This window comes from Carya illinoinensis, chromosome 5, assembly GCF_018687715.1.
Source record: "Carya illinoinensis cultivar Pawnee chromosome 5, C.illinoinensisPawnee_v1, whole genome shotgun sequence".
Lineage (NCBI taxonomy): Eukaryota > Viridiplantae > Streptophyta > Magnoliopsida > Fagales > Juglandaceae > Carya > Carya illinoinensis.
The window spans coordinates 47335026-47407114 of record NC_056756.1 but is presented as its reverse complement, the minus strand read 5'-3'; the positions used below and the strand labels follow the sequence as shown (position 1 = coordinate 47407114).

Sequence of the window (72089 nt, the reverse complement as noted above, 5' to 3'; positions counted from 1 at the left end):
TCTCATCCACAGTTGCCACCATAGGCTTAGGAAAGTTCTATTGAATGGGAAAATTCCTACTTCTCCCCATTTTTATTTTAGCTAGCTCCACCTTATTCTTCTCATCATAAATTCTACACATATTATTTTCAAAGCACAAGGAGTAACCAGTTTCCATCATTTGGCCTACACTCAACAGGTTTTGATCAAGGGATGGAACCAGCAATACATCCTTGATGAGTTTTGTACCCTTCTTGGTCTAGATGGCCACTGTGCCTTTGCCTCTAGCTTCAATAAGTTCACCATTACCCATCTTAACTTGGATTTTGATAGAATTGTCCAAATCAGTGAAAATTGTTTCATCAGAAGCCATATGGTTGCTATATCCATTGTCTATAAACCAGATCTTCTCTTATTGAGTGAGAGCTTGATATGCAAAAAATAAATGCTCATTCTCCTCCTTTTCTTCTAAATAGTTGGCTTGTTGATTGTTCTTGTATCTACAATCCTTTTCCATATGCCCAAATTTTTTACAATTCCAACATTGTGGCTTCCCAGCATGATAGCAATTTTTTTCTAAATGATTTTTTTTCTTGCAGATACCACATGGAGGAAATTCACCCATTTTCCCTTTCATCTTACTTTCCTTTTGCACTTGATCAGAATTCTTGTAATCATTTTGAGGCTTCTTTTTATAATCTTTTGTTTTCTTATTTTTCGGATTCACCTTGGATTGGAAAGCATGCTCCAAGGAACCATCACCCCCTTCTTGCTAGCCTTTGTTCATGAGCTTGAAGCAATTCCATCAACTCAGTAATTGACAGTGTTTGTAGGTCTTTAGACTCCTCTATTGATGCCACTACATGATCATACTTCTCGGGTAAACTAATCAAAATTTTTTGAACAATCCTTTGATTTCACCATGGGCACGCATCTGATTAACTAATTCAATTAATCTGGAACCATATTCTTTTACTACTTCAGATTCCTTCATTTTTAAATTTTCAAACTCCCATCTAAAGCCTTGAAGTTTGATGAGTTTTACCTTGGCATTTCCTTGAAATTCTGACTGTAGAATCTCTCATGCTCCCTTTGAAGTGCTAGCCCTCATCAACCTTGGAAAGATTGATTCAGACACAGCCTACTACAGGATGAACAAAGCCTTTGCATCTTTCGTAGTTTCTTGCTTAGATTGAGTTGAATCCAAAGCTCCTACTGCTGGAATTGTCACTCCCTTTTCCACTACATCCCATAGATCTTGAAATAGGAAAAAGATCTTCATTTTGATGCTCCAATAATCATAGCTTTCACCATTGAAAATGGGAACAGAAGTTTTTGCTCCAAAGGTAGCCATTTTTTACCCTTAGATGAACCGGCTCGCTCTGATGCCAATTGTTAGTTTTAACCAAAGAGGCAAAACAGAGGAAAAAAAACAGAGTATTTTGAGAGAAACTTCAATCTCCAACGTGAAGATTGATTCTGATTGTTCTACCCTTTCATTTCTTATTAGTCTGATATATATGCTTACATAGAGACTCACAAATTTCATTAAAAGCAGAGATACAACTTCCAAACACAAGCTAATAATAGAAAAGCTTAATATAGTAAAACATAAATGAAAAGTTCTTAGGAAATAAACATCACACTAACTGATCTTTAATAGAATCTGATGATTATATATGTCAAATTAATATTTTACAGGTGCATCAACAAAATTAGTGACCACTGGTAAGTTATTTATCCCTTAGCTTTTTAACTTTTTATATTAGAAAGTTTCAAACATACGTACTAATTAATCGGGAAAGACGTGAGCTCTTGACTTGGTGAATGTTTGATAAATATATATATATATATATATATTTATATGCAGGCCATTTTAGGTCAAACTCTTTTACTACTACTGTTGGCTTTTGCACTTTATTGCGTCTATAGCAATGACAAAGTAGAAAAAGAATATTGGAAGAAGATTGAAAATTTATGGGACGACTACAGAAGCTACAAGCCCACGAGATACTAGTACGCTGATCTTAAAAGGATTACAAATCAGTTTACCGAGAAATTGGGCGAAGGAGCCTACAGAACAGTGTTCAGAGGAAAACTTTCTAATGAAATCCACGATGCCGTGAAGATCTTGAATAGTTCCAAGGGAAATGGAGAAGAATTCATAAATGAAGTTGGAATAATGGGTAGAATCCATCATGTCAATGTAGTTCCCTTGGTTGGATTTTGTGCTGATGGATTTAGACGAGCACTAGTTTATGAGTTATTTTCAATTTTTTTGTCAAATTATTCATTAGAAAAGTTCATGTTTTCAAAGAATTCTAAGAGAAATTTTCTTGGTTGGGAGATACTGCATGATATTTTCTTGGTGTGGCAAAAGGAATCGAATATCTTCACCAAGGATGTGATCAAAGAATCCTCCATTTTGATATCAAACCTCATAATGTTTTGCTAGACCAAAACTTTATTCCAAAAATTTCTGATTTTGGCCTTGCAAAGTTGTGTTCCAAGGATCAAAGTGCAATATCTATGACCACAGGCAGCTGGATCATGGGTTACATTGCTCTTGAAGTGTTCTCTAGAAACTTTGGGATTGTGTCTTATAAAATAGATGTTTACAGTTTTGGAATGTTGTTGCTTGAAATTGTTGGAGGGAGGAGAAGTGTTGACATGACGTCAGAAAATGCTAGCCAAGTTTACTTTCCAGAATGGATCTAAAATCTCTTAGGACAAAAGGAAGAGTTGCAAGTTTTTATTGAGGATGATGGAGATATGAAAATTGTAAAAAAACTTGCAATCATGGACTTCGGTGCATCCAATGGTACCCAATGGACCGTCCTTCTATGAAATTTGTGGTTCAAACGTTGGAAGGAGAAGGAGATAAATTAATTATGCCTCCTAATCCTTTTGCCTCCCCAGACCCTACGAGAATCCATGCAAGGAAGCCTATAATGCATTAGGCCAAGAGTTAGAGGTCATCCCTGAATTAGATTAAGTTTTAGTAATTTGTTTTGAAGATATTGAAATAATCATGTTGTAGTTGAACATTATTAATTTTGATGTTGGAATGATCATGAAGGAATTCAAGGTTGCTTATTATATATGAACTTGATATGATCATATTTGTTTCGAATAAAATTTGATACTTCAGAAGGAGCTAATCGATGTTGACTAGTACTCTTATGGTAGACATGACACTGCTTTAGTGATGTCTACCAAGATTTCCATTTTGTATTGTATACGTGTAATGCATAATGCGTGACCCATTAATAATTAATGGCAGTGACTCAATGATTCTAATTAGTTCTTTGTCATATATTAAGTTTTGAGTTTGTATCAAATTATGAATTCACTTTATACTATTATTATTAACCATCTAATAATTTTTTAATTAAATTATCTGGTGAAGATGGAGTTTAAGTTATAAATGGCTTTGCTAGGGTTGGAGTGACTTGTGGGAAACATGGCAGCCACCAGGGTCCATCATGGTGCCTCGGCGTCAGCAGGAAGATACAGGACTTTTGCAGATATGGTGACCCAAAGTCCTTAGCCGATTCCAGAAGTTGAAATACCTTTGAGACCTTTGAAGGTACTCGATGGGGTGCCATATGTGTCTTTCACGAAGGAGGAAATAGAACAGTCTGCACAACCGTTTAAATTCTCACTAGTTATGAAGTTTATGAGACAGCGGCCATCTCTTGATATTATTAAAGCTTTCATTAGAAGTCTGTGGAGCTTGGATTCACAACTGGTGGTGTTTGCGATGTCAAAGGCCAGGTCTGTGTTCGTTCGATTTTCAAATGAATCTGATTTTGTCAAAGCTTTCTCAAGAGAAACTTGTGATGTAGAAGGAGTGTCTTATCGAATTTTCCAATGGTACCCTAAGTTTGATGAAGAAAAAGAGCCCCATTTGGTACCGGTTTGGATCACACTACCAGGTCTCCCGCTAAACTTTTATCATGAAGCTTTTCTACGAAATATAACGATGCCACTTGGTCAGTATATCCGTCTGGACAACTATACATGGTGTGCAACTCGAATGGATGGAGCAAGGGTATGTATCAAAATGGACGCCTCCAAAAAGCCGCTTGATTCATTCTGGATAGGAATCCCTCATCAAGCTCTAGCCGGTTGCAGAAAGTGGTGTATGAAACTCTTCCTGCATATTACTATCATTGTCGAATGCAAGTCCATAATGACTCTACATGCAAATGGAAAGGAGGTAGGAAGATGGAAGAGAGGCTCCAAGGAGATGGAGGATGGGAGAAGAAAGCACAGGCTAGAAAAAAAGCAGGAAAACCAGTTGGGTGTGGGGAGTAGGATAAGGCTAAAACAAGTAATCAAGATGAAGTGGGTGATCTAGAGGAGGGAGTTTTGAATAAAAATGATGATAATAGGGAGGAAACAGGGGAGAAAACAGGGCAAAAAATAGCTATCAAGGAGAACCAGATACACACGGATGAAAATGAAGCCAATGTACAGGAAATGTGTGTAGAGGAAGGAAGAGACATCATGAAAGTGAAGGACCAGGTATGTTGTGAACTTCAACAGCCTGGAGCTCAAGCTGATGTTGATTTATTGGATGCTGTGGACAATAATACAGTAAATCGAATTGAATATGGTGAAGGACGGGAAATGTGTGCTAATGGGGTATATGTGCCTCAAACAAATTTAGATCCTTTTGGCTCTTTAGAAGTGGTTGAAGAGGCTCAACTTGTAGGAGAGTTGGTGACTGTGGAGGATGTGGAAGCGTCTAAGGACGAGATGTGTGGGGATGCCTCGATAATTTTTTCTGATTCAGAAATTGCAGAAGGTGTGGAGAATATTGGTAAATCTAAGGCAATTATGTTTGATTCTGAGAACCTAATTAGACACAAAGGAGGAAGGCCCTCGGGACTTAATTTATGATGAAGTCCATTCTTTTTTGGAACATACGGGGGATGGGAACTTCTAAGAGAAGGTTGAATAAATTGGTTAATAAGCATAGACCTGGGATTGTTGCTGTGGCAGAACCTTTATTAGCACAAAGACACATGGAGAGTTTTAAACAAAAAATGCAGTTTGAGGGTTGTTTATCAAATGAATTGCAAGGGGAGAAATTGTGGATTCTATGGGCCCAGGGGGTAAAGGTAGATTTGGTGGAGGCGACGAATCAATTATTGTGCTTACAGAGATTCAAAGTAAGAGACTATGTATTTCTTTCATCTATGCTAAATGTACCCAGGTGGAGCGTAGGAATTTATGGCATTCCTTATCTAATGGGGTGAGGGAGTTTATTCCATGGCTTGTATTGGGAGACTTTAACATCATAAGAAATGATTTGGAACGTAGAGGTGGTAGACCTTGACAGTGTTCGGCAATGAAGGATTTTAATTCTTTTATTGACTCTACTGGCTTATCTGAAATAAGGTATTCTGGTAATCGTTTTTTGTGGTGCAATGGTCACGAAGGAGCTTCGCGGAGTTGGGCTTACTTAGACAAGGCTCTAATTAGTGCCGAGGTGCTTTTGGTCTTTCTCGAGGCTCACCTAGAATATTTAGCTAGGAGTACTTCGGATCATTCTCCAATGGTGATTCGTTTAAAAAATTCCACAACACCGTATGGTTTTCCTCCTTTTAAATCCCATCAAATGTGGGTCAATCATGAGGCTTTCATGGCATGTGTGGCGGATTCTTGGGAGAAGGGGATAGAGGATAGTGGGATGGCTCGATTGGCAAAAAAATTGAAAAGACTTAAAAGTATTTTGCGTGGATGGAATAGGGAGGTTTTTGGGGCTACGACACTAAATATTAGGCTCTTGGAAGACAGAGTGGTGAAGTTAGAGGAAAAAATGCAAGATGGTTTTAATGAGGAAGATGAGCAAGATTACCTGGTAGCTAAAATTGAACTGAACACTTGGCTGGGACGGGAAGAAACTCGATTACGACAACAAGCTAAACTATCTTCCCATGAATTTTGCCGCATCTTTTTTGACTCTTATTCCTAAAGTGGAGGTGCCAACAAACTTTGACAAGTTTAGACTGATTAGTCTATGCTCGGCCTTCTACAAAATCTGTTCCAAAATATTGGTGAGTCAGCTGGCTCCATGCTACCACGTATTATAGCTCCAGCACAAGGAACTTTTATTCCAGGCCGAAGCATTTTCGACAACATAAGCCTTATACAGGAGCTCATACATAGTATAAATAAACCTGTCCGAGGTGGTAATATCATCCTTAAGCTGGATATGGCAAAAGCTTATGACAGTGTGGATTGGAACTTCCTCTTGCATGTTATGTCTCAATTTGGATTTTCTAGTCAGGTGTGTGGTTTGATCAGGCAATGCATTTCTAACCCTCATTTCTCCATCGTCATGAACGGGGTCTCAAAGGGTTTCTTTAAAAGTGTTCGAGGATTGAGGTAAGGTGATCCAATCTCACCTTATTTGTTTATCATTGTTGAAGAAATTCTTTCTAGATTGCTCAAGGCGAAATTTGAATAAAATAAAATTGGTGTTTTTTTGCAACCTAGAGGTACACCGTTGATATCGCATTTGTTATATGCCGATGAAATAGTTATTTTTGCTAATGGGAGTAAAGCATCAGTGAGAGCCATTGTGGATATTTTGTCTACTTACGAGCAATGGTCAGGCTAAAACGTTAGTAAAGACAAATCTTCTATAACCTTTTCTAAACATATCACCAGTGCTCGAAGGAGATCTCTTCTACGAATCACTAGGTTTGTGGAAGGTAAGATGCCGTTCAAATACTTGGGAGTTCCAATAATCTCTGGGCGTATGAAAGCAATCTACTTGGAGGAACTTGTTGAAAAAATAAAGGCAAGGTTGGAAGGGTGGAAAAATAAATTATTAGCTAATGGGGCCCGTGTGCTTCTCTTGAAGCATGTCCTAATGAGTCTTCCTATATATTTATTATCTACTGTGTATGTACCTGTTCGGTGATGGAAAGTACCAATAGATGCCTAAGCAATTTTTTCTGGGGTGTGCATGAAGGAAAGCCAAAAAAACATTGGAAGTCATGGGATAATTTATGCTTACCTGCAGCAGAAGGTGGAATGGGGTTTAGAAATTTTACAGATAGTCAAAAGTCTCTCTTCAAGAAATTTGCGTGGAAGATTATGGTGGAGGAGTCTCTGTGGACTAAGTCTTTTAGAGCCAAGTATGTTAGGCATAATCACATCTCTCTTGTGGATAAGGGAAAAGGTACTAGATTCTAGAGGATGGTAGCTTCATGTATCCCTGAAGTATTTAATCTATCAAAATGGAAGATTAAAAATGGAAATATATCCTTTTGGTTTGATAAGTGGTTGGATGAGGGTCCTCTAAGTAATTTGGTTCCTATGGGTGATTCTCCAAGCCTACAAGTTACATAATGCAAAATTGAGAATGGTTGGGATGCTGCTAAGTTACATTGTCTACTAGGGGGAGAGCTAGCCGAAAAAGTGTTGGAAGTTCTAAGCAAAAACAGAGCAGGGTCAGACTTACTGGTATGGACAGCTAACAATGATGGAAAATTCTCCACTAAAAGTGCATGGAACTGTATTCGAGTAAGTGCTCCCAAGGTTAGATGGGCAGATTGGGTATGGCACTCTTGCATCCCAAAGAATATTTCTCTTACTATGTGGAAAGTCTTCAACAATGTTTTAAGTGTGGATGATAAAATAAGAAACATTGGCATTCCAATAGCTTCAAAATGTGACTGTTGCTTGAATGGTGGATATGAAGATAGAAACCATGTGCTTGCAAATGGTGATATTGCAAATGAAGTATGGAACATATGCGTAGATGGGTTTGGGCAGAATTACAGGAAGTTGTTGGAACCAAGTAGTGGAGGCCTGGTTTGCCAAAGCTTCTAAATCATCACAAATGGGGCATCTAATGGGTATCATTCCATCAATTGTGACTTGGTCCCTCTGGTTAAGATGATGTAAGGCACGAATGGAAGGAGTTAAAGATTCGGCTGTTACCGTGTGGTATAATATTAAGACATGGTTAGCGAAAGTGAAAAGCTTAAAGCGGGGAAACTGTTATCGAGTCGAGATGAGAAAATTCGAATGGAGCTTAACATCCCAATCAAACCTCCGAAAAGCTTAGTTCCTAAGTTGGTGCAATGGACAAAGCCGGTAATTGGACGTATAAAGTTGAATGTTGATGGAAGTTCAAATGGGAATCTTGGTGTTGCAGGGGCGGGTGGAGTGCTCAGAGATGCTAAGGGAGACTTGCACATGGCCTACTTGGTTCACCATGGTACATGTACAGATACCATTTGAAAGTTTCGAGGAAAATAATTTGATTATATAAATATTCTCATTTCTTTCTTTTAAAAATTTATCTTTTTTTCTATTAATCTTGTTTTCAAAAAAAAAATAAAAAATCATCCCTTTTTAGCAATCATATTTTAAACTATATATATATGTGTGTATATTGTACTTTTCTAATTCAACAAAGTGGAGACAAGAATAATAGAGGTGCTTGGGAGCGGAATGAAAGACAATACTATTACAAATGATTTTAATGGAAGAATATGTTTCATACATATTTTTAATATATTTATTTTGTTAGTTTTTTTTGCTGAATATGGTAAACATATAAAACTGTATTTAAAAACTGAGGTTGGCGTCTGTCAAAATTAGGTTTAATCCAAAAAATAAAAAATTAATAAATTCATTTAAACAATTGAAAGAGATAACAACAATTATATGGGTCTTTGGCCCTTACTTTAGTACTCTTGTTAAGAAACTAAGCCCATCAAATTTTTTTTTATATAAAGAGTAGTGAAGCCCATGTAATGGAGGTTGGGCTTTGAGAGAGAGAGAGAGAGAAGCCACAAGCTTTGAGGTTTTCCACGCTCTTTTAGTGGGTGGTCTTATTCTCTTGGGCCGTGAGGCATATTGATATGGGTTTAGTTAGTGATGGCCATCATCAATTGCAATGGTATGACCATGATCATAATTCATCTCTCCAGTTTGTTTAAAATAAAATTTTAAAAGAATTGTTTGCATATAAATATCTTGAAAAAAGAAAAGGACAAGATTTTATTTTGTTCAATTTTACAGGTTGTGTCCACAGAACTCTCTAATCTTTTAGAGATTGATGCTTATAGAAATGATTTTTTATGGCAAATTTAAATATATATTGTGTGTGTGTGAGAGAGAGTTAGATATATATATATATATATATATATATTTATATCTATATATTTCCTTCTTTGCTCTATTTATTGTAACTTTTCTTATCAACAATTCTCTCGCAAGAAGTAATTGAATAGAAATCCTGCTTTGGTTCGTACACGTTGCTTTTATTTAGCAAAAAAATAAACATTTTTTTTTTTGCTTTATATATATTCAACGGACCATTATTTTACTTTTATTTTAAAAGAAAAAAGACTATAAGTTGTAAATTTCTTAAATATTAAACTAGGATTGGTTAATTTTCTTTCCAATTGTATGCTTATAATGAGCTATTGAGATGGATGAGTGATTTGCTACCAAGATTGGCAGAAGGGTAATGAATGTTAGGTCCTCTAGTATTGCAGTGAGGCATTACAAGGATAACTAGAGGTCATAAAGGGCATGGTTTGAGAAGAGAAATGCGGGAGCAATGGTATAATTGAGAAGAGTGGGTTTCCACAGTCGTACCAATAATATATAATTCATTAAGGATTTCCTTAAATTAACTCGATCAATAATGATAAGTTATACGTAGCAAAAATGGCAACAACGTAAAGAAATGTAGGCCGTGGTGGTTCTCTTGGGAGCAACGAGGCTCATTGACGGCTTTCTGAGTAGTAAAGAGCTCAATTATACCAATCAAACTATTTTCTTCTCCATTATATGAGTTCTTTTTTGCTTCCCTTTTGTTCTTCTATAGATTTAATCCGGTAAGGTGTTTTTCAATTTTAATCATGTCTTCTATAAATGGATTGGTTGAGATATCTATGCAGAAGTCCAGGCATCACTAAATCATGACCATGAATGGTGTACCTTGGGCTTGTTCAAAATTTCAAGAATAGAAGCTATATAGGCAGTATAACATGACATATATTATGGCGCTACAGCAACATATTTGCATAGCCAAGACTGCTACGTACAGTTGTCGCATATAGTTGCCGCAGAGTCGCCACATCATCATCTGATTTTTGATTAAAAAAAAAAGAAAAAAAAAAGAAAAAAAGATCAAGATCAAAACTTCAGAGCTGATTCCCGCTTCTTGGTCCTCTGCTCTACAACCTCATCTTCATGCTCACAAAAGGTTTGTGGCTTCGTGGTGCTCTGGGCATAGGTGGTCTTCGATCTCACAGAAATTTTGTGGTGCTCTGGTCTGAAGCTTGTAGTGGTCTTTGATCTCATAGAAGCTTGGGTCATGGAGTCGTGGTGGTCTGGTTTGAAGCTTGTAGTGGTCTTTGATCTCATAAAAGCTTGGGTCGTGGAGTCGTGGTGGTCTGGTCTGAAGCTTCGTGGCGTTGTCTTCTTCTTGAGGCCGTGTTCAGCTTCGTGATGTCGTTTTCTACTCAAGCTCGTCCTCGGCACCGAGATCTTCTTGTCTTAAAGTGGATCTGTGTAGGTATTTTTGTGGGTCTAGTCTTCATTCGTGTGAGTCAAGTGTCGTCTTCATTCGTTTGGGTCAAGTGTCGTCTTCATTCGTGTTGGTCTTCAAGAGGCCGTAAGATATTTGGATGGGTCTTCTTCTTCGTGGATCTCTGTTACGAACTTTTTGAAAGAGACACCATCAGATTTGGTAATAGTACGTAGGCCAGACCGTAAGATAGAAGCTACTCTTTTGCTTCAGCGGCTGCTCTTCTACTTCCCACCAAGTTCAGCTACGAATTTGAACAGGTAATATGTTCTAATGTTATGGCTACAATATAGCATTTTATTTTACAGATTGGTATGATATAAATGAATTGTCTGAGTACAAATTTTATAGATTTTCATTTTTGTATGGTAGCCCTAAGGGCAAGTATTGTGATGGTATTTTGTTTTTCTCTCCTTGATTCTTTTGCCTATCTTTTAGTTATGTTCTTGGTGATTAGCCAATTCTAAAACAAAACGTGGTACCTAAGTTAGTTTGGATTGATTTTTTTTCTGATGCTTAATTAATCGGTTTTCAATGTGCGCACTTTCAATCAAGAAAGTGAATATCTGTAATGCAATATAGTTGTGTTCTATAAAATACTGCCATCGTTGGTTTTGTAGGAAATGCTATCTTTGAATTTCAACCCATAAACTTTATGGGTACATTGCAGTTGAAGTGTTCACAGATGAGAGTGGATCCAACCTCCCTCACGGATGAGAGTGGACCATGGGGTACATTGCACTTGACGTGTTCACGGATGAGAGTGGATCCAACCTTTTCGGCAGCCCATGGAGAAGTGCGGACCAATTGCTCAGCTGTCCGACACTTACCTTCTCTGCAGAATATGAAATGGATGAATGTAATGCCTAAGACAGCTTTATCCCTCCACGATGAAGTGCGGGCCAACCCTCGGCTGCTCGACAACTTACATTCCTCGTGAGCTTCAATAGGCAGGAGCAAGTTCAATCCCAATTGCCCATACAACCTATCTCCCTATGAGGGTCGATAGTCAAAATTTATATGAGTCATGCCTTCTAATTATCAATTAGAATTTTATATTCACGAACGAGTCATTCAGTAAATGTGTATAGATAAATTATATAAAGGAAATTTACCAAATCATAAAGTTAGTCAAAATTTGTAGATAAACATATACCAAGTACTATTATATAAGTTATTTTGTTGAAAAAAAAGTTACATGACCTTGCGAGTAAGTTTAAACTTATAAAAAATATATAAATTATTTCAAAATATAAAATACAACTCGATAATAAATTCAAAGTCGACTCATGTTGGTATAAAATTAGACCATCGAGTACCACTCATAAAGTATAGCATCGTACGAATTCAATTTGTTTACACAACCTTATAAATTCCTTACATTTTCCAAGTAACTTCGAGATATCGATGGGTGTATAAAACATGCTCTATTACTGGTGCTGATTTTTCTAGTAAATGGACATCTTTTTCACGTCCATGGCCTGCTTAATTAATTTGTACACGACTTTATCCCTCCTGTGGAGGAGTGAAGGTCAGCCCTCGGCCGCCCGACAACTTACATTTCTTGTGAGCGTCAATAGGCGGAAGTGGCTTCAATCCTAGATTGCCTGGTAACTTACCTACCTGCGAGACTCCAGGGGAAAGCGGGTCTAGCCCTTCGGCTACTCAACCTCTGTCATGACAAAGAATAGGATCAGCACCAGCCTAATCCCAAAACTTACATTTCCTATGATGTCAATGGGTGGGAGTGGATCAAGTTTCAAACTACTCGAACAACTTATCTCATCGTGAGAGATGATAAGCAGGACCAGCCCACGCGATAACTCAACCTCCCTCACGGATGAGAGTGGATCCAACCTTTCAGTTGCCCAAACAACCTACCCCACGATAGACACTTACCTTCTTTGCGGAATACCAAATGGATGGATGTAATGCCTAAAACAGCTTTGTATGGCATGAATGTAATTTATATGAGTCATGCCATCTAATTATTGATTAGGAGTTTATATTCACGAATGAATCATTTAGTAAATGTGTATAGATAAATTATATAAAGGAAATTTACCAAATCATAAAGTTAGTCAAAATTTGTAGATAAACATATGCCAAGTACTGTAAGTTATTTTGTTGAAAAAAAAGTTACATGAGCTTGTAAGTTTAAACTTCTAAAAAATATATAAATTATTTCAAAATATAAAATGCAACTCGATAATAAATTCAAAGTCCACTCATGTTGGTATAAAGTTAGACCATCGAGTACCTCTCATAAAGTATAGCAACATGCGAATTCAATTTGTCTACACAACCTTATAAAATCCTTACATTTTCCAAGTAACTTTGAGATATTGATGGATGTATAAAACATGCTTCATTACTGTTGCTGATTTTTCTAGTAAATGGATATCTTTTTCACATCCATGGCCTGCTTAATTAATTAGTGCACGACTTTTCAAATTTAATGACTTGACCATCGACGTCGTGACTTTTCTTCATTTCGGTTTAGATAATCTCATTCCACATGATTACTGGCATACGTCCTCCATTGTGGAGCTTTTTTCTTCAATCATCTAACGAGTGGGTCTCACATTTAATTTATAAATTGCTATAGACACATGCAGGCCTGATTTAGTACTTAGAATGTTATTAAAATGCGAATTTTTATATATTTTATTTAGCACATTCGTTAGTCTTCAGAAATTAGAGTAGGGCTGAGCAGAAATCCGAAAATCCGACTCCGACCCCGACTCAGCTCCGGGAAAAGTCGGAGTCGGAGTTTTTTTCCTGATAAAAGTCGGAGTCGGAGTCCAGTCGGATCCGACTCCGACTCCGCTCCGATCCGACTCCGATCCTTCGGCTCCGACTCTCCTCCGCTAGTGTACATATTTTATAAAAAATATATGTATTTTTCTATATAGTAATCATATAAATATAAATATAGTAACATTATTAGTTAAATCCAATAATGTACTAGCGATTAGCACTAGTTATTAGTTATAAACTTACAGTAAATAAGTTAATAAATATTACTAATTTACTATATACTAATAGACTAATAGTATTAGACTATTAGTATATAGTAAATTACTAATATATATAATAGTATACTATTAGTTGTATATATTAAATTAATATCTTTAAGTTATTTTCTTTAAGTTATTATCTATTAGTAATTTACTACTAGTGTAGTGTTATCACATATTATTAGTTACTAGTTATTACATCTAGACTATCTAGTTATAAGTTATTAGACTATAGTAAATAAGTTAATAAATATTACTATATATTAATAGACTAATAGTATTAGTATTAGTGTATTACTAATATATAATATATATATATATATATAATAGTATACTATTAGTTAATATATATTAAATTAATATCTTCTAAGTTATTATCTATTAGTACTAGTGTAACTAGTGTTATTACATATAATTAGTTACTAGTTATTACATCTAGTTATTAAATATTTGTTATAGACTATTCACTATAGTAAATAAGTTAATAAATATTACTAATTTACTATATACTATATACTAACTTACTAATAGACTAATAGTATTAGACTATTAGTATATAGTAAATTACTAATATAGTTCAATAGTATACTATTAGTTACATATATATTAAATATATATCTTTAAGTTATTATCTATTAGTACTAGTGTAACTAGTGTTATGGACATATTATTAGTTACTAGTTATTACATCTAGACTATCTAGTTATTAGACTATAGTAAATAAGTTAATAAATATTACTAATTTACTATATATTAATAGACCAATAGTATTAGTATTAGTGTATTACTAATATATAATATATTTAATAGTATATATTAGTTATATGTATATTAAATTAGTATCTTTAAGTTGTTATCTATTAGTACTAGTGTAACTAGTGTTATTAGATATTATTAGTTACTAGTTATTACATCTAGACTATGATGACTATCTAGTTATTAGACTATAGTAAATAAGTTAATAAATATTACTAATTTACTAAATATTAATAGACTAATAGTATTAGTATTAGTGTATTACTAATATATAATATATTTAATAGTATATATTTTTACTAACTTAAATATATTTTTACTAACTTATTAATTTATTTTTACTAACTTATTAAAGTTATTTTTACTAACTTTTTTTTTCCCAATTTTTAACCCCAAACAGCGCCGTTTCTGTGCAACCCATTAGGGTTTTCACTTCCCCCCCCCCCCCCCCCCCCCCCCCCCCCCCCGGGAATTCCCTCCCCTCCCCACCCCCTTCGCTGAATCAGATTTCTTCCTCACTCCTCAGTGCCTCACCTCTCATCTCAACCTTCACCGACAGAAGTTAGAACCTGTACCTCTCATCTGAACCCATGAACCTGTCGCTCCTCTGTCGTCCCTCCGACCTCCGTCGCCCCTCTGAAAGCCCATTCTTTGCAAAATCGAGGTGCCTCTCTCTCTCTTTATCTCTCTATAATTTGTATATCTTAACTATTTTTGCATTATTTTTGTTCATTTTCTTGATAGTTGTGGATATTAGGTTTGTTTGTGTGCTGGAATCGCTGGATAGTTGTGGATTTTAGGATTGTTGTGTGGATATTAGGTTTTTTCCCATTCTTCTAGTAAGCACTAAGCAGAAGCTTTTAACCCAGTAAGCACTGAGTTCGCTCGAGCTCAGTGTCGAGCGAGGGTCGAGCGACACACTCTGCCTGAGTTCGCTCGAGTGAGGGTCGAGCGGAACACTCTGCCTGAGTTCGCTCGAGCTCAGTGTCGAGCGAGGGTCGAGCGGCACACTCTGCCTGAGTTCGCTCGAGCTCAGTGTCGAGCGAGGGCCGAGCGGCACACTCTGCCTGAGTTCGCTCGAGCTCGGTGTCGAGCGTGTAAAGGATTAACACTGCTGTTGGCTTTTGAGAATTCTAAATCTCATTGAAATATATTGATGTACATAGCAGGTTTTTATACAAAGCATTTGAACAATCTAACTATGGAAAGCAGTAACGTAAATTCTATATTTACAGAAAGTTACAACCAAATAAGAAACTGATCCTAGAATTATGCTTCCACAAATCTTTGCTGATTTTACTATATCTGTTGAACGTGAGCTGGCGTTGAGTTGGCTGTAGGATCTTCCTTGATACGCCCCCGCAAGAACGGGCTGCCATCAGTAAGTCCGATCTTGGTTTTGAGTAGATCTGTTTTTTGACGCGAGAGAGGCTTTGTGAGTAAGTCTGCCAGCTGATCATTGGTATGGACATGTCGCCCTTGAAGAACATTTTTTTGAACCAAATCCCTGACGAAATGAAGGTCTATCTGAATATGCTTCATTCTTGAGTGCTGAATTGGATTGAAGCTAAGGTGTGTGGCACCTAAATTGTCACAAAGCAATAAGGGTGGCTGTTTGAGTGTGAACTTCATTTCTTGAAACAGTGAAAGTATCCACATAGACTCAGATGTTGCAGTGGCCAGCGCCCTATATTCAGCTTCGGTGGATGACCTTGCAATTGCTCGTTGTTTCTTTGAACTCCATGAGATGAGATTGGTACCAAGTAAAATGAGGTAAGCGGAGGTGGAACTTCTATTATCCAGATTTCCTGCCCAGTCAGCATCAGAAAAGCATGTAAGTGTTGGACTGATGTTTTTTTGAATGGTTATGCCATGAAAGATTGTGTTCTTCAAGTAACGAAGTAATCGTTTTGTGGCTGTCCAGTGAGTCAGTGTGGGACGATGCATGAACTGAGATAACTTGTTGACTGCAAAGCTGATGTCAGGTCGAGTTAGAGAGAGATACTGCAGGGCTCCAATGACACGACGATACTCAGTTGAATCTACTGCTGAAGTGCCATCATCCAATTTTAGATCAACCGAGGTTGATAATGGAGTTGTAACATCCTCAGCGCAATCCATGTTTGTTTTAGCCAAGAGATCACGGACATATTTATGCTGTGTTAAGAACAGTCCATGACTTGTAGGAATAACTTCAATACCAAGAAAGAAATGCAGGGGACCCAGATCTTTGATGGAAAATTTTTGGCCAAGCTGAGTAATAATATTTGCCACAAAGTTTGAATCATTTCTTGTGATGACTAAATCATCAACATACACTAAGCAATAGACAAGTATTGAACCAGCAGTGTAAACAAACAGAGAAGAGTCAAACTTGGTATTCAGAAATCCAAACTGAATCAGTGCTTGCTTAAGAGCAGAATACCAAGCACGGGGTGCTTGTTTGAGACCGTATATAGCCTTGCGAAGACAGCAAACATGGTCTGGTTTTTCTGGGTCCCGAAAGCCAGGGGGCTGCTTCATGTATACTTTTTCCGTAAGATGTCCATGCAGAAACGCATTATTGACATCAAGTTGTCTAAGTGACAAACCATTTATTACAGCAATGGACAACACAGTACGGATGGTAACGGGTTTCACTACGGGACTAAAAGTTTCTTTATAGTCCAGACCGGGTCGTTGATTGAAACCCTTGGCGACTAATCGCGCTTTATACCGTTCAATTGAACCATCAGCCAACCTTTTTATCCGAAAAACCCACTTGCATCCAATAATATTGCATCCGTGTGGAGGAATTTCCAGCTGCCATGTACCATGGCGCATGAGAGCTGTGAGCTCAGAGGACATGGCATCTCTCCACCGAGAATCAGATAGGGCCTCACTAACTGTGTTTGGTTCCAAGGAGGGTTGGATCGGATGCCTAGTGACCAGAAATGATCTTTTCGGTCTATAAATATTATTCATAGAACGAGTTACCATATTATGGCTTCGGGTCACAGGTGGTATTTCAGAACCGGATAGGGGTGGATTATTTATGGGAGAAATAATAGGCAAATCAGATAAAGAGGAGGGAGGAACACATACCTGGTGAGAAATCGGTGGAGGAGACGAGTCCATCAGAGGCGCCGAAATCTGGTGAGTACCCGATGCAGGAGGAGCAGCATGCGGCAGAGATTGAGGCGTGTTTGTCGGCAGAGATTGGAGCTGATTGGTCTGCAGGGATTGGGACGGATTGGTCGGCAGATAGAGGAATACGGGATGATCAATTTCAGCAGAGAATGGTGGAGTGGTCCGGTTCTCACGGGATTTAGGGCACAGTTCAGCAAAGGGGAATTTGCTTTCATCGAATAGCACATGCCGTGAGTGGTATACACGATGGGTTGTGGGCTCTAGGCATAGGTATGCATTTTGAGAGAGTGAGTAGCCCACAAAAAGACACGGCTTGGCTTTGGGCTCAAGCTTGTGTTTATTATATGGCCGGGTCAACGGGAAGCAAAGACAACCGAATTGTTTGAGTTTGAGATAATCTGGAGTTTGATTAAAAAGCTTCTCAAATGGAGTTCGGTTATTCAAGGTTGCAGTGGGCATTCTATTAATTAGATACGCAGCTGTTTGAAAGGCCTTATGAGCGAGGTAAATTTGCATCTGTGAGAAGAGTGAGACCGGTTTCAACAAGATGTCGATGTCGTCTTTCAGACATGCCATTTTGTTGGGGAGTATGAGGGGCGGTTGTGTAGTGACCAATACCATGAACCGAAAAATAGGATTTTAGAGCAATGTATTCACCTCCGTTGTCAGAGTATAGACTCTTGATGCGAGTGTTAAATCTATTTTCCACAAGATGTCGGAATTGAGGAAAAATAATTTGAACACTCGATTTTGTAGACATTGGATAGAGCCAGATATATTTTGTGTAATGGTCAATAAAAATGAGATAATATTTTGAGCCATCAAGACCAATGTCATGTGAGGGACCCCAAACATCCGTATAAATTAACTCAAGTGGTGCTTGACTAGTTAAACCATGAGAATGAAACGGTTGACAATGGGCTTTATTTTGGGAACACGCATTGCATAAAGCTTTATTGGCATTTTTATTGGTAGGTAATGAAAAAGCCCGAATTAAATGATTGACAATTTTAGAAGATGGATGACCAAGTCTCTTGTGCCAACCATCTGTGGTGGTACGTTCATGAACATAGGCTGTGATTTTTTTGGATGCCATAGCTAGCTTCTCCGGCAAGGAGTACACACCATCTTCACATGCGCCTTTAAGTAGTGTCGCCCCCGTGATCCGATCCTTCACCAAAAAATAAGAGGGATGAAATTCAAGATAAACATCATTATGTTTGGTGAAATTATGAACAGAGATTAAATTTTTTTTGATGGTGGGAACACATAAAGTATCTTTGAGATGAAAAATACGATTAGACGATGTAAAAGATAATGAACCAACATGAGATACAGGCAAACCTGACCCATCTCCAATTACTACTTCATCAGTACCATCATATTCAGAGTGAATCGAAAGATTGGAAAGATCCGTTGTCATGTTGTGAGATGCGGCGGAATCAACCAGCCATTTGTGATCTTTGGACGTATTGGACGCTGCACAGTTGGCAGTGACAGGACTGGATCCAAGTTTGGAACAAGTTTTGGCCGTATGGCCCACTTGGTCACATAGTTGGCACTTGGGTTTGAATTTTATGGGACCCGAATTCGAAGCCCACCTTTTTTTGTTGTCTCAGCTTTTGTTGGTGGAGGATGAACGATGCTGGCTTTCATTGTTGTTTGTTCCTCCAGACCGAGTTGGTTTCCAGTCGCCGAAGATAATTTTCATGACCAACAAGGAGATCATGAAGTTCCTCAAAGTTTAGAGAGGATTCTCGAGCACGAATTGGTGCAACAATTTCACGGAACTCGGGACCCAATCCATTTAAGATGTAGAGAGTTAAATCATCATCCGAAATGGGATGATCAATAATCGCAAGCTCATCTGCGATTATCTTGACTGCATGCAGAAAGTCAGTGACCGAACGACTGCCACGAGTGTGCAATGTAAGATTCTCCTTGAGTTGCATCGCACGGGTTCTGGATTTTCCTACATATAGACGAGTGAGTGTTGTCCAAGCATTATGGGAGGTTTTACAGGATGCAAGAAGTGGAGTGATGGCAGGGGAAGTGGACGCAAGGAGAGCATGGAGGATTAGTTTATCTTGGCGAATCCAGTGGGAATTCGCTGCTTTGGAGGTGGCATAATCTTCTGCATCTATGACCGGACATGTAAGCTTGCCGGTAACAAAATCGATGAGATTGTAGCCAATTAACAGTGCTTCGAATTGGGCTCTCCATTGAGGGAAGGTAGCAGGCGTAAGTTTTTCATTGATGGTAGTGGAAGCGTTGATGGTAATAATCGGATTGACAGAGGAGGACCCAGGAAGTGTATTCATTTCGGAAGGAAAGTATATCTCGTTAGAGACCGACTCAATGATACCATGTAAAGGATTAACACTGCTGTTGGCTTTTGAGAATTCTAAATCTCATTGAAATATATTGATGTACATAGCAGGTTTTTATACAAAGCATTTGAACAATCTAACTATGGAAAGCAGTAACGTAAATTCTATATTTACAGAAAGTTACAACCAAATAAGAAACTGATCCTAGAATTATGCTTCCACAAATCTTTGCTGATTTTACTATATCTGTTGAACGTGAGCTGGCGTTGAGTTGGCTGTAGGATCTTCCTTGATAAGCGAGGGTCGAGCGATGCAACCACATTTATAGATTCATAGGACATTTTTTCTCATTACTACTATATATGTATATCATATAAGTTACTTGAGTAATCTTTACATTAGTTCATGAATTTATTTTGTTTATGTGCATCTTCTTTGTTGTGTTTTACAGTTCTAGTTATTAAATTATGGATATGGAAGGCACAAACACTCCTACATCCACAGGTGCATCTTGTCCTGGCATTCCAGCCCCAGAACAACCGATTGATATTCCCAGTCCAATAGTTGATGAGTCTAGCGGACCAATAGGCTCTTCGGTAGGTACTCCTAGTGCCTTTCATTCTACCCCTCGCCCTCCACCTAGTAGTAGAAATATTAAGAATAGGTCTGAGGTATGGTCCCACTTCACAAGAGTGCCCGATTGTGATCCCGAAGAGCCTATAGCTACTTGTAATCATTGTCATAGGCAATGGAAATGCCATCCCAAAAGGCAAGGCACTTCGGCCATGAAAACACACATCCAACTTTGCCCCAAAAACCGTAAGAGTAAATTGGACAAGAGTCAAACATTCTTGGTCCCGGAAGCAAGAAGTGAAGGAAGGGAAGGGGAGAAGACCTTAGGGATGGCCAAATATAATGAGAAAAAAATCTGAGCTGCCCTTGCTAGGATGGTGATAGTGGATGAGCTACCATTTAGATTTGTTGAGGGAGAAAGGTTTCAGGAATTTGTTAAAGCCCTTGATCCGAGGTTTCCTATTCCTTCTCGATTTACCGTAATGCGTGACTGCATGAGGGTATTCTTGAGAAAGAATGATAGCTTGAAGAAAATGTTTTTGACCACCAAACAAAGAGTATGCCTGACCACCGACACTTGGACTTCTATCCAAAATATTAATTACATGTGTGTGACCGCTCACTTTATTGATAATAATTGGAAGTTGCATAAGCGGATCATTTCATTTGTTTGGATTAGCGACCATAAGGGGGCAACGATTGGGAGGGAGTTGGAGGAGTGTATGCTTGATTGGGGCATTGACAAAATCCTCACAATTACAGTGGATAATGCTACCTCTAACGACTCCGCTATTGATTGGTTGAGAACAAGGGAAATAGGAAGTGCGGATTGTATAGCAAGTCACGAGTTTATTCACATGAGATGTACGGCACACATCTTAAACCTTATTGTGAGTGAAGGTTTGAAAGATGTTGATGACTCAATTGTAAGGGTCCGAAATTTGATTAAGTATGTGAAGTCTTCTCCCCAAAGACTTGCCACTTTCAAGTCTTGTGTTGATAGATCAAAAGTTCAATACTCTAGTTTTTTGACTCTTGACGTGCCTACTAGATGGAATTCGACTTTTCTTATGTTGGACGTGGCTGAGAAGTATCAAAAAGCCTTCCAACTTTTGCTTGATGAAGATCCCTACTTACGAGTTTATTTGTCTGAGGATGGACATGGGAAAAGGGTCTAGGAGCTCCTGGGCCGGATGATTGGGAGACCATAAGAAACTTTTCGAAGTTTCTTCAAATATTTAATGGTGTTACATTGCGCATTTTTGGTACACTATATGTCACATCAAATAATTATGTCCAAGAGTTTATTGTCATTCATAAACACTTGAATATTTTTTGTGACAATAGTAATCGACGTTTGAGTTCAATGGCTTTCAGAATGAAGACAAAGTATAATAAATATTGGGGTGATCTTGAAAAAATAAATCGGTTGTTGTTTATTGCTGCTATTCTTGATCCGCAGTTCAAATTGGTTACTCAAGCATATTGGTTCAAGAAAACATTGGGTGAGGAGAAGGGTGAGGAATTTGTTGCACTCCTCAAGAGGGATATGGAATATTTGTATGAGGCATATGTAGAGTTTGGTGGTGGGTGCGTAACTGGTGCTAACAAAACTCAAAGCGGTGAAGCTAGTGCATCAATGAGGAGTAGTAGTACAGTTACAGACTATGATCCCTTGGATTTTTTGAGGGAGTTCCATAAAGAGCATACAGTATCCTTGATGGATTGTAAGTCGGAGTTAGAGCGGTATTTGTTGGAGAACATTGAGATTCCTACGGGGAGTTTTAATATTTTAAATTGGTGGAAAGTCAACTCCACCAAGTATCCAGTTCTTGCTCTAATGGCAAGAGATATATTGGTCATTCCTATCACCACCGTTGCATTTGAGTCAACATTTAGCACAGGAGGCCGTGTCCTGGATCTTTGGCTCTTTGGCTCCTAGAACTGTAGAAGCTCTCGTGTGCTCGCAAAATTGGTTGAAGTCTACTCCCATATGCTTGAGTCAAAATTATTCTGAAGCCATTGATGATGCAGAGAGCTATAAGCTAGACTCAGGTAATGTATTTAGAGATTTTTTTAAGTTGTTATATGAGTTGATTTTAACATTTTGTAATACTAATTTCCTATACTTTAACATCTTAATGCAGAATTAGCCAATTCTATGGCCAGCATACTTCGTGAAGAGGATTGACAATCTTGTTTCTGGTATCTTATTTCAATTTTGCTTTCTTTATTTTTATAAATTTATATGGTGTCTTATTTCTTTACTAATTTTGTTCTTTTTTTTTAGGCACAAGTTGAAAAATGACATTTTTTGGACCTTTGGTTATGTATTTTTAATTTTAGGTTGTAATTTTGGACCTTTGGTTATGTATTTTTAATTTTAGGTTTTAATTTTGGTTATGTATTTTTAATTTTAGGTTGTCATTTTGGTTATGTAATTTTAACGTGTATTTAGTTTTAATTTAGTTTTTAATTTTGGTTGCACATTTGAGTTTAGTTTTATTTTTTATAGTGATAGATTTTGAATTTAGTTTTATTTTCTAATGTGATAATTTTGGTTAGATAAATTAGAAATCTCAAATTATATTTTTTAAAAAAATTGATATAGAAGCCTAAATCCGATTAGAGTTACAAATTGTAAAATTGAAATGTTAATTGGGTCAAAGAAAAAAGTCTAAAAAAAAGCCCAACTCCGACTCCGCTCCGACAAGTCGGAGTCGGAGTCGGAGCGGAGTGGGATGTAAGCGGAGTCGGAGTCGGAGTCGGAGGTCGGATTCGGCCTCCGATAAAGTCGGAGTCAGAGTCAGAGGAGGCCAAATCCAAACTCCGGTTGAATCGGTGCTCAGCCCTAAATTAGAGCATAAGAATTTGTTCACTACATAGTTTTGACAAGAACCTCAAGCTAATTTTAACTGATCAAATGTAAGCCATTACAAGTAACTAGCTCGTTTCCAATTAATTGTTTAAGTTTTTTAAATACTCGCATCTTCAAGGAATTAATCAAAGTCAAGTTGAACGGATTGGTTGAATGAATGAATCAAAAGCTGCGGACTAATTGAATACCTTGCTGACACAGGTTTTAAGAAACTAAGTTTAATTAGGGCCGGCTCAACGGGCAGGTGACTTAGGCAATTGTCGAAGGCTCCACCCCTAGTCAAGGCCCCACAAATTGATTTTCTTAATATGACACCGAAGGGAAGAAAAATAATAAACGACCCAAATTGTTTTCCTGAAAAAGAGAATGACATTGAAAGCAACAAAATAAGAAAGAAAGAATTGGGAAACCTATAAGATAAATTATCACAATTATCAGTCATTTTGTCTCTCTCGAGGCCCATGAGGAAAATGCAAGTATTTTACGGTAGGATCGGCGCATTACCTTAAACCTTAGAGTCAAAACGCAGCAGGGAAAGGAATAAGGATAAGTGAAGTGCTTTTACAGGCTAGTCAGGTATTTCAAAATATTGCTTAAATACCAGTTTGCCCTTTTGTAATTTTATAAGTTCATGACTAGAGTTTTTTTCATTTCGGATTGAACTTTGAATAATATAATTTTGAGCTCATTCAAGAAATTATAAAGTCATTGCTATCAATATATTCGTTATATAAAGCAATTAAATCAATTTCAAAAACTCTATTAATTATAGTAAGCTAGTTGTGATGAATAGGAGCAACCATATCTGAAACTGTTAGAGATAGAGATGAAGTATCTTCTTCTTCTTAATCAGCTTATTCTTTTATGGCTTTACCTTTGTATACATCAATATCCTTGATAGTATAATAAGCAAGAGTAACATGAGAGAAGGTAAAAACACCTTTCAGTTTTAAATCAAGTTTAGTAGTTTTTACTGAGTCTTCCAAAAAATTTCTAAGATTTAGCAGAAGTAATGGCCTGATTGTTTGGATATTTAGGCAAAGTTATATGTTTAGCAGATGAAAATTCCTCAATAACATTTTGTGTTAGGAAATATGTTCCACCACTTGACAAACTAATGTCGGACTAGTAAATCACTATTACAATCGTAGCTCCACTTTAATATCCAACTGACCTTGTATCTCTTGCAAAAATAGAGGAAGTAATAATAATTGAAGATGAAAAAAATAGGTTAAGAAAAAATAATAATTGGGAAACAAATAATTTAAGTAAAAATTAAATTATTAATTAACATATAGTTTTTTCTAAACAATTAACATATAGTAAATGTAGTTGCAAAATATGAAAAAAATAATACAATATTATTATTAAAAAATAATATTATATTATTATTTTGACTAATCCAATGTGAGGTTATACAAAATATATATGATTTTGGTTTTATACAAAATATACAAAATCCTCGAAAAAAGTTGTTTGATTGTATAATATTTTCATTTCTTTGTTTTAAAAATTATCTTTTTTCTTTTTCTCTTTCTATTTATCTTATTTTTAAAATATTACTTTCTAATAGTTATGTTTTAAAAAATTGATCTTTTTTATTGATCATATATCTTTTTTTTTTTAAATGATATTGTACTTTCCTAATTGGACAAAATGGAGAGAAGAGGTGCTTCGGAGGGAATGAAAGACTATAAATATTTATATATATTTCAGATATATTTTTTGTATTTTTATTTTTATTATTCTTTGCTTAAAATGGTATACATATATAAATTTATTTAAAAACTAAGGTTGGCATGATCCATCAAAACTAGGTTTAATAAGGGACCGCTCAAGGGGCAGATGACTTAGGCAAAGGCCCCTCAAATTGATTTTCCTATACATTTTTGCAAAAAAGTGGCAACATAATAATAAAATAGAAAACCTAAAGAAAAGTATGTAAACTGTGCATAAAAAGAATATAATAAATAAAAAAAGACTCAAAACTGTATTTTTTTTTTTTTTTTTTTTTGAGAAAACAGATGACATTATCACAACTCTCTAATCATAATTTATCTCATTTTCTTTTTCATTCTTCGGCATATTTTTATTTCTATTACAACCTTCTTGTATCTCAAAAATTAGAATAATGATTTTTAAAGAAGCTTCAAAATTATAGATTTAAAAATACAATTTGCATCCTATTATTATATTAAAAATTTAAAAATAAATAAAATTTTTCTTTAAGTCTCAATTTATATAAGCCGTCTAGAATTTAATCCTAAAAAAATAATCAAATCCATTTAAATAATTGAAAGAGATAACTTTATTAATCTTTGTTAGGGAATTTTTAAGTAATTAAGACCATCAATTCTTCTATAAAGAGTAGTGAAGCCCATGCATTGGCCATCATCAACTCTCCGATCGATTTGTCCAAAATAAAATTTCAAAAGAATTGTATGCATATAAAATTATAAAGTAATATGTATTTCTACGGTCTCCTAATTTGGCCCAGAATTTGCGAATATGGCATCACAACTATTGCAAAAAATCCTGAGATTAAACTATCTATTCAGAGAAATAAGATTTGGGTGAATTGAGGTTTTGAACAATTATTTTTTGTTAATTAGAAACGCCTTTAAGAAATTCCTTCATTTTGGAAATCTTTGGCCGTGTATACTTGGGCGTAAGCACATGCGTCACATAATGAGAACCAAATGATTGACTGAGTCATAAAAATGTGAGTCTTCTTTCTGCTTGTTTTAAAATATCTTTTAAATCCAAATAATTGACAGTACAAATATATCTGTTTTCCTTTGAGAGGCTGAGAAACCTTCCTTCCATAAAACAGATACAAAATATTTGCTTATAAGAAATGGCAATGATGATCATCTCCTCCTTCTTGTTTGTGGTAATTTTCATCTTACCCGCCCACGTACAAGGCCGAAATGAGTGTGCTGATTCACGGTGTGCAAGCCACGGCCCAGCCGTCCGATTTCCTTTCCGACTTAAAGACCGACACCCAGACCACTGTGGCTTTTCTGGGTTTCTTCTGTCCTGCACTGATAAAAATCAAACGGTGCTCCACCTACCGGATTCAGTAGAACTGTTTGTCGAAAACATTGACTACAAATCTCGGAGAATCCAATTGTATCATCCACACCGTTGCTTTCTAAGAGATATTCGGGATCTCAATTTACCTTCCTCGCCTTTCCAGTTCGCAGCAGATTACCCTTTAGCTGACTATGCCTTTTTCGGTTGTTCCCGTAAAAAAACAGAAGAAGATAGATACACTTGGATCTCTTGTCTTAGTGGCCCTAACCACCAAGTTCATGCCTTGGGTTATGAATATTCCATCGTCGAATTTCCCTTACCCCCTTGTAGAAGGATTTATGACGTTAGATCGATCCCAAGTTATTTGTTAGACAACGATTATCCAACTATTTACATGAATTGGTCCAGAATACCAGATGAAGCGAAAGGTATATATCCTATTCTATGTAATTTACAACTTTGTACTCAATTTATTCACACTTTTATTAATGCCTAGCTTACCAATGCTCATCTGCAGCGGCGAATTTTCTGCATTAATTAACAAAAATTTAATTTTGCACCAAAGAAAAATGAAATTAAATATATATATACATATATACACACACACGCATATATTGAAGTGTTTATCATGAACGTTATTCCTGAAATTTGGAAAAAAACTAAAATTAGAAAATAATAATAAATAAAGACCGATGCCGGTTGTGAATAATAAATAATCTCTCTGTTTTTTAATTTCACAAGCATGATGAGAATCTGATATGTTAAAACATTTCGCAGGTACGTCATCAACAAAACTAGTCACCGCTGGTAAGTGTCCCTCGTTTATATCATGACACTTTCATCATCGGGCAAAATCATGAGATATAGGACTTCTTGATCACTCACGATTCTTCAATATGCAGGTGCTGTCTTAGGTTCATTTCTTGTACTAGTACTGGTGGTCTTTGCTCTTCAACGTCTCTATATTAATTATATGGTAGAAAAAGAATATCGGGCAAAGATTGAAAAGTTCCTGGAGGATTATAGAAATTTCCAGCCGACGAGATACTCGTATGCTGATATTAAAAAGATTACAAATCAGTTTGCAGAGAAGTTGGGCCAAGGAGCATACGGTACAGTATTCAAAGGAAAACTTTCCAATCAAATTCATGTTGCCGTGAAGATCCTGAACAACAGTTCCAAGGAAAATGGTGAAGAATTCATAAATGAAGTAGGAATAATGGGTAGAATTCACCATGTTAATGTGGTTCGCCTTGTTGGCTTTTGTGCTGATGGATTTAGCCGAGCACTAGTTTATGAGTTTTTATCAAATTACTCACTAGAGAAGTTCATATTTTCAGCAAATGTCAAGAACCGTTTTCTTGGATGGGACAAGTTGCAAGATATTGCCATCGGCATTGCAAAAGGAATTGAATATCTTCACCAAGGATGTGACCACCAAATCCTCCATTTTGACATCAAACCCCACAATGTTTTGCTTGACGATAACTTTAATCCAAAAATTTCTGATTTTGGTCTTGCAAAATTGTGTTCCAAGGATCAGAGTGTAGTATCTATGACTACGGGCAGAGGGACCATGGGGTATATTGCACCTGAAGTGTTCTCTAGAAACTTTGGGAATGTGTCGTATAAAGCAGATGTTTATAGTTTTGGAATGTTGCTACTTGAAATTGTTGGAGGGAAGAGAAATGTTGATGTCACAGTGGAAAGCACTAGCAAGGTCTACTTTCCAGAATGGATTTATAATCTTTTAGAACAAAAAGAAGAGTTAAGAGTCTTTATCGAAGATGATGGATATACTAAAATTGTAGAGAAACTTGCAATTGTCGGACTATGGTGCATACAATGGCACCCAATGGATCGCCCTTCCATGAAACTTGTAGTTCAAATGTTGGAAGGAGAAGAAGATAAATTAATCATGCCTCCTAATCCTTTTGCCTCCTCAGGCCCTACAAAAGTTCAAGCACGGAAACCTACCACGCGTTTAGGTCAAGATTTGGAGGTTATCCCCGAATCAAATTAAGTTAATTGTTTATATTTTGTTTTGAAATCTTGTTGTAGTTGAGCATTATTGCTTTTGATTTTGCAATCGTAAAGGAATTCAAGGTTGTTTCTTTTCTATGAACTTGATATGATCATATTTGTTTCAGATAAAATCTAGTAGTTTGGAAGGGACTAATCAGTATTGACAAGTACCATCATGGTAGACAAATTCTTTAGTCAAGATTCCCATTTTGTATGGTATAGTATGTTGCAACGTATTATACATGACCCATTAGTCATTAAGGGCAATGACTCAATGCTATGAATTAGTTGTTTGTTATATATTAAGTTATGGATTCACCTTATGATATTAGTATTAACCTAATGAGAATAGATTTTAAATTATGATTCAAATATATGATGTAACCAGTCCAATTTGGTATAATTTTAGACCTTTTTTAAAAATCGAACCAATTTATATTAGTTTTTAAAAATTTAAGAACCGATATCAGATAGATTCATCACTGAGACCAAAATTTATAGTTTTTTAAGTTTCGGTCTAGTCTGATCCCCTTTTTTTGGTTTATGTATTATCTATGTTAATAATAATATGATCTTTACATATATTAAACTATATATTAGTCTATTTATATTATAGTATATACTTATATTATAGTATAAGTACATTACTTATTTTCTAATAATTAATACATATTAGTATGGTATTGGATTTATCTATAATCTATTTAAGTTATAAATTTTTTTATATAAATATATAATCAAATGTGTAAAAATATATTTACAAAAAGATTATATATATTATGTTTATTTTTCCAAAAGATGCGGACTAATTGTATACACTGCCGATACAGGTTTTAAGAAAGTTGAAAATGCACAAAGTTATTATATTGTAAATAGTAAAAAAAACACATCCTTATGCTAAGTTGCTAAAAAAAACACATCATTTAGAAAATGCACAAAGTTCCCCACCTTGCCTCTGATTCCAACTCACTAGGAAAAATAAAATGTTCATAAATATAAAATATAATTCGATAATAAAAATTTCTAATTCGACTTGTCATGTTTAAATAAAATGAAACAAATAAAATTTGACCATCCACCGGTACTAGCTGAAGGCTAATCCCGTACGAAATTCAATTTATTTACACCACCACCTTATAAATAATTCCTAACATGTTCCATGTAACTTCTAGATCATATTGATCATGGGTCATATAAAACATGCTCCAATAATACCGGTGCTGGTTTTTCTAGTCGTAAACATTTAGTCAATTAATCACATTGGTTTGCAAGTCGAACCATATATATTCACTACTTGCAACAACTGCATTGGGCGAGCGGTGGCTCGATTTGCTTTAAGCAAGGCTATATATCTCAGCGGAAAATATGACAATCACGAGTGCCATATCTATGCATTAATCGGATAATTTTTAAAATTGTAATTCCTATATATCATTCGTTAAATTAATTTTCTACATGCTATATATACCGCTTGATTTTTTCTACTGAAGAAGATTTTAGAATAAATATAATATAAAAGGAAACTTGGCCATTACAAAACCACTAGATCATGATCATAAGCTGGCCGAGATTGGCTCCAACAATTTTAAACTTAATTTAATTCATTTAATTATATTACTAATTAATGCACTGGCCACTTTTGAATCCACATTATTGTCAGGTCGAGGCCTAACATGCAAGTGGATCTCACATATATACTGGTATCGACACATGCAGGCTACCTGAATTAGTTCTTTCTCCGAATTAGAATCTTTACTATATAAAATGTGAATTTATAAATATTTTATCTAGTAAGCACATTATCTTTCGTAGGTCTTGAAAAATATTAAAATCTCTTTTTTTATAAATTATATAAAGTAAAATCTCTTTTTTTATTTATTTTATTCTATTATTTTTTTTATTTATTTCAAACTTTTGGGTGATGTTTTTACAAGGGTATCAATGATGTACAACAAGGAGAGTGTTACCTCCACATTACTTTTCTTTTAAGAGTTGTTTGGATTCAAAAACCATCTCATCTTATCTTATCTCATTATTACTACTTTATTAAATTCTAACACAAAGTATAATAAACAATGCAATTTTTTCAAATTCTAAAATAATAATAATATTAGGAAATAATATTTTATTTAACTTTCAACTTTTATCTAAAACCATCTCATCTCCCTATCCACAAAGCCCCTTAGGTACTCCAAACGTACAACAAGAAATAAATAAATTATTCCTAAATATAAAATGTAACTTGATAGTAAACTCAAGTCATGTTTGAATAAAATTAGATCATACATCCAGCACTCCTAAAGTCTAACCACATATTTATGAATTCAATTTGTTTACATGCAAACACTTATAAATCCCAACAGTTTCTAAGGGATTTCCTAGATATTGATGGGTTGTTGAAAACATGCTTAATTCAGTACTAGTGCTGATTTTTCAAGTCAATGGACATCTTATTCACGTACGTCCACCACCTGCTTAATTAATCAGTGCACGACATTTCAAATTTAATGACTTGACCATCAACATCATACTTTTCTTCATTTAGATTTAGAACGATAATCCCAATCCACATTACTGGCGGAGGTCCTCTCGACCGTGGAGCTTTTTTCTTCAATCACCTAACAAGTGGGTCTCACATTTATAAATTGCTAGGATACAATATATCTATACGAGGTGGCAACGTTATTATGTACTATGAAAGCCTATAATTAATTTTCTATACTATTAAAAAATGGGTTTTCGATAAACGTCTTAGTTTTAAAAATATCTTTTTATTTTTTTGAATGAAAAAACATTTTATTTTTCTTTTAAACAAGAACCAAAGTAGTCTCAATCTTTTTTTTTTACTTCGGTCAATATACGCAAGGTAGAAATCACTGGTTTAAATATTGCGCTTAATCAACGTCCCATATAAGACGGGCTCAACCACTATATATCATTTGTAGAAGACAAGCCCCTTGACATTGAAAGAGATAATAACAACTAACGAGTCTCTGTCTGATCACTTTTGTAATCTTGTTAGGGAAGTTTTAAGTATAACTAAGTGTTAGTAAAATGTACAGTAATATAATAAAAATTACATTCAAATTAACATTTAAATGAAATCAGTTTAGACCGATACATGAAAATCTCGTTCTCTTTAAAGAGATTCAAGCCTTTTGTAGTATTATTAAAACAACATATTTTATTTTCTTTAGATATATTCAACGGACCATTATTTCGTTTTTATTTTAGAAGAAAAAAGACCATAAAGTAGAGGACATTGTATATTCACAAAAATGACTTATTGCACAGAGGAAATTGTATAAAGTAGAAATTCTTTTTTTCTTTTTACTTTTTTGTAGATTTCAAAATCTTGAATGATGATTCTATAAGGTTATGAATGATGTACAACCAGGAGAGTGTTATCCCGTCATACTTTTCTTTTAGGGACTCCAAGCGTACAACAAGAAATAAATAAATTATTTCTAAATATAAAATATAATTCGATAGTTAACTACTCAAGTCGTATTTCAATAAAATTAGACCATCTAGCCACCACTCTTAAAGTCTAACCACGTTATATGAATTCAATTTGTTTACATGTACATACTTATAAATCCCAATAGTTTTTAAGGAATTTCCTAAATATCGATGGATCGTAAAAAATAAGCTTTAGTACAACTGATGCTGATTTTTCTAATCATTGTATATTTTCTTCATGTCACCGCCTGCTTAATTAATAAATGCACAACATTTCAATCATCTTTTCCATTTTTTTTACCCCAATATATATGCAACGCATAAATCTTGTAATTAATTGCAAGCTGTGGTAGACTGCATAATATTCTATGTCCCATTGAAGATGGGTTGGACCACTAGTCTATGGAAGACGGGCCCCTTGATATTGAAAAGACAGCGTGAGAATAAAATTAAACAAATAAAAATTGATTTTCGACGACTCGGTGAAGTCTAACCGCGTATGAATTCTATTTGTTTACACAGCCTTACAAATTCCTAACATTGTCCCAACCAAGATATCAATAGTTCGTTGAATACATGCTCATTACTACTGGTGCTGATTTTTCTAGTCATTGGCATCTTCTTCACGCCGACGGCCTATTAAGTCAATGCACGACTTGGCCTGGTTATGTTTTAAAATTTTTTATCTCATCTTATTTAATTATTATAATTTTTTAAATTTTTATACAAAATAAAATAAACAATGTTACTTTTTTAAATCTCAATATAACTTTTTTAAATTTCAATATAAAAATAATATTAAAATAATATATATTCTAATAATATTATATTCAAGTTTTAATTTTAATCTCAAATCATCTTATTTTATCTTTAAAAATAAATGAGGCCCAGCCCAAACATTGACCTGATAATGACTACTTCATTTTGATTCATTTAGCTAGTAGGTGGTCCTCGAGGAGCTTTTTTCTTCAATCAGCTAACAAGTGGGTCTCCAAGTGGGTCTCACATTTATAAATGATGCTATGGACACCCAATACCTACCCTGGAAATTACTCTCCTTTACGTATGTTGATAGAAGATGGGGTCGACCACTATAAATGTATTGTCTCCTAGTACCAGGCTGAAAGCTCCTTGACCCTCCATATGACAGCGCTATTCCAACAGACCTCACACGCATTGCATTATTAAAATCTAATTTCTCCTTTACGTACGTTGATAGAAGATGGGGTCGACCATTATAAATGTATTGTCTCCCAGTACCAGGCTGAAAGCTCCTTGACACTCCATATGACAGCGCTATTCCAACAGACCTCACACGCATTGCATTATTAAAATCATCTACGTGTCCATTGCTAATTGATAAATAACATACAAATTAGCATAAAAGAGATAGGGTGGGCTTGGCTACGTACGTTGAAGCAGCTCACGGATGAAATGAAAGATATATGGAGTCAGTGCAAATATATATATATATATATATATATGTAGGCCTAAATCATGCAATATTACACAAAGCTCACCATAATTAAACCATAATTACTAGGAGAGTCTCACAATGCTCATATCATACACTCACACTGGCCACAAGAAATCACGATCGATAAGCGTTTGTGTGGTGCATTTGGAATCTTGGATTTTAACTTTTAATCGGGTTTGTCTTTGATATTTGAAAGCTTTTAAGAAAATAGTTTGATTATATAAATATTCTCATTTCTTTCTTTTCAAAAATTATCTTTTTTTTTTTTTTTCTATTAATCTTGTTTTCAAATTTCTAAAAACAAATCATCCATTTTTAGTGATCATATTTTAAATATATCTATACTAATAATATATAAAGTGCAAATCGCTTATCTACAGTATTTTCGTTTAACTTTTTTTTTTCTATTTTACCCTAATTTTATTTGATAATTACGGTAATTTACATTTTACCTTTATTTTACCGCTAATTGTATTCTCACTTTATCAAATAAAAAAATAATTGCCCGTGTCTTTCCGATTGGTGCTACTCGTCAATCTCCGACAATTGAAGGTATGCTTCTTATTCTTTATTCTTTCGGTATTGCATGAATGAAATATTTCAATATATATAATTACATATCAGAGCCAAAAAAAATTAGAAACAGAATAAAAACGATGTTTGCACATTCACATATGTAGTTTACAGAAAATATTCCCAACAAAAAAAAAAAATCAAACAAATATTATCTTTTGTCTTCTAATTTGCTGGCACTTCACAAGAGAAACGACCAAAGAACGTTTCTATTGAGATTTTTTTAAAAGAAAAAAACAAGTTAGTGTGAAAAAAAAAATGCCGAATAACAAGAAGAAAAATAAATGAAATCAAACACAGAAAAAAAAAAAAAAAAAAAAAAAAAAAAAAAAAAAAAAAAAAAAAAAAACTTTAACCAAAACAGAAAAAGCATAGAAACACAAATGGAAAGAAAAAAATTTTTGTTTAAAAGATGTGAAAAATGCAAAGGTAATATATATCAAAGGGCGATGAACAAGAAAAAAAAGTGGAAGAAATCAAACGCAAGAAAAAAAAAAAAAACTAACTTGGAATGGAAACTGAAAAACCCTAGCAACACAGATCGCAAAAAAAAAAAAAAATCTATTCTACAGATCTGAAACGCAAGGAAAAAAATAACGTGAATCGAATATACATTAAACGCAAGAAAAAAAAATTTCTACATGACTGTAACAACGAACGCAACATTTTAAAAAATAAAATTTCTACAAGAAACAAAAATTAGAAGAGATGGAAGAACAAACAAATATCTTAAGAACTGTGAAGATCTGTTCAGATCTCTAAATATATGCAAGAAAATAAACCAAGAACCGATCTCTTCAAACTGAAAAACCCCAAGAACACAGATCGCAAAAAAAAAATCTTCTACAGATCTGAAATGCAATGAAAATAAACGTTAAGAATATACATGAAACGCAAGAAAAAAAAATTTCTACATTAATGTAACAACAAACGCAAGAATCTGTTCAGATCTGTAAATAAATGCAAGAAAATAAACCAAAAAAACGTTAAGAACACAGATTTAAACGCAGAAAAAAAAATAAACAAAAACATGAGTATCAAACCAAACGAGTAAGAAACAAAAAAATCGAACCACAAACCAACAACTAAATAAATCCCAGCACAAATAGATGAAAGAAACAAGAACTTGCACTGCAATATACGTTGAACGAAAGGAAAAATAAATAAATTAGGCATATCTGAGACATAGAAATTAAAATTTGGGAGGTTTAAAAAAAATGGAGAAGGAAATAGAGATGGTGTAGATGAGAGAAGAGAAACGGCGTAGATGAGAGAAGAAAGAAGATGGAAGAACGAGAAGAAGAAAGGTGAGAGAGAGAGAGAGAGAGAGAGAGAGAGAGAGAGAAGGGGGCGGCCAAAAGGAATGCTGAATGCATAAGGATGCTTTTATCTCAATGGGCGTAGGGTTAGGGTTAGGATAGCAAAAATATTTGAAGACCCCATAAGTAGGCTATTGCATGCTAGATTTCTGATATTTGAAATTAATTTTCTTTTATTACTACGGGCCCTGTCTCTGTCTTGCTAGAAAGGACAGCAAAAATATTACTACTTTGAGAAATGTGTTAAAGCGTGTTCCATATTTCAAACCTAGAAAATGGCTTTTATCTTTCAGCTACCCAAATCTTAAAACTTCACTCACAAGCTAAATACAAACTTTTCACCAAAAAAAAAAAAAAAACGTTCATATCGATAAGTGTATATATATATTTAAATATATATAATATTGCTATTCAGTTCAACTGTGTCCAAATCTTTTTAAAATTAATATGATAATTGCTCATAAATTTGCTTATAGGCTTTCTTTTTATAAATATTAAATTTATTTATATTATCTTTTATTATTGTTAATTATTATATTTATATGCAAATTTAGAGGCTTCTTAGACTGTTGATCCCATAATTGATTTGTGATAGTTTGTATAAAAATGTTGACAAAAAAATTCATCTCTATTTTTAATATCTTTGATTAATATGCGCATCATATTCTTTTTTTCTTACTATCATTTTATTTTTATTATTATTCATGCTATCATTTGCATTGTTTTTAAATAAAATGGAAAATTTTTATAAATTATCTGTAAACAAAAAATGATAAACATTTTTTTAAATCAAGTAACAAAGTAATGATCCAGGCAGATTAACAAGAGATTTATATCAACAAACAAAAATGATAAGAAAGTTGATGAATTCTTATAATTAACTATTTATTAGGAATTAATAGTAAAACACCATTTTACTTACTAATCACTTCAAAGTTATGGTTATTGAGTTTTTATACATAAATATAGTATTTAGTCTTGTTATTTTCAAAATTTGTTTGAAAAATTTTAAAAATTTGATAAACATTAACTTATTAACACAAACATTATAATAAAAAAATAAAACAAAATAGCATTTCCATTTATTTGTGGTTTTTTTATAGCCTTTTATTTGTTTTTATTTTTTTATTTTTTATATATTTTATTAAAAATATGTTTGATAATAAATTCCATTCAATACATTAATTCTTTGCTTGTAAGCTTCTTCTTTTTTTTTTTTTTTTTTTTTTTTTGTAAATAGTGAATTTATTTATATCATCTTCTTTTTTTTTTATCATTAGAATTTTTTTTTATTTATGTTTTTTTTGTTAGATTTGTTGCTTTTGCTTTTGTTTGGCTCTTCATCAATCTGGTTGGTGTCAATTCACTGTGTCCACTTTGTTCCTCTGTTTGTGCTCCACTTCCTGGTATGTTCTTTTCTATCTGATTTGAAAAAATATTATTCAATTTTTGTATGTTCATATAAGTGCACTTGCAATTCGGATAAATTGATGATATTATATCATTGTCATGTGAATAATTGCTTTTCTCATTATATTAATTTGTTTTAATACATTTGTTTTATTCTAAGATTTGTTATCTTGTTTGATCCATTTAAGATTTGTTGCTTTTGTGGGTTTTTTATAGCCTTTTATTTTTTTATTTTTTTTTGTTTTATATATTTTATTAATATCATTTTTTGTATCATTAGAATATTTTTTTTATGTATGTTTTTTTTTACAGATTTGTTGCTTTTGCTTTTATTTGATTGTTCATCAATCTGGTTGGTATCAATTCGTTGTGTCCATGTTGTTCCTCTGTTTGTGCTCCACTTCCTGGTATGTTCATTTCAATCTTATTTAAAAAAATATTATTCAATTTTTTTATGTTCATATAAGTGTACTTGTAAGTAGGATAAATTGATGATATTAATTTGATTTATTTTAATTTATACATAAATAATTATTGCTGTGATGACCCGCTTTTGAGTGTATTTTCACTGAAATGGTTGTTTTTATTTTAATTAATATATTAGTTTATTATTTTAATTTATTTGCGTTTTAAAATTAGTTTTTAAATTATTTGATGTTGTGTTTTATTTCTTTAAGTCGTTTACGGTTTTTAATCTCGTTTCGGCGGATTTGTTTTGTTTTTCCCGGAGTGAGGATTGGACCTCATCTCTTTCCTACATCTTTTTTTCTCTTTTTCTTTTTTTCCTTTTTCTTTTTTTCTTCTTCTTTCTTTTTCTTTTTCTTTTTCTTTTCTTCTTCCTTTTCTTTTTCTTCTTCCCCGTGCGTCCCGCACGACTCTCTCTCTCTACCCCTTTCTCCGTCCGTTTCTCTCTCCGCCCAGAACCACCGCCGCCGGCCGCCGTGCGGCACACCGCCCATACCATTCGAAGCCCCTCCCTCCGGCGCACCTCACCACCGATTTCCAGCCCCATCCGGCCAGCCATTTGGCCGGAAAACACCTTTGAAGCCCCACGGTTTTTGGCTCGATCCGCCGCCGTTGCTCCACCTCCGGCCACCATTTCTTCACCACTTCATCACCGGTCCCTTGCCGTCCTAACCCACCCATTTCCGGCCTCCAACGACCACCGGAACAGCTCCTACGAGCTAAGTTTCCGATTTGCTCTTTTTGGCCATTTCCGGCCATTCCGCCGCCACCCACGGCCGTCCGTCACTTCCATTAGCTTCACAACCATCCCTTGACCATCCTCCATCAATCTCGTGTCCTAGTTTGTCCCCGTTCAAAAGTGGGTTTTTCGGACCCACGGCCACAGTGAATTTTCACTGTGACGTTGCTGTTTTTCCGCCGTTTGCAACGCCGCTTGTTTTCTAAAATTGCCTTATAGCGCTGTAAGTATTTTCCAAACCCTATTTTCAGATTTTAATATATATTGCTCATTCAATTGTTTTATTTATTTAATTATATATTTTATTAATTGTTGTTGGTTGTTGATTCCGGACTGAGTCCGAGGAGTTTCGGGGGTCGGATGGATTGAGGACGGAGTTTTGTTTGGTTGGTTGTGTTTGGTTGATTTGGTTGTGCCGTGTGGCGTGCGTTGCATTTTGCTTTGTGTGCGTTGCATATTGCATACATGTGCATTTTGTTTTATTTGGGTTAATCATGTTTATCGGCGTTTTTGGGTGTTTGGTTGCGTGTGTCTCACGAACCCAAGCCGGGATGGGTTATTATCACGGTGGAGCTCCTCTGGTCACTCGGGAGCGGTCAATACTGAGTGACGTCCCCTGAGTTGTCGTCTGGGCGCTGACGAGTTCGGTACTAGAGGATGGGTCTAGCCCGGTACGTGCTGAGCACGAGTCTAGGCATCGCTCTATTCACCGATTCTGAGGCCCTGCGCGATGACAGGAGTAGTATTAGAGGATGGGTCTAGCCCGGTACGTGTTGAGCACGAGTCTAGGCATCGCTCTACTCACTGACTCCGGGAGCGGAAATTAGAGGATGGGTCTAGCCCGGTACGTGCTGAGCACGAGTCTAGGCATCGCTCTATTCACCGACTCCGTGGCCCTTCGCTGGCGAGGGCTAGAGGATGGCCTGGCCCGGTACGTGCTTGGCACGAGTCTGGGCATCGCTCGTTTAGGTGTCGCACGCGTAGCCGTTCTCTACGGTGTGGCACTGAGCCAGGGTGTGCGGATGATCCCTAGGGGAGATCATGGTGCATACGGAGCGGGTTGTGGTATGGTTTTCGGTTATGATCCATTTTCTGGGAAAATGGTGGTTTGGGCCATTATCGGGGATAATGGCGAGGTTTGACTTCTTGGATGTTTTGTGGGCCATATGGGTTTTTTTTGGCGTGTGTGGAAAACTGGTGTTTTTGGGCTTTGGGCATGGTTCATGCATATTGTTTGAGTTTTATGTGTTTTCATCTGGTAGTGTTTGGGTCATACTTACCTGCGGAACCTTTCTTGGTTCCGTAGCTTTTGGTGCAGAGTTCGAGGAAGAGGAGGAGGAGGCTGAGCCCGAGGATGCGGCTCCGCCGGGTTGCTGATGCTGTGCTTTTTATCTGTTTTTAAACCTGTATTTGTGTTTTTGTAATATTTTAGTTATGTATGTTTTAAACAGCTTGTATTATGTTAAGAAAAATTCTGGTACTTAATTATATGACTTTCGTTATCCGCTGCGTTTCCTTTTGCACATTTGTTGCCTTTGCACACACTTGGCACCCGTTGATGGGATGGTGACCCGGGTTGTCACCATCCGGACGTCTCGATTTCCCCGTGTTCGGGCGTGGGGATTTGGGGGCGTCACAATTGCAAATTTAATAATAATGTTTATCAAACTTTTCGTTACTTAGCTAGCTATTTGCACATAGTTCATTTAAATTTTTTCATTTAATATATCAATTTTACATAAAATTGTATTAAGAATTTAAAATATAAAAAAATGAAATTTAAAATATTTTTTTAGTTAATCCTGAACATAATCATGATGGTGCTCGTTTGGAAGCAAATATCAAAAGACTACTTTACTCACTAATCACTTCAAAGTAGGGGTGAAAACCGACATATCGGTTTCGGTTTTGGGCAAAAACCGAAACCGCACCGATGGGTTTCAACATTGAAAATCTCGACCGAAACCGGCCGGAGAATGGGAGGAAACCGTCGTCCTCGGTCTCGGCGTAACTCCGGTCGGTTCGTCGGCGTCGTCGGTTGCTGAGGGAGAGAGAGCGAGAGACGGCGAGAGACGGCGATGAAGCCGCGGTGACTGACATTTTTGAGAGACAGAGAGATAGAGAGAAACGAGAGAGACTGAGAGAGAGGAGGGGGGCGACGGAGCTGGCCTTGCGTGTGCCTTGAGAGAGAGAGAAAGTAACTAATCAAATGTAATAAATATAATAACTGCTTGATTTTTTCTACTGAAGAAGATTTTAGAATAAATATAATATAAAAGGAAACTTGGCCATTACAAAACCACTAGATCATGATCATAAGCTGGCCGAGATTGGCTCCAACAATTTTAAACTTAATTTAATTCATTTAATTATATTACTAATTAATGCACTGGCCACTTTTGAATCCACATTATTGTCAGGTCGAGGCCTAACATGCAAGTGGATCTCACATATATACTGGTATCGACACATGCAGGCTACCTGAATTAGTTCTTTCTCCGAATTAGAATCTTTACTATATAAAATGTGAATTTATAAATATTTTATCTAGTAAGCACATTATCTTTCGTAGGTCTTGAAAAATATTAAAATCTCTTTTTTTATAAATTATATAAAGTAAAATCTCTTTTTTTATTTATTTTATTCTATTATTATTTTTATTTATTTCATCCTCTTGGGTGATGTTTTTACAAGTGTATCAATGATGTACAACAAGGAGAGTGTTACATCCACATTACTTTTCTTTTAGGAGTTGTTTGGATTAAAAAACTATCTCATTTTATCTCATCTCATTATTATTATTTTATTAAATTCTCACACAAAGTATAATAAACAATGCAATTTTTTCAAATTCTAAAATAATAATAATATTAAGAAATAATATTTTAATAATATTTTATTCAACTTTCAACGTTTATCTAAAATCATCTCATCTCACTATCCACAAAGCCCCTTAGGGACTCCAAACATACAACAAGAAATAAATAAATTATTCCTAAATATAAAATGTAACTTGATAGTAAACTCAAGTCATATTTGAATAAAATTAGATCATGCATCCAGCACTCCTAAAGTCTAACCATGTACTTACGAATTCAATTTATTTACATGCACACACTTATAAATCCCAACAGTTTCCAAGGAATTTCCTAGATATTGATGGGTTGTTAAAAACATGCTTAATTCAGTACTAGTGCTGATTTTTCAAGTCAATGGACATCTTATTCAAGTACGTTCAGTGCCTACTTAATTAATCATTGCACACATTTCAAATTTAATGACTTCACCATCAACGTCATGACTTTTCTTCATTTTGGTTTACATCAATAATCCAAATCCATATAGTTCTAGTGGAGGTCCTCTCGATCGTGGAGCTTAATGTTTTCTTCAATGATGTAACACCTGGGTCTCACATTTATATTGCTATGGAGCATGGACACATATATACAATATATCTATATGAGCTAACGACAATATTATGTACTCTGAAAACATATAATTAATTTTCTATATTATTAAAAAATAGGTTTTCTATAAACGTCTTAGTTTTTAAAACATTTTTTTACTTTTTGTCCATGAATAAAAAAATTATATTTTTCTTTTAAACAAGAACCAAAGCAGTCACAATCTTCTTTTTCTACCTCGGCCAATATATACACAAGGTAGAAATCGTTGGTGTAAATATTGTGCATAATCAACATCCCATATAAGATGGGCTCGACCACTATATATCATATGTAGAAGACAAGCCCTTCACATTGAAAGTAGGGGTGTAACCGGTCCGATTCGGTCTGGTTTTGGACAAAATTTAAAACCAAACCGGTATGTATCGGTTTTGCATTTTTCAAAACCGATTACGTACAAGTTATCCTTCTAAACCGGTACTCTGGTTTTACTGGTTTTCGGTCAGGTTCAGTTCGGTTTTACCGATTTTAATGTACTCTATTATATATTATATATTATATAATATAGTATATTATAATATATAGTGATATAATATTAGTATAACTATTAATATGCACTATTATAGTTTAATATTATATTAATTAGTAATTTATCATATAATATAAAACTATTTTATATATAGTTATATATTATATATAAATATTATATATAATATAAAAAATTAAAATATATATAAATTGGTTCGGTCCGGTTTTAGAAAAAAAGAATCAAAACTGGACCGATCCCACCGGTTTGGTCCGGTCCAGTCCGGTTTACCGGTTTATCGATTTTTTATTACACCCCTAATTGAAAAAGATAATAAAAACTAGCAGGTCTCAATCTGATCAAGTTTGTAATCTTGTTAGGGAAGTTTTAAGTTTAACTAAGTGTTAGTGAAATGTACAATAATATTGAAAAAGCAGTGGTTCTACACAACACTACACCTAGAGGGGGGTGAATAGGTGTAATCTAATTTTTATGGCCTTTTGAAAATTAATCAAACAAGCAGTTAATAAATGAATCAAATAACACAAATAATCAACACATGATTTTGTTCACGGAGTGGAAACTCATTTGAAGAACCTCTTCAAAATCTAAAACCACTCCGGGTGTAAGACACCACCTCAAATCCACTATAGAAATTTTAGTTTGTTACAACCAATTTAGAGACACTCACAAAACCTTTGTAGTAGCTAAACTTGGCTTGCAACACCACGAGTGACCCACTCGATCTCTACACGCATGTAGTGTCGGAACTCCGACCTTCCTATAGCTTCCCACAAGAACCTCTCGATCTCTGCATCAACGGCAGCTCCGGACTCTTCCGGCCAACAAAAATGTCCACTTCAATGGACTCAAGTAAGAGTTGATTTTGTGTGTTTAGTGGTGGAGAAGTGTTTATCCAAGAGAGAATCAACCAAATGGGGGAGAGGTTGCTCTAAGAAGTTCTTGGAGGCCCTTAGGGTTTTTGCTCTGATTCTCCACACATAGAACAGAAGCTAACATGTTCTATTTATAGTTCCCATCAAATGAGGCGTTCAAAACCCTACATTGTAAGTGATCTAGAACATTGGCTCGAGCGAAGTGTCGAGCGAAGGTCGAGCGCCGAAATCTGCCTGAGTTCGCTCGAGCGCCATGTCGAGCGAGTATCGAGCGGTTGACTATGCCTGCGTTCGCTCGAGCTCAGTGTCGAGCGAGGGTCGAGCGACACACTCTGCCTGGGTTCGCTCGAGCTCAGTGTTGAGCGAGGGTCGAGCGGTTGAATCTGCCTGAGTTCGCTCGAGCCGTATGTCGAGCGAGGGTCGAGCGGTTGAATCTGCCTGAGTTCGCTCGAGCGCTCTGTCGAGCGAGGGTCGAGCGAAGTTGCTTCTTTTGACCAATAATGAGCACACTTCAAGCCCACTTCAAGCTTTCCGCAACAACACTTGTTACAACACTATTTTACACAGGTTTTCACAAGAATATGCCAACACGCTCATTTTTCCCTCAACAATCTCCCCCTTTGGCATTTCTGTGACAAAACCTCTAACCTATACATATGACCTAATCCTAGCACACCCAATTAGATCCATATTCTTGAACATGTTGAAATATTTCTGCACACGCTTAGCAAACGGTTAAACATACCCATTCACATATGCACAAAAACGTATTTGCAATTCTCAAATCATAATTCTCAAATCAAATCATAATTAGAAAAGAAATACTTCATTAAGCAACAAATCAGGAGTTCAAGAAACATTAGTCAAACAATCAGCAGCTAACAAGACATATAAATCAACAGAAATAACCAAAAGCTGCTGTTCCCCCAAAACAAAAAAAAAAAGTGTTAGTACAAGTAACACTCCCCCTGAGTTAATACTGTACTACTCCCCCTCAACAATATCTCCCCCTTTTTGTCACAAGAGGCCAAGGGTCTCAATCATCACCATCGACATCCTCATCATCCTCATTGAGCTGCCTCTCAATGTCGTTGAAGCGTTGAGTCACAAGTTGTTGCAGATTATCAACTTTCACCTCAAGGCTGTCGAACCGGGCGTCAAGGCGAGCTAGATACTCAAGTACCTGCTGTAGACTGGGCTCCGACGAACCGGGAGCTGAGGAAGATGGCTGAGAGCTGGATGGGGCCGAGGTAGACGGCTGAGAACTAGATGGTCGGGAGCTCGAAGGCTGAGAGGAGGGAGCGGGAGGGTGCTCAACACGGATAGGCTGTGGAGTTGTGTGAGCACGACTGAGCTGGACCGTCCTACGACCAATAGGAGCCTTAAGTGCAATTCTAGGCTCCTGAGGATGGAAAGCAACGGATTGGGAGAGAGCTATTCGGGTGATTAAACACGGTAAAGGCAAACCAGTCCGTGTTTTGGAGGACCGATACGCCTCAATAATAACCCGACATAAAAGACTTCCTAGATCAATGGAGGCACCATTGATCAAGGCATACAGCAGACGGGCACGGTCAAGACCCACATCACTATTATGACCAGTAGGATCTAAGTTCGTAAGAACAATCCTACTCAGAATGAGGTGATCGGGGGTAAAACGAGCAGTTGAAATAGGGGTTGTTCCTTCCCAACTACTAGGTTGACCACACAGACAACTAGCAATGACTTGTGGACTGGGAGGAGGTGTCCCTGAGTAAGGAGGTGTCCGTGAGTAAGGAAACTCAGAATAGGGCTCACGAGGGGCATTTAACAGAGTCGCTATCATGCCCGGAGTGACTCGGAAAACAACATTCCTGAGACTGACTTCAAATGAGTCATCAACAGATATGTCATGAATATTGGAGTAAAACTCCCTAACCAACTCCACAGAAGGAGTGGGATGACCGGTGGTCAATGCCTGCCACTGACGAGACTAAAAAATGTGGGGAATGATAGTCTCGGTAAGCTCACCTAATGTCACTTCACGCTCGACTATGGGAGTACGATGCGAGAAGTTCTGAGAGTACAACTCTTGGGCTCGGGCACTATGGAATTGGGCTTGAGCGGGTGCAGGGGGGTTTTGGCGAGGACGAACATGTCGAGACATGGTTTCAGCTGTAGACAGAGTCAACGACGTTAGACAAGGCTACGACAATGCAAAGATGTGATGAATGCATGCATGCTAACACAACAATGCCAACCAACAATGTAGGACTTGGTGCATGCCCGATGTCACTCTTCATTTTTCAAAACAATAATGCATGCCAACCATTTGCAAGCGAATTCATGTGCATGACTCATGTGCATGACACATATGCAATGACAACCCACATGTAAGCCAATGCCAACCCATGTGCATGACTCTTATGCAAAGACAATGCCCAGCCATTTACTAGTCAATGCCAACCCATTGGCAAGCGAAAGCCAACCCTCATGCATGACTCATGTGCATGCCAATGCCAACCCATGCGCAAACTCATATGCAATGACAATGCCAAGCCATTGGTAAGTCAATGCCAATTCTAAACCAAAACACCTTCAAAACATAATGCAATCCTAGTTAAACGATGTCCCAAACCTAGGATAGACATGAAATAGATATGGGAACAATGCTAAGCCAATGCATGATGAAAAAGAGAAACGACACTTCACTGAGGCATTTTATCGAACACTTGGAGTGCATCCAAGTGTGAAACTCGGACATAAGTCCATGGGAGTTTCAAAAACCTCCTAATTACACTCAAACACCCAACAAGGACTCCATACGAGTCTCAATACACCAAAATAATGGAAAACAATCGAAGAGAAAAATCAAACACCCAATCCGAAACCTTTATGCATAACATTCGGAAACCCAAAATAAATACACTAAATCATGAAAAAACTAAAGAGAAAGGGATTACCTTGGTTTGGAGAAGATTTCGGAAGGAAGAAACTTGATTAAACGAAGAATTTTGAGAAAAAGAGGAAGAAAAACGCACGGGAGGGGAGAAAGGGGCCACTGTGCTCGAGCGGCTCGAGCGGCGCTGGGTTTTATAACAGGCGTTCGCTCGAGCGAACTTAAAACCCTCGAGCGGCTGTCGAGCGGTTTTCGCTTGAGCGGGGTCGAGCTATGGTCGAGCGAGACCTCCAGAAAAACACATTTTGCCCAGTTTTGAAGCACACAACACTCACATGACTTGGACAAATACTGGGAATGTCAATTTTCACACCAAGAGTACATAATAAATGTAGAGAAGCATCATATTCCCATACAACATGCAGTTTAAAACAAAGTATCACACGTAATATAGACGTGCGTGTTTAAAGCGGTCCTTGCTCAATCAAGAAATTTCAACCGTAAGGCGTGAGCGGGGTTGGGCTGAACATGAAACCATAAGTGCTTGGGAAACTCATTCAAGACACAGAAAGTCAAACCTAATGCTGCTAGGACCTGAATCTTTCTGTTTAAATACTTGTCTCAATATGTTCAAGAAAACAGAAAACTTATTCTGTTTTTCACCCCTTTTTTTTTTTTTTTATTTCAACTTCACTTTTTCTTTTCCTTTTGAGATACATATTTTTGCACAAACGAACCATGATGAGGTCATCTAGCCCGTGGTCAATTCTGTATGAAGATAGAGCTTCCTACCACTTTTGATTGCCTCCCCAATAAACTCACAAGTGGTGAAATGTCAATTGACCGAGTTTGGAGTGAAGTGTGTGATGCCAGTCACAGATTACACGAGATACTCATGTTCCAAACCTTTGTAAAATATAGATATATGATACAAATCTCAAAAGACACATGCACTTAGATTTTAGAATTAACAACCCCACTATTATATAGCGCAATCATGAAGTGCATGTACGAGCAGCAAACAACGACAAAGAAACTAGACAACAACAAAAAAACAAACAACAACAAAATAAAACAAAAATGCATGTAATGTATGTAATGCATGTAATGCATACCTGTCAGTCTACAGCACCAAAACCATGTGTGGCTCGCGTCTTTCCCTTTTGGATGATCCACCTTGGTATCCATTTTCTTGAGAAGGGCTTTTCAATTTTCTTGGTGTGCCTCTTAAGCTCAAAACAGTTTGGTCGGATGTGACCAATCTTACCACAATGATGACACACGGGGCTTGCTTTGTGAGCTCTTTGTCTCAAGAAGGTTGAGACATTCTTAGAGTCATTCATGTAATTCTTACCCCTTCCAGAAGGATAAGCAGTTCTCCTATTAACAAATGCAGGAGCATGCACAAGGTGACTCATTAAATTAAAACAGTTTGGTCTAATATGGCCTAGCTTCCCACAATGATGACATATGGGGCTCATGTTGCAAGCTCCTTGTCTTTTGGGAGGAGGAACAGACTTTTGCACTTGCACAGGCTTCTTACCCTTTTCAGATGGATGAGCCTTCCTTTTCTCAGTCATTTCAGGAACAAACACTGTGGTTCTCACATTTTTACCGAAGGCTTTTGAGCTTGAAGGAGCATCAGGATTTTCTTCAAAATAGCCTAAACCACTTTTATCACTAGAGGACTTTCCTAAACTTAGGAGTTTGTCAAGCTGGTTTGTCCCAATGGAGAATTTCTGCAACTTAGTATTTAACAAAGTTAGCTCATTTTCATGAGTTGTCACTTTATCTTCCAAAGTCACATTCCTCTTTTGCAACTCATCTGTTAGACCAATGGCTTCTCTTAGTTCGCCCTGAAGTCCTTCATTTTCTCTTTTGCACAAATCTATTTCCTCAATATGTGCTTTATTGAGTTTCCTCAATTTCACACATTCCTTATACAGCTTCTCATAGATTTCCTGCAAGTCATCTTCATCCCCGGATTCATTTTCAGAAACACTCTCAATTTCAACCACAGATTCACTTCTATGACTTTTTCCTCCAACAGAGGAAGTGAAAGCCATGTAGTTGAAATTTTTCTTCCTGGGAGAACTCTCTTTTGAGTCACTTGACTCAGACTCACTGTCAGTCAAGGAAGCAACATTAGCTTTCTCTTTGGCCCTTTTGTAATTCGCACACTCAAATCGAATGTGACCAAAACCATGACATTCATGGCACTGAATATTGTCATTGACAGCTCTAGTTTCTTGCTTATACCTCCCTTCTCGGTTTTCTGAACTAGAACCTTCATTGAAACCCTTGAACCTTCTCTTCTCCTGTCTTGGGTTTTTCTGGGCAAACATCTTCCTGAATTTTTTAGCATAAAATGCTATCTCCTTGTCACTCATGGCAAGTTCATCAGAAGATTCACCAGACTCTTCTCTAATAGCATTGAGGGCTATGGACTTGTTTTTCTTATCCATAGGAAGAGTATGTTCATAGGTTTGTAAGGAACCCACCAACTCTTCAATTCTCATGTTGTCCAAGTCTTTGCTTTCTTCTATTGCAGTGACTTTGGGACGAAACCTCTCAGGAAGAGATCTAAGGACTTTTCTCACAATTCTGTCCTCAGGAATTCTATCCCCTAAATTGAAACGAGAATTGACAATATCATTAAGTATGCTATAGAAGCCATCAAACGTTTCATCATCCTTCATCCTAAGTTCTTCAAAGTTGGTGGTCAGCATTTGAAGTTTAGAATTCTTTACAGCCTTGGTACCTTCATGGGTAACCTCAAGAATGTCCCATGCCTCTTTGCAATTTTCACACATGGAGATTCTCTTGAACTCCTCCTGGGACACGGCCATGAACATTGCATTCAAGCCTTTGCTATTCCAACTACACTCATTGACTTCATCCTTAGAGTAATTTTCCACACTCTTGGGGGTTTGGACTCCTTCAATGACTACAACCGGTTGTTTCCAACCCTTTGTTATGGAAGCCCACACTCATTCATCCACAGACTTAAGGAAAGCTCTCATTCGAACTTTCCAATACGCATAGTTGCTTCCATCAAAAAATGGTGGAGATGTGAGTGATTGAGACCTATCCATTTAAACCACTACAGCAGGATCACACTCAGGAACTAAATCCTAGCGGAGTGAACCCGCTCTGATACCAATTGAAAAAGCAGTGGTTCTACACAACACTACACCTAGAGGGGGGTGAATAGGTGTAATCTAATTTTTATGGCCTTTTGAAAATTAATCAAACAAGCAGTTAATAAATGAATCAAATAACACAAATAATCAACACATGATTTTGTTCACGGAGTGGAAACTCATTTGAAGAACCTCTTCAAAATCTAAAACCACTCCGGGTGTAAGACACCACCTCAAATCCACTATAGAAATTTTAGTTTGTTACAACCAATTTAGAGACACTCACAAAACCTTTGTATTAGCTAAACTTGGCTTGCAACACCACGAGTGACCCACTCGATCTCTACACGCATGTAGTGTCGGAACTCCGACCTTCCTATAGCTTCCCACGAGAACCTTTCGATCTCTGCATCAACGGCAGCTCCGGACTCTTCCGGCCAACAAAAATGTCCACTTCAATGGACTCAAGTAAGAGTTGATTTTGTGTGTTTAGTGGTGGAGAAGTGTTTATCCAAGAGAGAATCAACCAAATGGGGGAGAGGTTGCTCTAAGAAGTTCTTGGAGGCCCTTAGGGTTTTTGCTCTGATTCTCCACACATAGAACATAAGCTAACATGTTCTATTTATAGTTCCCATCAAATGAGGCGTTCAAAACCCTACATTGTAAGTGATCTGGAACATTGGCTCGAGCGAAGGTCGAGCGCCGAAATCTGCCTGAGTTCGCTCGAGCGCCATGTCGAGCGAGTATCGAGCGGTTGACTCTGCCTGCGTTCGCTCGAGCTCAGTGTCGAGCGAGGGTCGAGCGACACACTCTGCCTGGGTTCGCTCGAGCTCAGTGTTGAGCGAGGGTCGAGCGGTTGAATCTGCCTGAGTTCGCTCGAGCCGTATGTCGAGCGAGGGTCGAGCGGTTGAATCTGCCTGAGTTCGCTAGAGCGCTCTGTCGAGCGAGGGTCGAGCGAAGTTGCTTCTTTTGACCAATAATGAGCACACTTCAAGCCCACTTCAAGCTTTCCGCAACAACACTTGTTACAACACTATTTTACACAGGTTTTCACAAGAATATGCCAACACGCTCATTTTTCCCTCAACAAATATAATAAAAATTACATTGAAATTAACATTCAAACGAAATCAGTTTGAACTGAGGTATGAAAATCTCACTTTCTTTAAGGAGATTTAAGTCCTCTGTGGTATTATTAAAGTAGCATTTTCTTTCTTTATATATATTCAACAGACCATTATTTCGTTCTTATTTTGGATGAAAAAAGACTATAAAGTAGAGGAAATTGTATATTCACAAAAATGGCTTATTATACTGAAGAAATTGTATAAAGTAGAAACTTTTTTTTCTCTTGCTACTTTTTTGTGGATTTCACAATCTTGGATGATGTTTTTAATTATAAGGTTATGAATGATGTACAACCAGGAGAGTGTTACCCCGCTGTACTTTTCTTTTAGGGACTCCAAACATACAATAAGAAATAAATAAATTATTCCTAAATATAAAATGTAACTCGATAGTAAACTACTCAAGTCGTGTTTCAATAAAGTTAGATCCTCCGGCCACCACTCCTAAAGTCTTAACCACATTATAGGAATTCAATTTGTTTACATGTACACACTTATAAATCCCAATAGTTTGCAAGGGATATCCTAGATATCGATATGCCGTAGAAAACAAGTTTCAGTACTACTGGTGCTGATTTTTCTACTCAATTGACATATTTTTCATGTCCACCGCCTGCTTAATTAATAAGTGCATGACATTTCAAATTTAATGACTTGACCACCAAATCTACAAGAGTAGAGCTTGTTTCCAATTAATTTTTTATTTTTTTGTACTTTTGAAATACCCGCATCTTTCAAGGAATTAATCAGAACTTAGAACGAATTGGTTGAAAGAATTAATCAAAAGTTGTGGACTAATTATAAACCTTATCTATGTCTTTCAATACTTTCTTTCTGTAAAAAAGATGCAAATGCACAGTTATTGTAATGCAAATAGTGAAAAATAAACCCTTCACATTGGTTTGCAAGTTGGAAGGTTCAGATGAGTCAAATCATGTGGCAACCATCTATCATGTGTTAGACAAGCTAATAATTAGGTAGTCCAGTTTACATGAATTGCAATCAGATTTACCATGAAGTTTCAATGCTATTTCTTGGGCGGTACGTAAGTCGATTTGCTTTTAGACTATTCCTACAAAATGAGTGCGATTATGATTTTGGAATAAACCTGGCGAATGTTTAATTAATGTGCTCAGTTGCTAATAAATATAATATAAAGGAAACTAGCCCATTTCAAAATAAAAATTTGTAAATATATATTTAGCCCAATGACTATGATTTGTTTGAATGTTTTGGAAGTTGAGCTTAGCTGAATTGATCTCAATTTTTTTATAAATAATAATGAATTGAGAAATATTGTAATTAATTGCAAGCTGTGGAGACCGCATAATCAATGTCCCATTGAAAAAACAGCGTCATGAGAATAAAATTAAACAAATAAAGAAATAAAAATTGATTTTCGACGTCTCGGTGAAGTCTAACCGTGTACGAATTCAATTTATTTACGCAACCTTACAAATTCCTAACATTTTCCCAATTAAGATATCGATTCGATGGTTCGTCCAAAACATGCTAATTAGTGGTGCTGATTTTTCTAGTCATTGGCATCTTCTCCACGCCCACGGCCAATTAAATGCACGACTTGACCATTGACTTTGCTTCATTTTTTTATTTTATTTGAAATAGACTTTTCTTCATTTTGGTTTGTCCTCGAGGAGCTTTTTTATTCAATCATTTTGGTTTTCTCCCAATACCTGCCCTGCCCTGAAAATTACTCTCCTTTACGTACGTTGACAGAAGATGGGGTCGACCACTATAAATGTATTGTCTCCCAGTACCAGGCTGAAAGCTCCTTGACACTCCATATGACAGCGCTATTCCAACAGACCTCACACGCATTGCATTATTAAAATCTAATTTCTCCTTTACGTACGTTGATAGAAGATGGGGTCGACCATTATAAATGTATTGTCTCCCAGTACCAGGCTGAAAGCTCCTTGACACTCCATATGACAACGCTATTCCAACAGACCTCACACGCATTGCATTATTAAAATCATCTACGTGTCCATTGCTAATTGATAAATAACATACAAATTAGCATAAAAGAGATAGGGTGGGCTTGGCTACGTACGTTGAAGCAGCTCACGGATGAAAGATATATGGAGTCAGTGCAAATATATATATATATATATATATATATATATGTAGGCCCAAATCATGCAATATTACACAAAGCTCACCATAATTAAACCATAATTACTAGGAGAGTCTCACAATGCTCATATCATACACTCACACTGGCCACAAGAAATCATGAGAAGCGTTTGTGTGCTGCATTTGGAATCTTGGATTTCAACTTTTAATTGGGTTTGACTTTGATATTTGAAAGCTTTTAAGAAAATAGTTTGATTATATAAATATTCTCATTTCTTTCTTTTAAAAAATTATCTTTTTCTTTCTATTAATCTTGTTTTCAAATTTCTAATATTTAAATTTCAAAAAACAAATCATCCATTTTTAGTGATCATATTTTAAATATATATATATATATATATATGAAAAAATCTTCACAACCTCCCAACACTCCACACTCCACATTTTTTTTTAATTTTTATTATTTGATCTTTTATCAAATATTTAATATATAAATAATGAATAAAAGAATTAAATTAATTTAAAAATAATAAATTCAAAAAAAATATTAAAAAAATATTAAAAAATTAAAAAAAAAGTGGAGTGTGGTGTGTGGAGTGTTGGGAGGTTGTGTAGCATTCCTATATATATATATATTGTACTTTGGTAACTCAACTAAGTGGAGACAAGAAGAGAGGTGCTAGTGAAGCCCATATATTGGGGGTTGGGCCTTGAGAGAGAGAGAGAAGCAACATGCTTTGAGGTTTTCTAGTCTTATTTTCTGGGCCATAATGCATATTGATACGGGTTTAGCTGGTGCTGGGCCATCATCAATTGCATAGGTATGATCATCCTGACTCATCTTTTCACTTAGTCCAAAATAAAATCTCAAAAGAATTGTTTGCATATAAATATCTTGAAAAAGAAAAGGACAAGTTTTTATTTTGTTCCATTTTAAAGGTTGAGTACAAAGAACTCTCTGATTGTTTAGAGATTGATGCTTATAGATATGATTTTTTTAGCAAATTTAAATATATTGTGCATGTGTGAGAGAGAGTTAGATATATATATATATATATATATACTTCCCTATATGTCGCTACAATTTGAACTATTAAATTATGTAATTAAAAGTAACCAAAACTATATTATGATGCTTTGTGATATCCCGTATTTTAGTGTATTTTAATTGAAAGATTATTTTACTTAATTTAAATATTGGTTCTCTTGTTTTAAATCTAATATGTTTCTCATTGGATTTATTTTGTGATTTTTAAGTTGTAGAATTTATTTTTGATGTGCTTTCTTGATATTAATTATTGTTTTGCATTTAAATTGCTTTTTGATTTAAATTAGTTTTTGGGCTTTAAAATTTTTGTGTTGTTGGAATTTATTATTTTATTTTATGTAGTCACTACGTTTAAATTAATTTATTTAATTGGCTGTTTTGAAAATTATTTTCATTGGATTAGTTTTGTGACCCAAGTTGAAAGGGCTGGATATCATTTCTTTCCCTTCATTTTTCTTTTTCCCTCTTTTTTTTTCCCTTCTTCTCATTTCTTTTTCCCTTTCTTTTTCCCTTGTTTCTCCTCCCGCGTGCGAGCCAACCCCTGTCCCTCTCTTCCCTTTCGTGAGTCTCTATCTCACTACCCTCAACGCCGTCGTGCTCCATCGTTCAACGACACCGCCTAGCCTACAACCTTCCCCACCCTTCGGCGAGCTCAACCACCCCAGCCACCACGCCCATGCCCCATCCTTCTCTCTCCTGGCCGCTTAGAGCCCGAAAGGGCCATAAGCTCATTGCGCCGCCTAATGGCACCACCACCACCATCATAGCTTCCCCCTCCTACCGGCCAACATTCTCCACAAATCTCGGCCCTTAACTCGTCGTCGTTTACTCCTAAGAAGCCCATGACCCCCTACGGTTTTCTTCACCTTACGCCACCATCACGCCACCTTTGCCTACCACCTCTTTACCACTTCATCACCGACCTCCGAGCTACCTAAACCACTCTTCCTTAGCTCTAATCCACCACCGTTGAAGTCCATCCGTCTCATTTTTCCGATTTGTGTTTTTAGCCTTCAACCCCAGCCCACGCCGCCACTCACGGCCACCACCACTACCATTAGTTTCACCAACACCCCTAAATCCTTCCATAGCCATCCCAAGTCTTCGTTTATCTCCGTTCAAAAGTTGGGTTTTTAAAACCCACGACCCTTGTCCAATTTTCGTTCTTGTGTGGCTGTGCCACCACTTCTAGCACCTCTTTGATCATCTAAAAATTATATTATAGCGCTATAAGTAATTTTCCAAAGACCTTTATGAGATTTAAATATATTTTGCACTAACAAATCTTTTGTGATCTAGTTGGTTGTACCGAACGTTGAGTTCGAGGAGTTTGGGGGTCGATTGGATTAGAGGATGGTATTGTTTATGGAATTGGATTATGTTGGGATTTGTTGGCTATTGAATATTTATGTCGTGTCATATACATTGCATAATTGCACGCATGTTCATGTTTGTAAATGAAAACTAGGTTTTCGCATAATTGCATGCATGTTCATGTGTATATTTGAAAACTGGATTGTCATGTGAGATATGATTTTGGACATATTTGAAATGAACGGATTGAACGATTTGAGAGAGAGGAACTGTAGTGATGGTGGTAAGCAGGGACGGTAGTAGAGTCCCGCCTACAGAATAAGCTGTAGGGATGGTGGTGGTCTCACATGTGATTCCCGCCTACAGTGCAAGCTGTAGGGATGGTGGTAGTCCCGCTTGTGACTTCCGCCTACGGTGCACACAGTAGGGATGATGGTCGAGTTCCGCATGTGATTCTCGCCTATAGAGTTAGCGGTAAGGATGGTGGTAAGCAGAGATAGTGATAGTCCTGCCTACGATTCCCTCCTAAGGTGCACGTGGTAGAGATGGTAGTAAGCAAGGATGGTGGTAGTCCTAACTGTGATTCCCCGCCTACAGTGATTGGATAAATGGATATGTTAGACCATTTTTTAAGAAAATGGCAGTTTGTGATTTAATGGATATGAGGACACATATCCATTAAATCACCTCATATCCATTAAATCACAAACTAATACAGTACTGGATTTATCTCTAATCTATATAAGTTATAGATTTTTTATATGAGTATATATAATCAAATGTGTAAAAACATATTTACAAAAAGTATATATATTATATTTTTTTAAAACTTCTTAAATATTTTAAAAAGAAATTAAAAAAAACTGATTAAGTAAGCGTACAACTTGCGAATAAGTTCAAACTCAGTAGGAAAAATTAACTGTTCATAAATATAAAATACAATTCAATGATAAAAAATTCTAACTCGACTTGTGTTTGAATAAATTAATGAAACAAATAAAATTTGATCATCCACCACTAGCTAAAGGCTAACATTTTCCAAGTAATTTCTAGATATGGATGGGTCATAGAAAACATGTTCCATTACTGGTTTGCAAGTGATCAAATCATATTGATCACTTGCAACGACTACTGCATTGGCTGAGCGGTAGCTCAATCTGCTTTAAGGCTATTTCAGTGGAAAATATGACAATCACGAGAGTGCGATATTTATGCATTCGGTTAATTTTAAAAATTGTAAGCTGGCTATTAGCGATTGACTCCAACTTATTTTAATTCATTTACTAAATGCACTGACCATCCACGCACGTTATGACGTTTGATCTTCATTGTGGTTTAGATATTAATTCCAATCCACATTATACATTATTGGCGGATCAAGGTCTAACATGCAAGTGGGTCTCACATTTATTATATATTGCTATGGACACATGCAGGCTGCCTGAATTAGCTCGTTCTCTCAGAATTTTTATTATATAAAATGTGAATTTATAAAATATTTTATCTAGCTAGCAGATTATCTTTCATCAGTCTTAAAAAATCAGAGCATATATAAGAATTTGCTTTAAAATTATTTGTAGATAAACGTCTTAATTTTTGGAATATTTATACACTTTTTGCAAATGAAAGTTTTATTATTAAAAAAAAAGAAAAATAAAATAAAGCAGCCTAATTAACAGTACTCCTAATCTTCTTTTTCATTTTTCCTAGCCCAATACATACGTATACAACGTAGAAATCTAATTGGTAAGAATTGGTTAGCCACATAATCAACGGCCCAATGAAACCTACAAAAAATTATTATTTATAGATCAATTCAAATCATCTGAAATCACATCAACACGTTCAAACATAACCTAGTCAAATCAAGTGAAACACTTGGTAGTACTGGAGTTGAAAGGTTCAGGGTCAATGCAACCATGTATCCCGTGTTTGGCATGTTAATTACGTAGTCTAGATTACAATTGCAATTGGATTAATTTCCATGAAGTTTCAGTGCTATTCAATTGCAACTTCATTGGGCGGTAGGTTTTGAAGAAGATTTTGGAATAAATAAACCTGGCCAATGTTAGAGCCTCAGCCTAGCTAGTATTTTCCAAGTAACTGCTAGATATCGATGGGTCATAGAAAACATGATGCTACATTACTGGTGCTGGTTTTTCTAGTCGTTGGCATGTTGTTTACGCCCATGCACGCACTAGTGCACGACTTGACCGTCGACCTAGCTAATTAATGACTTTTCTTCATTTTAGTTTAGATATTCCCAATCCACATGATTACTTGTACGCGGTGGTCCCCGAGGAGCTTTTTTCTTCAATCAGCTCACAAGTGGGTCGACTCACATTTCAAAATTGCCATGGACGCATTCAAGCCCCAAGTTCTTAGAATGCTACTAAATTAATACGAATTTGTAAATATTTATTTAGCACGTTCGCGCGTTAGTTTAATTCAAAGATTAGTGCAAAATTAGGATTTGCTTTAAAATTATTTGTAGACAATAGAACTGATAGAAATTTAAACAATATGTTTCCAACTATTATGAGTTGCATAAACTATAAGAATATCTTCTAATTGGTCCTTCCGTTTATAAAGTCTCAAAAACAAAAATAATATTAAAAAATTATATTCTAATAATATTTTATTTAATTTTAAACTTTCATCTCATCTCATCTCATCTCATAACATATGCGAAAACAATTATATGTTTTTCTTTAAAATAGGAACCAAATTACCAGTCCCAGCCAATCTTCTTTTTCAATTGCAAGTGGCCGCGCATAGACCCGTATAATCAACGTCGTCCCAATATACAAGCAGTCGACCACTATATACCGGTTTAAATCTAAAAAAGATACAAAACTGGACCGAACCAGACCGATTATATCCCTATATGTACGCATAGATCATAGAAAATTAGTTTATTAGGCACAAATCGTGATTTATTTTATAAGTTCACTACAGTTTTATTTATATCAAATTCAACTTTTGATAAATTTTAGCTCATTCAGGAAATTATGAAGTGTTTGTTCGTGTGTCTAAAAATATGAATATTAAAATCAATGCTATATATATATATATATATATAAAGTGTTGTTCGGCAACAGACATATGTCCACAAAACTACAAAGGATTTTATTATCTTGCAAAATGTCAAAGTACACTGTGGCATGAAATTATAATACATAGAACCATCATACTGTTCATAATAAACATATACATGAAGTTACACTGCGAAAAATCTAATTCCTCAATTATCACATTATTCACTCTAGTGAGGTGTTGAGCGAGCCTTGAGCAAATTCTCTGTCTGATGTTCACTCGAGCAACATGTCGAATGAGTGTCCAGCAAACTCTCTGCCTAAGCTTTGCCGGATCGATCTATCACGTGAAGAACTTTCTTTCTAATGATTGTGAAGTCACCAATATGGTCAAAAAAAATTTTCGGTGGTGCTACCCTAAGGCCCCCACAAGGCTTTGCAATGTTCGCTTCGGCTTGGGTCTATTAGCCCAAGCCTGCACTCAAGACTCGTTGAAAATCTGCCAAAAAAACTATAAAGCATCATTGTCAAATCGAGTCATCAAATCGGACTGTCACAAGAATAAACTAAACTCCAGAAACCCAATAAATGTTTCCAATTATTTTGTGCTGCATTAACTATAAGCAAAAACCAATATATACGAGCTCGCATTTTGCAATGAAATTATGATGCTATATATCTGAAAACAATAAATCATAAATTTTCTAAAAACTTTGGCATTTGACAACGATATTATGTTTTCAATTACTTTGTGATTCACAAGCTTTTTGTGAATGAAAAATTAAATATGTTTTTCTTTTAAATAGGAATGAAAATAGTGCCAATCTTCTTTTTCATTTTTTTCTACCCCAATATATACGCAATGCAGAAATCTTGTAATCAATTGCAAGCTGGGGTAGACCGCATAATTTATGTCCCATTGAAGACATGTTTGACCACTATATAGAAGACGGGCCTCTTGATGTTGAAAAGACAGCATCATGAAAATAAAATTAAACAAATAAAAATTGATTTTCGATGACTCGGTGAAGTCTAATCGCGTACGAATTCAATTTATTTACACAACCTTACAAATTCTTAACATTTCCTAAGTAAGATATCAATGGTTGGTAGAAAACATGCTCATCACTGGTGCTGATTTTTCTAGTCATTGGCATCTTCTTCACGCTCACAACCTGTTAAGTCATAACTGTATTCATTAACATTACTTTATAATTATTATATTACTTCTTCCTAGGTATTATAGTAAATCGTGATATTTCTTGACTACGTTATATATGTTAACATTCTCATTTCTTTATTTCCAAAAATCATCTCTTTTTTTTTTTCATTTTCCATTTATCTTATTTTCAAAATATTACTTTCTAATAGTTATGTTTTAAGTAAATTCATCTCTTGTTAGCGATCATACATTTTTAAAAAATAAAATTGTACTTTCCCTTGTTGGAAAAAATAGAGAAAATAAGAGAGGTTCTAGGGAGCATAATGAAAGACAATAAATATTTAAGATGAGATATGGAGAACAACAAATATTTTATACATATTTTTTGAATTTTTTATAATTTATTTTTATTATTCTTTGCTCAATATGGTGTACACACCCGCACCCACCCACACACACACACACATATATATATTTAAAAATTAAGGTTGGCATCTATCAAAACTACTTTTAATTCTAAAATAATTAATCAAGTCCATTTAAATAATTGAAAGAGATAACAACAACTAATAAATATGCATAATTTAGTAATTTTGCTAGGAATGTGTTAAGTAACCAAGCCCATCAATTTTTTTCTTTAATGAGTAGTGAAGCCCATGTATTGGGGGTGGGCTTTAATTGAGAGAGAGAGAGAGAGAGGGGCATCAGGCTTTTGGAGGTTTTTCACACTCTTTTAGGGATGGGCTTACTCTCTAGGCCTTGAGACATATTGATATGTGATGGGCCTTCATAAATTGCTAGAGTACAACAATGATCATAACTCACATGTCAAACTTGCCCAAACTAAAATCTCAAAATAAATGTTTGAAATAAATATCTCGAAAAATAAAAGGACAAAGTTTTAGTTTGTTCAATTTTTACTAGGTGTATACAAAGAGCTCTCTCATCTTTTAGAAATTGATATTTATAAAAATGATTTTTTAGGCATCAAGGATATATATAGATATGTGTGTGTGTGTGTGTGTGTGTGAGAGAGAGAGAGAGAGAGAGAGAGAGAGAGAGAGAGATTTCCCTATATTTCAGTAGAGTTTGAACTATTAAATTATGTAATTAAAAGTAACAAAAACTAGAATTAGAGCTAAACTTAAAAATTGATTTGTTTGTAGACCTCGGTAGAATAGATCTTAACAGAAAACTATAATTCCTATATCAAAGCCTTTAAAATCTTGTGTTAACCAACTATCTTCCTTCCAAATATCAAGACTTATACATTTGTGCTGCGTAGAATTAGAGAATCGGTAATTTGTCAGGGCATACCACAATTTTGGGGTATCATGAACTGAATATCATTCACTTTAAATTTCTTGTAACTTGCACAAATAATCCTTAATACACCATTTTATAGGCATAGGAGGATAAGGAATATGATATGTTGATATATTAATTAATAAGATATATTCATAAATTAAAGATATATATCAAGCTTTTCATTGTGATCAATTTTGAGATAAAAATTTACCTCACCATTGTAAACCCAAAATGGTATTCCAAGGATTCCTGGTTTGACAAACAAAAGATAAATAATGTTAGCGGTTGGAGACATTCCTATATATTATAAGAAGGTGGGGGATTATGGGGTATACATGCATAAAGAAATTTCGTAAAAGTAGCATTCATCGTTTACTTGATAAGAAATTGGACCTGCACTGTTTACTCACCCGTATGGCTTTTTCAGCAAAAGCGACGTTGTTCGCTGAACTCGAAGATGCCGCACTTTCCACAATCTGTAGGGGTCATCCAAGAAAGCTCAAAACCGTATAGCAATAGGTTGTGTAAGTCTGTGCAGGAAATACTACTTGGGTCTTCTAGTACCAGATTGCGGACTGACCACGATGTCTGGAATATATGCTCTACTTGGCACAAGTCCTCCACATCCCCTGTGTTCATCTGGCTATATATCACACATCTAAACCCGACCTCAGGTTGGGATGAAGATGAGTTGGAAGCATACGATCTATTGCCAAAGCAAGTAGATGTGTTCAGATACCCTGGGGAATTCACTCGCTTTTCACAGTTCAACAAAACCATGGTTTCTCTGATTCCCCACTTTCGATAATATGTATTAAGGACGCTACTCTGGCCGATACACCAAAGGATGCAGTGAATGGCACAACAGCAAAAGATGGCTCATGCACCAGACCTGCTGTAATAGAAATGCGCATGTGAGCTAATGGAATATTGTGGAAACCTCTGGAAGAATATTTGTGTAACTAACTAGCTGAGCTGTACAGTGAGGATTTAATCTAAGAATTGTATTTGTCGAGACTTGCATTATAAATACCTATGGAAACAGAGCATTATGTATGAGAGGAAAAACAATCAACAGTGAAATTCTGTCAAGCACTTTCCTTGCCTTTCTTCTCAGTTTTATTCTTTAGTCTCTTTAATATGGAGTATAATTCCATAAATATTCAGAAGGGATGTAGGAGTTGTTATCCTTCTGAATACCTGTGTCTACAACTCGGATTGTTTGGGAAGTGTAATTGATTTCCTGTACGTAGTGTTCTACGGACAATAAGTATAACACAGTTTGGCTGTCCTGACATGACAGGATATACCTTGGGTTGCCGCAGTTTGGAGGATCGTGTTCCAATCCAAATGGAGAGCTAATGTTGGGGATATTGCCGCAGGAAGAAGGAACACAGTGCCGATTTGCATCCTTGGCACTGCAAGTTTGATGAAGAGCTAGCGCACAACTAGAATGATAAGGGCCACAGGTCCTGCAGAAAGGGGCACACCTCTCTTCATTCTAATTTCTGAGAGAGAGAGAGAGAGAGAGAGCATAGCGCATAGCTTCCACAGCTGTGAAGAAACAATATTTGAGTAGTGAGAAATGATCTTTACAAGTTATACATATACAATTTCATGCATAACTTCAGGGAAAAAAAAAAAAAACTGTTTGTTAATAGAATTCAATTTTTTACAAAAGGATCAAACTTTGTACTTAGTATTACTAGCAAGTAGTACTCGTGTCGCAGGATGCTACTAATTATTAGTTTAAATTAGTTGGGTGCGGGCACCTGCGCGTGGCACATGTTGTTAATTAATCGTCTCATCACATTTCTTTCTATTTTATACGATTATTGCGTCAATAAATTGGTCGTGTCACCAAGATAGTTTGATTGTTTTCCTTTCGAGAGAGGTCGGAAAACCAGATCAGACAATTTAGCATTTGCTCGATCGTAAAAGAATGGCAAAGTCATATTTCTTCTTGTTTATGCTTTTCATCTTACACCACAGCCAAGGCCAACATGATGAGTGTGCCGATTCATGGCAGTGTGGCAGCCACGGCCAGCCATTCGATTTCCTTTATGACTCAAGGACCGCCACGGCCAACAATACAGTGCTCGAGCTGCCAATTTCAGTCAAGCTTTTTGTCGAAAAGATTGACTACAAATCTTAGGCAATTCAAGTATATCATCCTGATCTTTGCTTTCCTAGAGGGATCCGGTGACTCAATTTATCTTCCTCACCTTTCCAATTCACAGATCAGTACCATTATGACTTTTCCTTTTTCAATTGTTCACATTCTAAAGGAGAAGAACGCAGTGATTATCCTATGATGTCTTGTCTTAATGACCCTAGATATAGCCACCAAGTTTATGCCTTGAATAATTATTCAGACATCAATGAGTTGCCCACACTACCTTGTAGAAAGATGTATAGTGTTAGATCAATTCCAGCTCAGATTGTATATAATGGTGACGATATCCTTTATTTAAACTGGTCCACACCAGCCTCCAGAAAATGTAGATCAATAAATATTAATACCGAGTTAGAAATTCCATGCTTCCCCAAACACAACGCTATCATCTTCTATACAATTACCAACTCTTTACTCAAATTCTTAACAATTTTGCAGGCTTAGCATATAATAGATGATCTTTTGCTAATCTCATGTTTACTTCATCAGAATAGAACGAGAATCTATTAGTTTTAACCAAAGAGGCAAAACAGAGAAAAAAACAGAGTATTTTGAAAGAAACTTCAATCTCCAACGTGAAGTTTAATTATGATTGTTCTGCCCTTTCATTTCTCATTAGTCTGATATATATGCTTACATAGAGACTCACAAATTTCATTAAAAGCAGAGATACAACTTCCAAACACAAGCTAATAATAGAAAAGCTTAATATAGTAAAACATAAATGAAAAGTTCTTAGGAAATAAACATCACACTAACTGATCTTTAATACTCCTCCTTGATGTCATTTCCAGTTACACCAAGCTGTGACCTGAGAAACTGAAACTTGTCTCTTGGGAGTGCTTTTGTAAATATATTAGCAAGTTGCTCTTCAGATCTACAAAAATTCAAAGCAATTTCACCATTTGATTCAACTTCACGTAAAAAATGATATTTGATTGCAATATGTTTAGTTCTACAATGCTGGACTGGATTTTTGGCAATTGCTATTGCTGATTTATTATCACAAAAAATTTCAGTAGATCCCAACTATTTCTCCCCCATATCCTCAAGTATTCTTCTCAACCAAATGGCTTGGTTTGTACAATTTGCAGCTGCCACATACTTGGCTTCAGCAGTTGATTGTGCCACATTGTCTTGCTTTTTTGAACTCCAAGAAAACATAGCAGATCCTAGACTGAAACAGTAGCCTGAAGTGCTTCTTAGATCATCACAAGAACTTGCCCAATCACTATCTGTAAATCCCACGAGCTTTGTATTTGAAGTTTTCTTATACCAAATACCAAAGCTGATAGTTCCCTGCAGGTATCTTATAACTCTCTTAGCTGTTCCAAGATGAATTTGGCTAGGACGTTGCATGAATCTTGAAAGTAAACTAGTGGCATACAATATATCAGGTATGGTGTTACACAGATACAACAAGTTTCCCACAAGACTTCTATAGATCGATACATCCACTTTCTTTCCACCATCATCCTTCTTCAATTTCTCATTAGGAATTAATGGAGTAGCCACTGATTTACAACCTGCCATGTTGAATCTTCTTAAAGATCTTCAGTACACCTCCTCTGAGAACAGAAAATTCCTTTAGCCTCTTGACTCACTTCCATGCCTAGGAAATAATGCATATTTCCTAAGTCACTCATCTCAAAACTTGCCATCATATCCCTTTTAAATTTTTCAATCATTCCAACATTACTTCTTGTAAAAATTAGATCATCCACATAAAGAGATACTATAATCAAGTCATTACTGTTTTGAGATTTTACATACAAAGCAGGCTCACTTTTGCTCCTCCTGAAGCCTTGCTTAGAGAAATATTAATCAATTCTCCCATACCAGGCCCTTGGTGCTTGTTTTAATCCATACAAAGCCTTTTTTCAATTTATAAACTTTACATTCTTCCTTTTCAAACCCCTCAGGTAGATCCACATAAACCTTTTCTTCCAACACTCCATTTAGGAATGATAATTTCACATCTAGTTGTAATACTTTCCAGCCCTTTTAAGCAACAAGTGAGACTAAGGCTCTAATGGTATCCATACTTGCAACAGGAGCAAAAGTTTCATTATAATCTATTCCATGTTGCTACACATACCCCTTGACAACCAACCTTGCTTTATGCTTCAAGATAGAGCCATCCGGATTTAATTTAGTCTTATAAATCCATTTTACTCTAATAACTTCTTTATTTGCTGGTAAAGAAACCAACTTCCAAGTTTCATTCTTCTCTATCATCCTAATTTCTTCTCTCACAGCTTTATGCCAAACTTCCTCCTTTGAAGCTGCTACAAAGCTATTGGGTTCAAGTGTAGCATAATTACAATGCTCATATACTTCACTAAGAAGTCTTGTTCTTCTTATTGGAGATTCAGGAGTTGACTCTTCTTCACTATCATCAAAGAATACTTGAGTAGCAATGGGACTTTCTGTATGAATTTGCTGAATATCACTTGTTTCAACTTCAGCTTCTTCTTCTTCCATCTCAGTTGATGGTTGAACTGATATCTCAACTCTTGGTTGAACAACCTTCTCAGCTTCCCAATCCCAAGAAGCATTCTCATTAAACCTCACATCTCTGCTCACAACCAGTAGTTTAAACTTCTTGAAAACTCCAAAAACTTCAGATTTTTCATGAAAGAAATAAACCCACATCATTCTAGTAAAATCATCTATGAAGAGAATAAAGTATTTGCTTTGATTGTGAGTTAAAGTTCTCATTGGACCACACACATCAGTGTGAACCAGTTGCAGTTTTTCCTTGGCTCTCCAACTGCTTTCTGATGGAAATGGAAGTTTGTGATGTTTTCCAACCAAGCACCCTTTACAAACTGGTGTCTCCTTTTCTAAGAGAGATAGATCCTTCATCATCTCCTTCTGATGCAATAATCTCAAAGAATTGAGATTGTAATGCCCAAATCTTTGGTGCCATAACATTGTCTCATCCACAGTTGCCACCATAGGCTTAGGAAAGTTCTATTGAATGGGAAAATTCCTACTTCTCCCCATTTTTATTTTAGCTAGCTCCACCTTATTCTTCTCATCATAAATTCTACACATATTATTTTCAAAGCACAAGGAGTAACCAGTTTCCATCATTTGGCCTACACTCAACAGGTTTTGATCAAGGGATGGAACCAGCAATACATCCTTGATGAGTTTTGTACCCTTCTTGGTCTAGATGGCCACTGTGCCTTTGCCTCTAGCTTCAATAAGTTCACCATTACCCATCTTAACTTGGATTTTGATAGAATTGTCCAAATCAGTGAAAATTGTTTCATCAGAAGCCATATGGTTGCTATATCCATTGTCTATAAACCAGATCTTCTCTTATTGAGTGAGAGCTTGATATGCAAAAAATAAATGCTCATTCTCCTCCTTTTCTTCTAAATAGTTGGCTTGTTGATTGTTCTTGTATCTACAATCCTTTTCCATATGCCCAAATTTTTTACAATTCCAACATTGTGGCTTCCCAGCATGATAGCAATTTTTTTCTAAATGATTTTTTTTCTTGCAGATACCACATGGAGGAAATTCACCCATTTTCCCTTTCATCTTACTTTCCTTTTGCACTTGATCAGAATTCTTGTAATCATTTTGAGGCTTCTTTTTATAATCTTTTGTTTTCTTATTTTTCGGATTCACCTTGGATTGGAAAGCATGCTCCAAGGAACCATCACCCCCTTCTTGCTAGCCTTTGTTCATGAGCTTGAAGCAATTCCATCAACTCAGTAATTGACAGTGTTTGTAGGTCTTTAGACTCCTCTATTGATGCCACTACATGATCATACTTCTCGGGTAAACTAATCAAAATTTTTTGAACAATCCTTTGATTTCACCATGGGCACGCATCTGATTAACTAATTCAATTAATCTGGAACCATATTCTTTTACTACTTCAGATTCCTTCATTTTTAAATTTTCAAACTCCCATCTAAAGCCTTGAAGTTTGATGAGTTTTACCTTGGCATTTCCTTGAAATTCTGACTGTAGAATCTCTCATGCTCCCTTTGAAGTGCTAGCCCTCATCAACCTTGGAAAGATTGATTCAGACACAGCCTACTACAGGATGAACAAAGCCTTTGCATCTTTCGTAGTTTCTTGCTTAGATTGAGTTGAATCCAAAGCTCCTACTGCTGGAATTGTCACTCCCTTTTCCACTACATCCCATAGATCTTGAAATAGGAAAAAGATCTTCATTTTGATGCTCCAATAATCATAGCTTTCACCATTGAAAATGGGAACAGAAGTTTTTGCTCCAAAGGTAGCCATTTTTTACCCTTAGATGAACCGGCTCGCTCTGATGCCAATTGTTAGTTTTAACCAAAGAGGCAAAACAGAGGAAAAAAAACAGAGTATTTTGAGAGAAACTTCAATCTCCAACGTGAAGATTGATTCTGATTGTTCTACCCTTTCATTTCTTATTAGTCTGATATATATGCTTACATAGAGACTCATAAATTTCATTAAAAGCAGAGATACAACTTCCAAACACAAGCTAATAATAGAAAAGCTTAATATAGTAAAACATAAATGAAAAGTTCTTAGGAAATAAACATCACACTAACTGATCTTTAATAGAATCTGATGATTATATATGTCAAATTAATATTTTACAGGTGCATCAACAAAATTAGTGACCACTGGTAAGTTATTTATCCCTTAGCTTTTTAACTTTTTATATTAGAAAGTTTCAAACATACGTACTAATTAATCGGGAAAGACGTGAGCTCTTGACTTGGTGAATGTTTGATAAATATATATATATATTTATATGCAGGCCATTTTAGGTCAAACTCTTTTACTACTACTGCTGGCTTTTGCACTTTATTGCGTCTATAGCAATGACAAAGTAGAAAAAGAATATTGGAAGAAGATTGAAAATTTATGGGACGACTACAGAAGCTACAAGCCCACGAGATACTAGTACGCTGATCTTAAAAGGATTACAAATCAGTTTACCGAGAAATTGGGCGAAGGAGCCTACAGAACAGTGTTCAGAGGAAAACTTTCTAATGAAATCCACGATGCCGTGAAGATTTTGAATAGTTCCAAGGGAAATGGAGAAGAATTCATAAATGAAGTTGGAATAATGGGTAGAATCCATCATGTCAATGTAGTTCCCTTGGTTGGATTTTGTGCTGATGGATTTAGACGAGCACTAGTTTATGAGTTATTTTCAATTTTTTTGTCAAATTATTCATTAGAAAAGTTCATGTTTTCAAAGAATTCTAAGAGAAATTTTCTTGGTTGGGAGATACTGCATGATATTTTCTTGGTGTGGCAAAAGGAATCGAATATCTTCACCAAGGATGTGATCAAAGAATCCTCCATTTTGATATCAAACCTCATAATGTTTTGCTAGACCAAAACTTTATTCCAAAAATTTCTGATTTTGGCCTTGCAAAGTTGTGTTCCAAGGATCAAAGTGCAATATCTATGACCACAGGCAGCTGGATCATGGGTTACATTGCTCTTGAAGTGTTCTCTAGAAACTTTGGGACTGTGTCTTATAAAATAGATGTTTACAGTTTTGGAATGTTGTTGCTTGAAATTGTTGGAGGGAGGAGAAGTGTTGACATGACGTCAGAAAATGCTAGCCAAGTTTACTTTCCAGAATGGATCTACAATCTCTTAGGACAAAAGGAAGAGTTGCAAGTTTTTATTGAGGATGATGGAGATATGAAAATTGTAAAAAAACTTGCAATCATGGACTTCGGTGCATCCAATGGTACCCAATGGACCGTCCTTCTATGAAATTTGTGGTTCAAACGTTGGAAGGAGAAGGAGATAAATTAATTATGCCTCCTAATCCTTTTGCCTCCCCAGACCCTACGAGAATCCATGCAAGGAAGCCTATAATGCATTAGGCCAAGAGTTAGAGGTCATCCCTGAATTAGATTAAGTTTTAGTAGTTTGTTTTGAAGATATTGAAATAATCATGTTGTAGTTGAACATTATTAATTTTGATGTTGGAATGATCATGAAGGAATTCAAGGTTGCTTATTATATATGAACTTGATATTATCATATTTGTTTCGAATAAAATTTGATACTTCAGAAGGAGCTAATCGATGTTGACTAGTACTCTTATGGTAGACATGACACTGCTTTAGTGATGTCTACCAAGATTTCCATTTTGTATTGTATACGTGTAATGCATAATGCGTGACCCATTAATAATTAATGGCAGTGACTCAATGATTCTAATTAGTTCTTTGTCATATATTAAGTTTTGAGTTTGTATCAAATTATGAATTCACTTTATACTATTATTATTAACCATCTAATAATTTTTTAATTAAATTATCTGGTGAAGATGGAGTTTAAGTTATAAATGGCTTTGCTAGGGTTGGAGTGACTTGTGGGAAACATGGCAGCCACCAGGGTCCATCATGGTGCCTCGGCGTCAGCAGGAAGATACAGGACTTTTGCAGATATGGTGACCCAAAGTCCTTAGCCGATTCCAGAAGTTGAAATACCTTTGAGACCTTTGAAGGTACTCGATGGGGTGCCATATGTGTCTTTCACGAAGGAGGAAATAGAACAGTCTGCACAACCGTTTAAATTCTCACTAGTTATGAAGTTTATGAGACAGCGGCCATCTCTTGATATTATTAAAGCTTTCATTAGAAGTCTGTGGAGCTTGGATTCACAACTGGTGGTGTTTGCGATGTCAAAGGCCAGGTCTGTGTTCGTTCGATTTTCAAATGAATCTGATTTTGTCAAAGCTTTCTCAAGAGAAACTTGTGATGTAGAAGGAGTGTCTTATCGAATTTTCCAATGGTACCCTAAGTTTGATGAAGAAAAAGAGCCTCATTTGGTACCGGTTTGGATCACACTACCAGGTCTCCCGCCAAACTTTTATCATGAAGCTTTTCTACGAAATATAACGATGCCACTTGGTCAGTATATCCGTCTGGACAACTATACATGGTGTGCAACTCGAATGGATGGAGCAAGGGTATGTATCAAAATGGACGCCTCCAAAAAGCCGCTTGATTCATTCTGGATAGGAATCCCTCATCAAGCTCTAGCCGGTTGCAGAAAGTGGTGTATGAAACTCTTCCTGCATATTGCTATCATTGTCGAATGCAAGTCCATAATGACTCTACATGCAAATGGAAAGGAGGTAGGAAGACGGAAGAGAGGCTCCAAGGAGATGGAGGATGGGAGAAGAAAGCACAGGCTAGAAAAGAAGCAGGAAAACCAGTTGGGTGTGGGGAGTAGGACAAGGCTAAAACAAGTAATCAAGATGAAGTGGGTGATCTAGAGGAGGGAGTTTTGAATAAAAATGATGATAATAGGGAGGAAACAGGGGAGAAAACAGGGCAAAAAATAGCTATCAAGGAGAACCAGATACACACGGATGAAAATGAAGCCAATGTACAGGAAATGTGTGTAGAGGAAGGAAGAGACATCATGAAACTGAAGGACCAGGTATGTTGTGAACTTCAACAGCCTGGAGCTCAAGCTGATGTTGATTTATTGGATGCTGTGGACAATAATACAGTAAATCGAATTGAATATGGTGAAGGACGGGAAATGTGTGCTAATGGGGTATATGTGCCTCAAACAAATTTAGATCCTTTTGGCTCTTTAGAAGTGGTTGAAGAGGCTCAACTTGTAAGAGAGTTGGTGACTGTGGAGGATGTGGAAGCGTCTAAGGACGAGATGTGTGGGGATGCCTCGATAATTTTTTCTGATTCAGAAATTGCAGAAGGTGTGGAGAATATTGGTAAATCTAAGGCAATTATGTTTGATTCTGAGAACCTAATTAGACACAAAGGAGGAAGGCCCTCGGGACTTAATTTATGATGAAGTCCATTATTTTTTGGAACATACGGGGGATGGGAACTTCTAAGAGAAGGTTGAATAAATTGGTTAATAAGCATAGACCTGGGATTGTTGCTGTGGCAGAACCTTTATTAGCACAAAGACACATGGAGAGTTTTAAACAAAAAATGCAGTTTGAGGGTTGTTTATCAAATGAATTGCAAGGGGAGAAATATTGTGGATTATATGGGCCCAGGGGGTAAAGGTAGATTTGGTGGAGGCGACGAATCAATTATTGTGCTTACAGAGATTCAAAGTAAGAGACTATGTATTTCTTTCATCTATGCTAAATGTACCCAGGTGGAGCGTAGGAATTTATGGCATTCCTTATCTAATGGGGTGAGGGAGTTTATTCCATGGCTTGTATTGGGAGACTTTAACATCATAAGAAATGATTTGGAACGTAGAGGTGGTAGACCTTGACAGTGTTCGGCAATGAAGGATTTTAATTCTTTTATTGACTCTACTGGCTTATCTGAAATAAGGTATTCTGGTAATCGTTTTTTGTGGTGCAATGGTCACGAAGGAGCTTCGCGGAGTTGGGCTTACTTAGACAAGGCTCTAATTAGTGCCGAGGTGCTTTTGGTCTTTCTCGAGGCTCACCTAGAATATTTAGCTAGGAGTACTTCGGATCATTCTCCAATGGTGATTCGTTTAAAAAATTCCACAACACCGTATGGTTTTCCTCCTTTTAAATCCCATCAAATGTGGGTCAATCATGAGGCTTTCATGGCATGTGTGGCGGATTCTTGGGAGAAGGGGATAGAGGATAGTGGGATGGCTCGATTGGCAAAAAAATTGAAAAGACTTAAAAGTATTTTGCGTGGATGGAATAGGGAGGTTTTTGGGGCTACGACACTAAATATTAGGCTCTTGGAAGACAGAGTGGTGAAGTTAGAGGAAAAAATGCAAGATGGTTTTAATGAGGAAGATGAGCAAGATTACCTGGTAGCTAAAATTGAACTGAACACTTGGCTGGGACGGGAAGAAACTCGATTACGACAACAAGCTAAACTATCTTCCCATGAATTTTGCCGCATCTTTTTTGACTCTTATTCCTAAAGTGGAGGTGCCAACAAACTTTGACAAGTTTAGACTGATTAGTCTATGCTCGGCCTTCTACAAAATCTGTTCCAAAATATTGGTGAGTCAGCTGGCTCCATGCTACCACGTATTATAGCTCCAGCACAAGGAACTTTTATTCCAGGCCGAAGCATTTTCGACAACATAAGCCTTATACAGGAGCTCATACATAGTATAAATAAACCTGTCCGAGGTGGTAATATCATCCTTAAGCTGGATATGGCAAAAGCTTATGACAGTGTGGATTGGAACTTCCTCTTGCATGTTATGTCTCAATTTGGATTTTCTAGTCAGGTGTGTGGTTTGATCAGGCAGTGCATTTCTAACCCTCATTTCTCCATCGTCATGAACGGGGTCTCAAAGGGTTTCTTTAAAAGTGTTCGAGGATTGAGGTAAGGTGATCCAATCTCACCTTATTTGTTTATCATTGTTGAAGAAATTCTTTCTAGATTGCTCAAGGCGAAATTTGAATAAAATAAAATTGGTGTTTTTTTGCAACCTAGAGGTACACCGTTGATATCGCATTTGTTATATGCCGATGAAATAGTTATTTTTGCTAATGGGAGTAAAGCATCAGTGAGAGCCATTGTGGATATTTTGTCTACTTACGAGCAATGGTCAGGCTAAAACGTTAGTAAAGACAAATCTTCTATAACCTTTTCTAAACATATCACCAGTGCTCGAAGGAGATCTCTTCTACGAATCACTAGGTTTGTGGAAGGTAAGATGCCGTTCAAATACTTGGGAGTTCCAATAATCTCTGGGCGTATGAAAGCAATCTACTTGGAGGAACTTGTTGAAAAAATAAAGGCAAGGTTGGAAGGGTGGAAAAATAAATTATTAGCTAATGGGGCCCGTGTGCTTCTCTTGAAGCATGTCCTAATGAGTCTTCCTATATATTTATTATCTACTGTGTATGTACCTGTTCGATGATGGAAAGTACCAATAGATGCCTAAGCAATTTTTTCTGGGGTGTGCATGAAGGAAAGCCAAAAAAACATTGGAAGTCATGGGATAATTTATGCTTACCTGGAGCAGAAGGTGGAATGGGGTTTAGAAATTTTACAGATAGTCAAAAGTCTCTCTTCAAGAAATTTGCGTGGAAGATTATGGTGGAGGAGTCTCTGTGGACTAAGTCTTTTAGAGCCAAGTATGTTAGGCATAATCACATCTCTCTTGTGGATAAGGGAAAAGGTACTAGATTCTAGAGGATGGTAGCTTCATGTATCCCTGAAGTATTTAATCTATCAAAATGGAAGATTAAAAATGGAAATATATCCTTTTGGTTTGATAAGTGGTTGGATGAGGGTCC

General features: G+C 36.1%; 1 protein-coding gene, 1 long non-coding RNA gene and 2 pseudogenes across 2 annotated transcripts; 3 read left to right on the top strand and 1 right to left on the bottom strand.

Annotated features, from left to right (window-relative positions):
* The first annotated feature begins 1843 nt into the window (after positions 1–1843).
* Positions 1844–2939, top strand: LOC122310421 (annotated as a pseudogene).
* A 23099-nt stretch (positions 2940–26038) lies between these two features.
* On the top strand, positions 26039–28453 carry LOC122311463 (rust resistance kinase Lr10-like). Its single transcript, XM_043126018.1, has 3 exons — positions 26039–26702; positions 27052–27081; positions 27177–28453. The coding sequence occupies exons 1-3, from the start codon at positions 26096–26098 to the stop codon at positions 28295–28297; spliced, it is 1758 nt and encodes a 585-aa protein (XP_042981952.1). The 5' UTR covers positions 26039–26095; the 3' UTR covers positions 28298–28453.
* A 31351-nt stretch (positions 28454–59804) lies between these two features.
* Positions 59805–61297, bottom strand: LOC122311468. The gene is made up of 3 exons (XR_006242794.1): positions 60993–61297; positions 60093–60577; positions 59805–59931 (listed from the first exon to the last, which is right to left on the bottom strand). It is a non-coding gene; the product is annotated as an uncharacterized LOC122311468 (long non-coding RNA).
* A 5335-nt stretch (positions 61298–66632) lies between these two features.
* Positions 66633–67728, top strand: LOC122310420 (annotated as a pseudogene).
* The last annotated feature ends 4361 nt before the right edge of the window (positions 67729–72089 follow it).

Coding starts and splice junctions, on each gene's coding strand:
- LOC122311463 (XM_043126018.1), top strand. CDS start 26,096: ATGGCAATGATGATCATCTCCTCCTTCTTGTTTGTGGTAATTTTCATC. Junction 26,703..27,051: donor AATACCAGATGAAGCGAAAG/GTATATATCCTA, acceptor AACATTTCGCAG/GTACGTCATCAACAAAACTA. Junction 27,082..27,176: donor AACAAAACTAGTCACCGCTG/GTAAGTGTCCCT, acceptor TTCAATATGCAG/GTGCTGTCTTAGGTTCATTT.